Raw genomic sequence first — 72,089 nt, forward strand, 5'->3', positions numbered from 1 at the left:
CTATTTTAAAATAAATGATGCTGATTAATTGGGATAGCCATATAAAAATAAGTATCTTGGTCACTAACTCATACCATATAAAAAATAATCAATTACAGATTGATTTCAATTCCAAATTTAAATGCAAAACAATAAAACTTTAAAAATAACACAAAAGAGAACATCATCATGACCTAACAATAAGTAAAGATTTCTTAAACAAGACATAAATATTTTAAGTAAAAAAGTTTTTAATAAATTGGACTATATTAAAATGAAGAACCCCTTTCATCAAAAGACACCATTAAGAGAGTAAAAAGGCATACTAAGCACAGAGTGGGACATATCTACAAAAGTGCCCCTTCATCTGTGGGGGATACATTCCAAGACCCCCAATGGATGCCTGAAACCATAGATACTACCAAACCCTGTTTATATCATTTTTTTCCCTATACATACATACCTGTGGTAAAGTTTAATTTATAAATTAGGCATAGTAAGAGATTAATAAGATTTATTACTAATAAAATAGAACTATTATAACAATATACTGTAGTAAAGTTATATTAATGGCTTTAGGGGCATTATTATGTAAAATAAGAATTACCTGAACACTAGCACTGTAGCAATACCACAACAGTCCATCCGATAACTGAGATGGCTACTAAGTGACTAATAGTTGAGTAGTGTATGCATCATGGATACACTGAACAAAGGGATGATTCATATTCCAGGTGGGATGGAGCAGGACAGCATGAAATTTCATCAGGCTACTCAGAATGGGGTGAACTTAAAACTTATGGATTGTTTACTTCTGGAATTTTCCACTTAATATTTTTGGACCGTGGTTTGTTGCATGTAACTGAAACCATGGAAAATGAAACTGCAGGTAAGGGGGTGGGGGGTGGGGACTACTATATGTTACATCTAATCTGTTCATTGACTTAACAAAAAATGTGTTCTGGTGAAGGCATTCAAAAGACCTTTCTACTATGGTTAGATGATCTATATAGCAAAGGTTTGGAGACTGTTCAAATCTTGAATCCTGCCCTCTGTAGATTTGGGTAGAGAGTGCAAGCCACAGAGTCAAATAGCAGTAGAGAGAAGAATGACAAAAGAGAAAAAAAGGCTGCAGAGAGGGGACAAGAGAAATCAAAGTGTGAAAAACAGAATGGGCAAGTGGACTACTGTATTTTCCATATAAAGAGCTTGTATCCAGACTATATAAAGGACTCCTACAAATCACTAATAAAAAGATAGTATGATGTATACAGTTCAAAAACAGGCACAACTAAGCTATGGTGTAAAAACACAATAGCTATTTCCCTTGGTTGGGCTAGTGACTGGAAAGGCATGAGAGGAGCTCCTGGTGTCCTGGAGTTGTTCTATTTCTTCACCTGAGTATCAGAGACGTGGCCACGTTCATTTTGAGAAAAGTCATTGTGATTTATGCAATATTGTATGTTTGTTAAACTTCAATGAAAAGTTCAAAACAATCCAAAACCAAAAACAATACCCTCAAATAGAGATCAGCTACTGTGTACCAGAAAGCACTAGAAGAAAGGTGGCTACTTGTGAGAAAGTATTTCTCCTTTCCAAATGCTGTGGCCCATCAATGGCCAGCAAACATTTTTGATTACACAATACATCAGCAAACAAACAAACAAACACACAAACAAACAAAAAACGGTTTGAGCGAGAATTTACAATATGTGTATGTTTACACATAAACTCATTATCAACACTGTAAACGTGTTCATCATAGCAATCTATGTACATGTTTTGTAGGTGATGAACACATGACCACAATTAAATGTATAAAAGGTAAAATAAAGATAAAATAAGCACTATTTTAAGAATAAGCATTTTCTTTCTTTTTCCTTTTTTTTTTTTTTTTACTATCAATCATGTAAAATCCTGTGGGGTTGTTTTGCCCCTTTAAAAAGAAAAGAACATGAGAGGAATGTGATTCAATATGTCAGATATAATTAGGTCATCATTGCTTTTACCTCACATTGTGTCAAATGATGAGCTTATACTAGGAATAAAAGTATTCAGCTCAGCCATTTTCTTATTTACTTGTGCTTGTATTATTTATGTTATCTTCAATCTGCAGTTTCTTTGAAAGAATCCTTTAAAGCCATCTGTCTATTTTGTGAGGGGTAGCTTAGTTCAAACTAGATGATATAAACCATAAATTCATTTAACCAGGCACATGATATAAACTGTAAGTCATGGCAACACTTCAAAACACCTCTCTGGGAAACGTCCATTCTTCCCTTGGTGCCACATGACACCTGACCAGTGTCAATCCATACATTTAGTGTATCTAAACTAATTTGTTTCTTACTTTAGAATGCAGAAGGTAATATAGAAATTCAAGTATTTTCTTCCCACTCCCAGTAAATTGTCTTAAAGTCACCTAGAAACCATACACTTCTTGAGAGGTAAGTGAAGTCACATGGTGTTGCTCATAAATCAAGACCAGAAGTCAATGCAATTACATCTGGGACTAAGAGAAAGTGTATGGCTCCCATGCGAACTTCATTGTGCCCTCTCCATAGATCAGCAATAATCTAGGACTACTGGAATGCTTTTTACAGTACAACTCCACAGGATATAAAGCAAGGTTTTCATGGAACAATCTTTTCTCTCTAACATTTCAGAGGAAGAGCAATGGACTAGAAGTCTGAGAGATTGCTGTGGTCCTAGTTCTGTCTATATTTCATTCTGTCCCTATGGCAAATCTCTTCTTGGGTATGTCACTTCTCTCTCTAGATCCAATTTGCTCAACTATAAAATAAAGGATTTATAATAAGTGAACAGGACGTCTCCTTCTAGCGGTAAGTGTTATGGCCCAAATTGTGTCCCTCTCAAATTTATTTGATGAAGTTCGAACCCCTAATACCTCAGAATGTGACTACATTTGGAGATAGGGCCTTTAAAGAGATAATAAAGTTAAAATGAGGTCATATGGACTGGCCCTAATCCAACATGACTGGTTTTCTTTTAAGAAGACAGATTAGGACACAGATACATGCAGAGGGAAGACCATGTGAAGCTACAGGAAGAAGATGGCAATCTACAAGCTAAAGGGACTGGCCTCAGAAGAAACCAACTCTGCTGACATCTCAATTCAGACATCTGGCCTCCAGAATTATGAGAAAATATATTTCTGTTATTTAAGCAACCCAGTCTGTGGTACTTTGTTACGGCAGCCCTGGCAAACAATGTGATTACTCCCCACCAGCTTATTGTGGTAAAATTGACATGTAACAGTGCAAGTTTAAGGTATACAACATAACGATTTGATATATGTATATATTGCAAAATGGTTACCACAATAATGTTGGTTAACACATCCATCACCTCATATAGTTACAATATTTTTGTGTATAGTGGTAACTTTTAATATTTACTCTCTTAACAACTTCCAAATATACAATACAATGTTATTAACTATAGTCACCATACTGTATGTTATTAGGTTTGTGCAAAAGTAATTGCGGTTTTTGCAATTAATTTTAACCTTTTAAACCACAATTACTTTTGCACCAACCTAATACATCCCCAGAGTTTATTCATCTTATAACTGGAAGTTTGTACACTTTGATCACCTTCATAGATTTTCCTATACTATAAGTAAACGTGAAGAATGCACAGCATCTGTGCTTAGAATTGAACTTTTCTTTAAAACCAACTTCCTGAGCCTAACTTATCCCTCCTAAATAACTGAGCACAGGTGAAGTGACTACAGTTATATTGGTATCTAGAAATAAATACTTGAACTTTTAAACTTGCTTGACAAGAACTACATTTCCCTCTTTTTCTAAATGTAGACTTAGACTATTAGTTTACAGATTTTTCTTTACAAACATTATACCATTAGACAGGTTAGACAGTTGGTGTTCATGAGAAGCCAAGAGAATCCAGGGGTGTTGCAGGTCATGGCCATGGTGGTTTTATTGTTACCATTTAATGTTTATGGAGTGCCCAAAGCTATGTGGGAAGACTACACAGTGCTTACTCTTGTTATGCCCAAGTTTCATCTGATGAAATCCTTCTTTACTTGCTCAGTCACCAAAGGTTTTCTCAAAGAAACAGCCACCTTATTTGAATTTATAAAAACCTGATTAGTTTTCATTCCATTTATATCCTAGTAACTATTGTCAAATAAAACATCTGGTGTCCAGATAGGATGGCACTAAATCACATTTATACCTGAGAAACTGAAAGAATGTTAAACACCAAATAGGTTGTTTGATCAAGGAGAATGGACTAACATAGATAATTGGACTCTTTCCTTGTCTTTCCGATAGCCAAAGGCTGTTTTGGGAAGTTAACAAAAAGTATATGTGAGGAAAGATATTAGTCAGTAATGTTAAAACTTTGCATAATCCATTTAACAAATCACTTCTTTTCAACTAAGGTACACTGTCAAATGAAGGGAATATAGTAAACCAAATGTTAAAAGAATAATTTAATCTCTTGCTTCATTTTGAGGAACAGCAGGCTGGTAAAATATATGGCGGAGAAAGGAGAGACATTTTGGACTCTAGGTCTGGTTGAAGATTGATTCTTCTCGTTTGGCGCTATTCTGCTATTCTGCTGTGGGAAAACAAGAGAAGAAATGAATATTTCCATAGCCAATGGGTTTATGTATAGGCAGAGCAAGGAGATAGCCCCGAGTTGGAGGAATGGGGAATCCTTGTGTCTCTCACCCACCTCTTCAACCAGGGAAGTCCCTCTTGTGTTGTTTTCCATATTGGACTTTATTTAAAGATTTTCTTTGATTAAGGTTTTCAAAGCCAAAACAACTTTAGGGTCTGGGTATAGAATTACTCTTGCTAATCTGAGCAGAATTTTGTGCTTGGACATAGGCGTAGCATGTAGTAGTAAAGAATCCCCAGGTGCTCCCTCTATGCTTTTCATGCCACCATGTTTTCCTTCTGATGGAAATGCTTTCCTCCCCTTTGTGACTTCCTACTCACCCTGAAAGTCTTTTCTACAAAATTTATGTTATTTTCCTATGGATCTAGATGTGGGTTGTTTTCCTACACCAAAAAAAGGAGACAAAGATTCCTGTCATCATAATGTTGAAGATTAACCATTGGTACAATTAGTATTATCTTTTCCACATAGATGTCTCTTCCCTGAATAGGGAAGGAATAAAACTACTCTCCCTTCTTATCCCTAGTCTACACCTCCACTTTTCTTTTCAGCAGAAGGAAAAATGAACTGGCTCTTTTTGGCTTCTGAACATGGTTGATGCCTGCTGAAAATCTCACTCCCACAAGTCCACACATGAGAGTTGAGGCACATAAGTATCTGTCCCTGAGAACTTCAGACTCTAGGAATTCATTCATTCAATTATTCATTCACTTAACATCCTCCTATGAGGTGCCTATTACTTCAGGACACAATGAGTAATATAGCTGTCTCAAACCCACAGTCTACAGGAAGAAACAGACCTATGAACACACACTTGTAGTGATAAAAACAATGGCAACAATACCCATAGTGGCCAATCTCATCTCCCTCATTAGGGCCACATATACTTGGAATCACAGGTGCTTAGAGCTAAACGGAATCTCTGTTTTGTTGCTTGGTAGAGAGCTGTTTGGATTGAATGACTATTACAAAGCAGGTGTAGAAAATTTCTTTGGGCCCATGACACCATGCAGAGTTTCTGGTCATTCAAGGACAGCTAGTCATTTCTCAGTATGAGATTTTAATATATAACTTGGGCAGTGAAGGCAGTAAAACATCTTACAATGTGTTTCTTGTCCCCCAAAACTTTTAAAGTAATGTGAATCTGGGATTTTCTTTCTCTTAAGGCAGGATATGTTGTAGTGCTTGGAAATTGCATTTGACAGCTAGCATCAGCAATCTGATCATAATGGCTTAAAGAGGTGAAGGGTGTATTTTCTCCCACAGAAAGGAAGTTTTGAGGTAGTTGGTCTTGAAGAGAGCCCAGGGAATGATATGATGCGTTCCATGAAGTTGCCTGGGACCCAGTCTCCTTCTAATTTATAGCTCTGCCATGCTTAGTTCTCGCTTCCATCCTCAAAGACACAAAATGATTGCTGAAGATTCAGTCATCATGTCCACCTTCCAGATCAAGAGAAAGGGGGAAAGGAAAGGGCACCGGGGATATTATAACTGTCTGCCATCCATTTAAAGATTCTCCTTGGAAAGTGCATCCAATGACTTTTGCTGTCATCTTATTGGCCAGAACTCAATCCAAGGCCACATCTAGCTGCAAGGGAGGGTGGGAAGTGTTTTTTGTTTTGTTTTGTTTTTTTAAATCCAAGAATCTTGCTGCTCAGAATAAAATTGAGGTTTTGTATTTAGGAAAAGGGAAGAACGGATATTGGGTTAGTAACTGGCAGTTTTGGTTACAGATGTCTTGGCTATTTTAGTAATGTTTCTTTCCCTTCATCTTCCTTGTTTCTCAGCAAAAACTATATAAATAGCCATGTATGTGCCAGTGGGAAATTTTCCAATTACTGAAAATGAAGAAGTTGTGTAATTTTATTCTGATACTGAATTAGACTTTGCTTCTTAATAAAGTAACAATTTAATAGATAAGTTATATTTTAATATGAGTATTACTGCCTCAAGTATGACCCAATTTAATAATATCCAAATATTGCCTTTATTCCTTAATTTAGTCAAAGTATGTAAAGGATTATTTCTCCATTGAACAGGAGTAATTATATATACCAGGGGTGCCAAAAAAATGTATACACGTTTTAAGAAATGGAAAACATTGCTCGAGCAGTAATTCGCCGTAATCAAAAGTATCTGGATGCTGATGGTAACCACTTTGAGCACCTCTTGTAATTGCAGAAGTCAAATGTGACTTGCATTTATCTTTTGTTATCAGTATATATTGAGTATTAAATTTTTAATAGTTTTTTCCTTTCTTAAAATGTGTATACATATTTTGGCACCCTCTGCATACACACACACACACACACACACACACACACACACACAGACACACACAATGGTTTTTCAATAATTTCCAAGGCTCATCTGTGATCTTAAATTATAATTAAAACTGAAATGCAAGTTTTATATGAAAGTGTTAGTTCATAAGGGATATCAAAAAACATTAACAAGAATATTATTGCCTTTCTTTTATAGGCATTGAATTGAGACATCAATTGGTTAGGTGATTTCTTCATGTGCCAGTGATAGAGGTCAAATTAAACTCAGGATTCCTGACCTCCTGGTTCCATAGTGTAATAACTGAAGGTCTCAGTAAATTAATACATTGACTTTACAACCTATAGATTATAAATTAAGCCAATGTAAATTAAAATTCAATTGAGATACATGATTGTTGTCTCATGCATTAGAGTTCTTATATTCTATCAGCAAATGTGACCAAGGTCTTAAAAACTAACCACTTTCAGAATTAACAACTGCTCATTGAACAGACTAAGTCCTTCCTTCATTCATCCAGTCATTCTATTATAGAACATTTTATGATAAAAACACCTAACTGAGGACCAGGCTTTATGCCAGTGTTCACACAGGTGAATAAAACATTCTCTGCTCTAGAGGCACCATCTAGTTGGCAACACTGATGTGCAAACAGATAATGACAACATAATTAACCTGAATTAATGATAAGTCTTAGGTATGCAGCAACGATAGATGTTCTAACACTTCACCACAGAACTAGAACTTACCCTCTTGGCAACAGGTACCACTACACCAGCCTCGTCTTATGGGACCTGTCCCTATACAACTTACAGTATGAAGGATTGACCAGGTTTGTGCTTTTCTCAAAAAGGGCGAGGGAAAGGGAATGAGCTGTATGTATCCATTTTCCTATCCCAAACTCACCTATCAGATAACTCCCTCCACTTCACCTGGGGGAATTTGGTGGCAAGGGTCATAGAGGCAAGGAGTTTTCTACTAGTGAAGCTCCCATACATGAAAAGGTACAGTCAAAGAAGGGATAAAGCTTTATGTTACATGCCGTTGAATCGGTTCTGACTCCTGGTGACTATGAATGAATGATGTCCACACTGTCCTGTCCTCAATAGCCCTGCTCAGCTCCTGTAGACTTATTCCAATGGCTTCTTTTATGGAGTCAATCCATTTCATGTTTGGTCTTCCTTTTTTTCCTATTGCCTTTTATTTTTCCCAGCATTATTGTCTTTTCCAAAGAACCCTGCCTTCTCATGATGTGCCCGAAGTAGGACAGTTTCAGTCCTAAAGTGTTATTCCTGAATATTTCTGAAGATAATTGTCAGACACCTGATAGACAAAAAATAAGAACTTTCCGTTATGCAAAATGTCAAAATACATAAAAGTAGAGACAAAGATGTAATTAATCCCAATGTACCTATTATTCAGTTTCAACAATTTTCTGCATTTGCCACAGATAGACTTTTTTATATATTTTAGTTATTGGAAAAGTCAAGAAGTGGTATTGGAATGAACATATTGTCTATTAATGGAAAACACTGTGTGGTTTATAAGGTGTAGACCTAAACCAGTCCATGGAAAGGGCTAGGGCTTCTTTTTCTGTGTCTTCCATGTCTCTCTACACAGAACACATGTGCTTCTTTTTCTTTCCTCTTATCTCTTCTTCCCCATTCATCTCTACCTCAAGAGGTTCTCTATGGTGACAATGTTTGAGCTTGATTATATTCTGGTAGCAAAAACACTAGTCTGTGGCAGAAGACATAACAGTAGAATGATGCTGGCTCAGGATTTTTTTGTCATGACCCAGAAGAAGGTAAAAACATTTGTTCTTTCACTGATACTGAGGAGTCATGGATTTATAGAGATAGAAAAGAACAAGAATTCCTAAGCAGTTTTAAAACACCTCTTCAAAAGAATTTAAATGCTGGATGTGCTAAATAAGTCGTGTTGGAACTTCATTCTTGTAGAAAGATGCTATTCCATTGTTAGACCCAAACCTATCTTGTAACTTGCCCCGATTTCTTGTAGTGTTCTATTCTGGAGAGATACAGAGCAATTTGACAATCCTATCAAATATTTGCTAGCTCTTCAACTATTTGAAAATAGTCTGCATTTCTCTCCTTAACCTTAACTTCTTTGGTTTGAAGACAAAACGTTTTCGAATATTTCTATATTGGGATACTCACCAGAATGATCTGAAAGCTGGGTTCCCTATACTGGATGCACTCTAGATTTTCAGTGTACCATTTAAAACGTGATGCCTGGAACTGAACACAATTGCATATTGAGATTTTTAAAGCACTATGAGGAGGATACATTAACAAGTAAACCTGTCCTTAGGGGTCTAAAAGGTGGGATTATTGATTTTGGCCTAGTTTTCTTTTTCTTTCCACATCTTTCCTTCCTTCCTTTTTTTCTTATATTAAAAAAAAAATCAGTGACGTACAGCACATATTAAGCTTGTGGCCAAATAAAATGGTAGATATTTCTTATGTAAACTATGTGACATAGCAGATCTTTTTATCTTATGCTTATGTCCATGGTCTTTTGAACTTAAACAAAAAAAATTACATTTATTTTAATTAAATTTCAGCCTGTCCCAGTGATTGAAATCTTTCTGAATCCACTCAAAATAGTAGCTAATCTTTTTAGCTTTATATTTTTGACAAATTTGATAGACTTGTTTAATCTAAAAATGTTGAATAGGACAGGGTCCTGCAATTTTATTTAAAAATGTTCCTTGAAATGGACACAGTAAAGTTAGCTAATGACTTTTGGCAATCATTTGTTAAAATATTCAAGCCCTGAAATACTCAAGCCCTATATGTAGAATCAAGGCTGTGATTCTGCATCACCACTGTTTCTTGTCCTTTTGTTTGGCAATTATTCACTATAGAGGAGTCTGAATTTATTTTTTTCAGCATCTCCAATCTTGGATTTGTGCTTCTGGTCATGAGGGAGTAACAAGGGCTAAACTAATATAGCAAATTAGAAAATTATTTAAAAATAATAAAACAGCTGTTTACAGACATCAGACAGAATGCATGCACCATAGAACTGTGATCTCTGGGAAAATGACATAAGTTTTACAATCTCCCTATTTTTGGATTGGAAACAATTTCTAGTCAATAGGCACAGGGAACAGAAATCCACACTGAGGCTCACAGTCTTACTGAGTTGAGGAGATAGTGACAGAGTTGGAGAGACTGAGATGGCTGGACTTTGAATGGTAGATTTTGAAAGGAAAGAACCTTGCAGAACAGGGGCTCCAGAAATCGGTAAGGGAGATCCCTTGGGTCTTTGCTGAATACCAAACTGTGTGGGCATTGAGTATATCATTATAGACTGAACAAAGAGCAACCAAGGGCTTGTAAGCTCAATAATTTCCAGAGAACACATAGTAGAAGGACAGTTGAGTCCTTGGAGTAAAGGCTACATGAGACCCACCCAAGGAAAGCTTAAAAACAGAACTTGAAGGGACCCAGTTGATCTTCAAGTAACATAACTACCAAAACAAAGCCATATAATTTTTAAAGGGACACAATATCCTGCACTCAGCAATATGGAAATTAACAACGACCAGTCTCCAATAGAGAGTTAATAGATATGCCCAGAAGCAAAAAAAAAAAAAAAAAAAAAAAAAAAAAAAAAATGTGACCCCAAATGATAAGAAAATACAGTGGAAATGATAGAGATGATGGAATGAGCAGACAAGGCTAAAACAGTTATTATAATATCTTAAATTGTTTATAAGAAAACATGAACATGATGAGGAAAGAAGTGGAAGATACATTATAAGAAAGATCCAAATGGAACTTCTAGAGACCAAAATTGTAACATTAGAAATGAAAGTTTCACCAAATGAGATTACCAGCATAACGAATACTGTAGAAGAAAGTCAGTGAACTTGATAATATAGCAAAAGAATCTATTGAGAATAAAGCAAAGAGAGAAAACAACTTAAAAAATGAATAGAGCCTCAGCAACTGGTGGGATAATATAAAGTGGTTTAATATTTGTGTGATTGGAGCACCCAGAGAAACGGAGGGGGCTATTTGAAGACATAATGGCTGATTCTTCTCACTGAATTGATAAAAACTATAAATTCACAGATTAAGATCTTCAATAAATACAAACAAGATAAGCACATGCACTCACATTTAAAATATAGCAAGGCACATCTTAATCAAATTGCTAAAAATCAATGAAAAAGAGAAATCTTAAAGGAAGCCAGAGGGGGAAAAACACACATTACAAAAAAAGGAACAACAATTAAAAATTATTATAGACTTCTCAGCAGAAATATGCAAATCCAAAACAATATAATAATATCTTTAAAGTGCTGAAGTAAAAGGCAAAGCCAGAAACCTGTCAGCCTAGATTCTGTATCTAGAGAAAAATCCTTAAAAATGAAAGTATAATTAAACCCTTTTCAGAGAAATAAACATTGAAATTTCATTACTAGCCAATGTGCACTTTCAAAAATGTTCAAGAAGATTCTTTAGGCAGAAAGAAAATGATACCAGATTGGGGGGAGTGTGCGGGAAGAAGAATGAAGAGCTCAGAAATAGTAAATATGTTGGTAAATATAAAAATGTTTCCCCCCTCATATTTATATCCTTTTAAAAGATAATTGTTTAAAGCAGGAGTGTCCAAACTGCGGCCCGTGGGCCAACTGCGGCCCGCAATCCATTTTTATTGGCCTGCAGCAAATTCCAAAAATATATTTAGTTACTTAAATAAACCAGGTGAGGCAATATGTACTTCAACTCGAGTGAGTGGCCTGGCTGTTTATGTATTTTACCGCATATGGCCGTTGGTGAAAAACATTGAAAAAAGTTTGGACACCCCTGGTTTAAAGCAAGGGTAATAATAATAGTAATGTATTGTGGGGTTAATAAAATACGTGTAAGTAAAATGAATGACAATAACACGAAGGACAGGAGGAGAGAAATGGAAGTAAACTGTTCTAAGTTTCTCAAACTAGATGTGAATGCATATAATAATTATTTGAAGGTAGACTGGAGTACATTAAAGATGCATATTGTTAATGCCTAGAGCAATCACTGAAAAAATTTTAAAAAGAGGTATAGATAATAAGCCAGTACTGGAGATAAAATGAAATGCTGAAACTCTTCTCAATGCAAAATCTCCTATCCCTTGTTTTCCTATCTACAGACCTTAGCCACAATGTCCATGGATGCATTTCATTCTTAGTCCAAGGGAATTATTCTCCCTAAATAACCTATTTGGGAACTAGGGAAGTTTTCTACTTGCCTTCTGCTCTGTATCCCTTTGTCCCATGAGTCCTTTCAGCATGCTTTATCTTAGCATTGGTGTCCAATGCTCACAGTTATCCCCTTTCATCAGCACCCCTTCTAGATCCATTCTTCCTGGAAGAACAAAAAAAACCCCAGATATCATTCATATTAATCAAAACATACCCATTCTCTTCAAGTAGTGATTTTAAACTAAAAGAATGCTTATTATGAATGAACGTGTTAAATACTGATCAGGTATTTAGGTACTTGCTATTTTGCTCAGACCTCAAGACCCAGCTGAAACGTGATGACTTCCTTACTCAAATTTTCCCTGGCCCCTACTTCTGGAGGACATCTTTTCTTACTCTGAACTACTCTTTATACTTTGTCTCACAGTCATACATACACATACCTCATCTCAGTATTTCAATTTACATTTCTTGAGGGTAGTTGTCTATGGCCAATAATAACAGCAACAGCAATAATTATTCAACATTTAGTATGGACAAGGCACTCTCCTGAGTCCCTTCCATATATTTAGTTACTTAGTCATGACGAAACCCTGAGATATGGGTACTTTCATTTACAGATCAGGAAACTGACGCTTAGTTATGTATCCATGATCTTATAGCCAATAAGGAGTGGTGACAAGGTTTGTACCCAGATCTTTCTGTCCCTCATTTTTTCTACTTCCTAGTATTTTTGCAGCCCTACAGACCATACATTTCTGTATTCATCATAGTACTTAGAACACGGTAGGCACTTAGTAAATATTTGTTGAACAAATGCATTCAGTCATGTGTGGGATGAATTTTAACAGGGGACTCTGGCAGATGCAGTGCTGAGCCACAGGGAAGTATCCTTAAAACAAAAAAAGTATTTTCAGGATAACAAAGGCAATTCAAGGCAGGGGTGGAGCAGAAGACATTTTCCAATCCTCTCCAATCACATACCTGGGGTCACAGGGTCCTTTACCTAGACCTAATTCTGAACCTGCTGATGAGATGGCTACAGACCACCTGCCTTGTAAGGTTAGATCTCTTCAGGAATCCTGGAAGTTCTTGCTTTCTAAAGCTTATAAACCTCAGGCAGCATGTTAATTATAGTGCACAGATTTATGCTTTTGAATTTAAATGTTTTTTTTTTTTTAAAGTGTAAGTTTGGAAGAGTTAAAAAACCCTGAACATCAGGTCATAAAGATTGTTCCTAATGTAATATAAATGTGATGTGATATAAATGCAATGTAATGTATCATCATTAGCTGAATGCCAGGGTTGAAAGTAATGAGTCATCCTAAAAAGTCTTTGATTCCTCTGAGTATATTTATTTATTCTGCTTAAGAACTCAACTTTGGTATTTAAATGGACACAGTTTATGGATCTATTATTAATGATACTATTAAACTCTTCAAGCTGACCAGATTCCACTTTCTGTTTTGATTTGGTTTCTCTTACTTACACTTTATAGTTATTATGGTCATGTACTTTTTTTTTTTTATCAGCATGGATAAGCATTTAGCCAATTGTACTGAAAGAATCTCAGGGCTTTCATTTGTTATGAAAAATAAAATTTCAGCTCTTTGCTTCTAAACAGATAATATTATTTAGGAATATATTCAGTTTCTCACCATTTTCAACATTCATCCCTTAAATTCAAAAACTGATAATTATATCACTGCTAGAATCAAAATTTCTTGTTCCAAAGGGTCTTTCAGAGTTCTATAACCTGCACTGAAGTCTTCTATGAATATGAATTATGCGTGATCTTAACAAGACATCTTTCTCTAATTGGGAAATTTAATTTGATTAAAATGACAATTCTACACATATAATTATATTTATTTCCATTTGAACCTATAAATGGTCCAAAAATGTTTTCAGAATGTTAAATGAGGCCATAATGAGTTTCCTATGGTTGAGTAAGGATGCACAAATTAGTATTATAACATTGCAATTAACATTCTTCTTGACCGGGTTAAACTTTGCCAAAATTTTCCTTTTTTGCTTTTGAAAAATGCAAAAATAATTCTGAGGTAAAATAGTGCTAGATAAAAAAAGCACTACTGGCAACTATAGAGATTGCATTGCTCAAGGACTTTTTCTTTAATTAAGTCACATGTTTTCCCGAGGGAAATAAAATATACAAAAAGAATCTCTTTGCAAATTTTTGACCCCAAGTGGAAACAAGGTCAATACTTTCCACTTATCATCTATTTCTTACAAGTCTTTCATATTTTCCAAAGCTATACATGCATGGACACATTTCTTTGCAGACTGCACACATACAGTAGAGTAGTTCTGGTTCCTTGCATATTTGTGGATCTAGCTGTGTTTGGTACCATTTTTATCTCTCCTTGATTGTAATCTTGCCTGTTACTGGAAAAAAATCATAGCCCTTCAAGTATAACATCAAGCTTATATCAGGCCTCCTTTTATATATTTAATAACATATATTGGTGAGGATGATGACTATAGAAGAAAGGACTATAAACAAATTTGGTGGTTTTATTAACTATGTGGTCAGGTTTTACTGTAATAATCAGTAAAATTTTTCTGAGAAGAACAAAAGATTCCAGTCTCTTGTCTAAATCCAGTCTCTCTGGCTAACTTACCTTGGATAAGGGACTTATTGGCTCCAAGTATCTGTTTTCTCATTTGTAAAACAAGGAGATTCAGCTTTAGTATGTCTTAGTTACCCCCAGCCCAGATTTTGAGATTCATCTTCTTAAAAAGCCACTAACATAAATCTATAGAATATTTAGGCTTTATAAATTCTACCTATTGGCCATTTGAAATTATGGTAGTGGACTATCAAAATGGTTTCAATGATTCCTTTTAAGGAAGTAGTCTTAATATAGGTCTCCAACATACTTTTATTATTGATCTAGTGCTTTTACCATGCAATTTTGCTAACATAAGGAATATTATAAGAGTGATTAGTGATGTACAGAGTGGCCACAAAGTCCCTCTGTCTAAGATTGTGTCCTCTGCGAATAATTAATAATTAAAGCTATCAGAGACTGATTTAATGTATTCCAACCTCTAAGACATAAGGAAATTGTTACCTGAGTTTGCCCACTCTGGGTACCAGAATTCTGATATTAATTATCAGTATCAGGTAGAGTTAGCCTTGTCTGCTTATCTCTTTCTGCAGCCAATTCATTGTCGTCGGATAATGAAAAAAATGCTAATAATGAGGACAGAATAATAATATTTTGATTTTGGAATTGCAGAATACTTTTCACAGATAAAATTTCATTTAATCCTTACAAATATTTGGTGATGTTTATCCATCACCATTGATGTAGCATCTCCTTAGGCTAGAACTACTTTTCATTTCAGAGCAATATGATACTCTTTACCTGCTTATTTTGTATCTTCCAAGGATTTAGTGAATCCTGATAATTTTACAAAGAAAATGTTAATGTAGCCAACTCTAAGCTATCTTGGCTATGGTGAAACAAATAATAATTACAATAACTCCTTTTCTGCATATACTGTTTGACAATTTAGAAAACCCTTTCAGATGCCTAACTACATTTTTGCACACTTGCTACCTTATTACATTTTTATAATATCTGTGTTGAAAAATAACATTGGTAAAGAAATCCATGGATGGTCAAAATTATTTTAATAGAAATATGAACTATTTCTATGAAGAAGTAGATACAAGAATAATTATCAGATAGTAATTTTTTCTTATTAGTTTCAGGTGTACAAAATGATGTACTAGTTAGACATTTATACCCCTCACAAAGTGATAACCCTCTCCCAGTATATATGATCCCTCTGACATAATATATAGGTGTTACAATTCCATTAACTACATTCCCTATGCTGTACTCCACATCCCCTGTTGTACTCCACATCCCGTGATTATATATATTTAATTATAGTTGACATTCAATGTTATTCAGCTTCGGGTGTACAGTGTAGTGGTCAGGTGTCTACACAGTCCATGAAGTGGTCTCCCTGATAAGACAAGTGCCCATCTGGCATCCTACAAAATTTTTACTACATTATTGATTATATTCCCCAAACTGTCTTTCATATTCCCATGATAGTATTGTGACTACTAATTTATACTATTTATTCTTTTACCTTCTCCCCCATCCCCATCCCCTCCCATCTAGCAAGCATTAGTTTTTTTCTTATATCTCTGAGTCTATTTCCATTTTGTTTGTTCATTTATATAGTAATGTTTTAGTATATGTGCTGCCAAAGCAAGCACTATATAGTAATGTTTTAATTAATTAAAAATACATATTGAGCTGTGACTGATGCATGAAGGTGCTAAGATGAGTGAGAGATTTTCCCCAAACCTCAGTTTCATTGGTGACCTGTATTCCAAGATTCTTCCACATGGAGTTTACTTCCACGAAGTGCTGAACTTCCAATCAGTCAGACTGGTGAATTCCTAGTCATAGTCATATAACAGAACCAGAAGGCCTGGGTTTTTCTCTCACTCCCGAAAATATAGAAAAAATGTGCATTTCCTGTTAACTTTCCCATAATGGAGAAGTTAACAAATATTCATGAAATCACTGGATCATAGCTTCAAGCGCTGGGAGAGAGACCTTAGGAGTTGACTAGTTCCGAACACAGCTCTACAACACTCCTGATAATTAAATTTGAGAGAAGTTTACTTCATCTTAAGGGAGCCAATTATTTTGCTGGACAATATTACTTGTTAAACAAACTAAAATCTATTTCTCTTTAATTTCTTAGCAGGTATCAATTCTTCCTGTTGAAGTAGCACAGATGAAGTCAGTCTTATGTCCATGTGATTGCTTTTCAAATATTGAAACATTGCTATTCGGTGTTCCCTTTCCCAGAAAGGAAATAGCTAACTTCTTCAGGTCTTCCTCTAAGTTAATTTTTGTTCTTTATCCTAGTCAGCTTCCTCTGGACGAACTGTACCTTGGGAATGTCCTTGTAGAATGTAGCATTGAGCTGTGGTATTACCAATGAAGAAAACAGTAAAATCATAACATCCCACAATGTGGTTATGATTTTTCTATTAAGGCAACCTAAAATTGAATTAGTTCTTCCAGTTTCTGTAACACATTGTTGGTTTATAATGAGCTTATTATCTAACACAACCTCTAAATCTTTTTCATATGAAATATTTGAAGACAAATGTGGTCTATCCCCATCTTTAATTTATGAAATTATTTTAAATCAAGGAGGGCTTTCATTTATTATTTAATCCAGCTTTATAAACCATTATTTTAGTCAATTAGTGTGTGTCCTTGTTTGCTATATTTTGCCTGCACAGAATCCCTTTGGAGAACAACTTTCTCCCTGCTCTCATTCTTGGGCTTTGAGTTGGATGTGTCCCCTAAGCTAGGACATTCAGTGATGGGCACATGTTTCAAATCAGGGCAATTGACTCAAACCTAGGACTTTGACTAGAACTCTTGGGTGGGAGAGAGATTCTTTCCATTATGGTTGCTGAGGTGGTAGAACATAAACCTGGAGGAGAAACAATAGACCAGGTGTAGAGTCTGAAGCTTGATTGCATTATTTGAGCAACTGCATTCAACTATGCTTGAAATAATATACCCACTGGACAATTGAATTTCTGAGGTTAATTTAACTGGGCTTCTGTTCGTAGCAATCAAGAGTCCTGACAGATATATGGGCTTTAGTCAACTCTCCCAACATTGTGTCTTCCTTATTGAATAAGTATACTTTCTGTGTCTTAACCTTGGTTGCTGATAAAAAAATGTTGAGCAGGATGGGATTCTTTCTCACATGCCACTAATTAATAGTTTTTGATGTTGATTGTTGAAACAACTATGAACTCACCTACCTTCTATTTTTTCCATCCACATTTTATCTTTTTGTCTACAAGGAAAGATTAGGGCTTTTTAAAGCACTTTGCTAACATCCAGAGACTTTATTTCTTTGACATACTCGTAATCTATTTTGTGAGCAACTCTATTAATAAAGGTTAAAGTCAGATTGCTTCAATCTGTTCTTGGTGATTCCCTCTTGGTTCCAAACAGCCATATTCTTTCCTCAAAGTTTACAAACCATAAATTTATTAATTCAGACAAGATTTTCCCAGGATTCATTTACCATTCAGTGAATCCACTTAGTTTGGAAAATTAGCACAATATTTTCCCATCCTCAACCTGTAGCTTTTTCCCTATTTTCATAATAAATAATTCCTCAAAGATGGCTGAGTGGTAATGACTGAGCATTCTTTGAGCACACTGAATGGATTCTTAGGACCTGGAAACTTGAACTTTTATCATTTTTAACTGTCTGAACTTTTATATATCTTTTAGTATGATTATTCTATATCACGTCTTTTATGGAGAAGAAAAGCAACCTGGAATTTCATATCTCTGTCCTTCTGTCAAAGTGTTCACCTTATGCTGTCTTCCCTGAGCTGTCACCTTTTCTTTACTCCTTCTTGCTTCAAACCAAGCTAAGAAAATCCCTTTTGCTTAACCTCAGATTTTTTTGCAACCTTGCGCCACCCTAAGCTGTGGCCTCTCTTATTGCAATGGACCACTTTAATATTTTGCCTTGATCAAGGGCCTTGCCAGTTATTTCTTTTGATAATCATCTTTTTAAAACAACAATTTCATTTGAGAGTTCTCTGTATGGGCATACTGACTTTTTTTATAAATCCACACACATTTTTTTATTTATCATTGGTATCATTTGTGATGGTATAATCAGATTTCATTTTAAAATAAAAATAAGCTTTCACTTCTGAGCACTGAAGTAGCCATAATGGATTTAATGAGACTACAAATAAAGAGTATGAAATAATTCAATTAGCAACTGAACTTGTCAGCATTTTTCAGTCATTCATTCGACTCACATTTATTAAGCACCTACTATGTGCTTCCTTACACCAACACAGATTTGAATTAATTTAAAATTAGGCACAACACCACTTCAGTTCTTAATGCTCTGATAAAGTTATATGAGCATGCCCTAACTTCCATTTATTCTTTAGTAGTTTTCATTTACTTTTATAAATCTTCACTGGATCTTAACCTTCTTCAAGTGTGCAGTTAAGATATATCTGCTACATATGTAGAGTCAGGTTATTGAGTGGCTTTCTAAACTTGAATGATGAAGCTATGTGGTGAGCATCTACTCACCAAATGCATTAGGTGGCTGATACTCAAATCATGATGTAATCAGGATTATATCTCTGGAAAAAACTTTAAACCATCTTGTTCAGTTCCCTCATTCTGAAGACAATCAAACTGAAAGTCTGAGCAGTTGAATAAATTGTCCGAGAATATACGGTGTGAGCAAATGACTAGAGAAGTTAGTATTTTCCCACTGTGTAGCCAGGATGTTCAAATCTCCCAGAGACTGTGATAGAAAATGTTGCTACATTTCTTTTCAATGTCTATGTTATGATAATCGAGCACACATCCTTTTGGAGTTTAGTTTTTTAACAGGCTAATCCCCTCTTATATTTTCAGGAATCCCCCAGGGGCCTAACATTCCCCCTCAGTCTGTCACTGGTAGTATGTGGCCCCCCAGTCAGTGCTCCCCCTGCAGCCAGCTGCTCCTGCTCCAGCCCAGTTCTTATGCCCAGTACAGGTCACCTCCTGCCATCTCAGGCTCTCCCTCCTTCCTGAGTCTACCCCTCTCTTCCTGGTACTGCTCTGTGTTAGGGAAGTGTCTAGTCCTTCCCTTTAAATTTGCCATTGTGACTATAATATTTAACAAGATTTTACTAAAGATTGGGGATGAGAAGAAAATTACAGCACCGAGAAATTGAAAACCAAATACTAGGTAAGATCCCTCCCAGAATGCACAGGTCTAAGTCCCTCCATATACAGTGATACCTCAGTTTTCAAATGTAATATGTTCCGGAAGACAGCTCGAGTTCTGAAACATTCAAAAATAGCCGACAGCTAGGCCTCAGGGTCTTGCACTCAGTGGAAGATGCATGACATATTCGACTTCCCAGGTGTGTTCCAAAACCAAAGCATTTATTTCCGGGTTTACGGTGTTCATAAGCTCAAATATTGATCAACAGAGACGTTCGAAAACTGAGGTACTACCGTACATCCCTTATTGGGTAATTCTCTGCCCCAGCCTTTTCTAATGTCCTCTTGGGAGTGATTTTGTCAGATATCTCTTCTCTGGAGTGTGAGTGCCTAACTCCCTCAAGTCCCTAATAGAGAAAGGGGTATTCCCCTGTCCTAAGGTGAACCCCCTGAGAGCCACCAACTAAGCTTTCATCTACTCTCCCACAACCTCCCTTTATGTAAAACCATACACTGTAATGTCTACTTTCTTTAGAGAAATCTACAGGCCAGGGTCTCTCCATAGATGGAACAGCAAGTTGCAATGTATAATGAACAGTACCAAGTCCAGATGCTTGCCATTTATAAATAGCAGCTTTTTATAGCCTCTATTCCTTAAGGGTTTAAAAACCATGGGATCTATCTTTGTCAATGTTACCTTATTAGATTAAATATTATTAACTTTAATAACAACAAACCAAAATGCACAGAGAAATGCTGATTTGACAAGAATATTCTTTAGATAAAATTAGAATAAAGGGATATTTTTTCCAGATTTAAAAAAGCTTAGATACACTTTATACCATTACTGTTATAGGTATAATCTATGCTTGATAACTTATGATACCGTTAAAAATGTTAAATGTGTATTACTGAATTCCTACTGTGTGCTAGCTATTGTACTAAGCACCTTACATATGTATATGTTTTATATAACACTATTTTTTATAATGCAGGAATTATATTCCTGCTTCAAAGATGAAGAGTTGAAAGTTCAGAGATAGTAAGTGATTTGTGCAAGGTCACATGTTAATAACTAGCATGGCCAGGATTTGAAAATAAGTCTGGAAGAACCAAAGCCTAGGCCATTTCTACTACATCATTATCATTACAACTGACAATCCACCTGTCATGACAATTGGGCAGCTGTGACCTGAGCTTTCTTCCACTGTCTACTGAGCACTTGAAATGTGGCTCATTCAAATTGAAATGTGCTGTAGGTGTAAATACACATCAGCTTTCTAAGACTTAGTTCAAGAATAAAGAATGTGAATAGGTTTTTATATTGATTTTTATATTGATTACATGTTAAAATGATAACATTTTGGACATATTAGATTAAAGAACATGTATTACCAAAATTAATTTTAGCTGTTTCTTTATATCTTTTTAAATATGCCTATTAGAAAGTTTAAAATTGCACATTTGGTTCACACTCTATTTCTATTGGACAGCACTGATCTAGAAGCTTTAGCTTGATGAAGCATGTGAAGAAAGACTACTCAAATAAATACAATACAAAGTTGTTTTTCTTCTTTTTAAATTAATAGCTTGTTAGGACAATTCTGGATGAAAATAATAATGTATCTAAAATTGCATGACCTCTTTTATAACATGATAAAGGTTTTATTTTTATTTTTCATTTAATTATAGTTGGTATACAATCTTATATTGGTTATATTAATTTCAAATGTATAATATAGTGATTCAATATTTTTATACCTTACAATGTGATCACCGTGTAAACTTACCACAATATTATTGACTATATTTCCCTTCCCTTTTTCATTGCATGACTTTGCTTTTAAAATAAGAACCATTTGTTTGGGGACTTGAATTTTTTTATTTATAGGCATGTGTTCACAGAGTCTATTGCAAATGGCTGTTTTAGTGAAATAAGCTTTCCAGTGACATGCATAGTTCTGGACAATGTCGCAGCCACTGTTTTAGAGTGCACACTGGGTTTTAGCAAATGCACGGCTGGAATGACCAGTTGCTAAAATCTAGAGGGTTGGAGAGTAGCTTTGCCCATCTAATTTGTTTTGCCAACTGTCTCTCCATAAACTTTGAGAAAGGAGATAGCCTTTCAGATATTAGCATATGTACTACACTAAGCACATTAATTTTTATTGTGGTGTAATCATTTCATTGCCAGGAATTTGAGAAACATTTGGGGCCTCCATGCAGGAGACCAGAAGCAGAAAAGTTTAAAGTTTTCTTTACATTTCAGAGCGTAGCAGCTGTCAGTCCTGGCTACACACGAGAATGAGCCTTTGAAATGCATGCTACCTCCACCACCTGCACCACCACTCCTCAGCTGCAGTGACCATGGCAATTGTTTCCATTGGCTTTCTAACTGGAGCCTGAGAGGAAACAAGTGTTTTTCATAGTCCAGGATAAATCAAAGAGACTTTGTTGGGCTGAGATGCCCTTGGCCCTGAAAAGAGAGGAAATAATTGGGATTCTGTGCAGATTTAGTTTAAATCAACCTCACTTAGAGTGATCAAAGCCATCCAAGAAATAGGGTTAGAATATCAGTTGAGGATTGTGGTTATGACAGATAACCATGTCCCAACATTTCCCTCTTTCCCAGGTCTATGGGAGGCATGTAGGGGTCTGAATCTTTGGAGTATTTTTTTGACTTCAAATTAAGTTGCTATTTAATTGACCAAGAGATACAAAGACCTGCACAGCAGCCTAACAACTAGTCCATACTGGCTTTGTCAGCATCGACTTCCCAAGGAGGATGCTAGTCCCCACAGCTTGTCAGACTCCATTGAGTAAAGGTTCAAAGAATACCTGCTTTTTTGTTGTTGTTCTCAACCCCTAGCATGCAGAATCTTGCACAGCTTTTTCTTGTTCCAGTAGCTGCTCAAGCGTATAATAAGTTGAGTTCCAACGAATTGGAACCTCCTGTTTTAGGTGATGTTTCAGCAAGTTGTTTTTCAGCTAAAGCTGGTTCAGGAATATTTTTTTCTTCAAACCTTGACAGAATGGCTGAAATGTTCAGAAATTTCTTTGTCATCACCAAGATGTTTGTAAATGTTCCTGTTATGATGTAGAAAATCATTTTTGAGGATGTTTAAAGAGTAAGTTCAGTACAGCACAAAATGGTAATTTTCCACAGTGCAAACTGCTTTCTATGAACATACCAAGGGTGGAAGAAGAAGAGATGTAAGAACATGAGGGAGCCCATACAACATAGTTTCCTCTTCCTCCATGTGATAACGGTTGCATGTGCTGTTCTAATGAAGTTCTCATGCAGATTAAAATGCCAACAGTAATTATTGGTTATTGAGGAGAAATGGATTTGGTCCCATTTGCAAGAGGTTTCATTTTCCTCACAGATGTTTCTGTACTGACTTTGTCCATTTGGGCTGCTGTAATAAAATACCGGAAACTGGGTGGCTTATAAACAACAGAAATTTATTTCTCACAGTTCTGGAGGCTTGGAAGTCCAAGATCAAGGTGTCAGCAGATTTGGCGTCTGGGGAGAGGCTGCTTCCTGGTCCATAGCTGGCCACCTTCTCACTGTATCTTCACATGGCAGAAGGGACAAGAGATCTCTCCAGGGCCTCTTTTATAAGGGCACTAGTCCCATCTGAGGTCTCTATCCTCATGACCTAATCCGTTCCCAAAGGCCTTACCTCCAAATATCATCACTTTGGGGACTGGAATTTCAACATATGAATTTAGGGGACACAAATATTCAGACCATAGCACTGATCATTGCATCATTTGGTTCTATATTAATCCAATTTATCTAATATCCTACTTATTCAATAAGAATTCACCAGACTCAAAGGTGTTATTTATCACTTTGACAAAGGTATTGTTACATCAAATCTGTTAATTGAGTTAGAAAAAATAATGTTTTGGTGAAGGCATTCGAAGGACCTTAAACTATGGTTAGATGATCTATATAGCAAAGGTTAGGAGACAGTTCAAGCCTCAAAGCCTGCCCTCTGCAGATTTGGGTAGAGAGCACAGGCCACACAGAGTCAAATAGCAGTGGAGAGAAAAAGGACAAAGGAAGAAAGAGGGCTGCAGAGAGGGGACAAGAGAAATCAGAGGATGAAAAACAAGAGTGGGCAGGTGGAATAGAGAAAGACAGTAGATTAATCAAAGAAAAATAATGAAAAAAAGAAGAGCAGGAGATATGAAAAGAAGAAATAAAGAAAACAGCAAAAAGAAAGTAATAAATGGACATAATAAAAGGAAAATGAAGAAAAAATGATCAGGCAATAGGATTGCCCACTGTCGATTTTGCCCCCTCTTGGCTGTAAGGGTCAGAATCTGGAGGGATGGTTCCCACACAGACTGGTCCTGGCTGGTTTGAGGCTGGGTGGTGTGCTCATGGAGACTCTGGTATGTGTCATGAATCTGAATGCTCCCTTTTAGACACAATTCTTACACACATCACCTTGGCCAGCAGGACAAAAGGGGCCTCAGCAAGCCCCTGACCCTGTGCAGGGGGTGAGTTGCTCACCATACTCCAGCTGGCTCCCTTGAATCCTGGGCATGGCTGCTGAGACAGCAGATTATAATTCACTCTGAAGGCTTCCTATCTGTGACCTATCTAGGTGATGATCAAATCTGCCTGGAGACAGATGTCACTTCTGGAGACAGTGTCCATTTGCTGTGGACACTCTTTTCTCAATGGTAGAGAAGAATTGTTTTTTTGCCCACACACGTGAAAACACACTGTAACTCACCACCAACCCCAATACTTACCGTGTTTCCCCCAAAATAAGACCTAGCCAGACAATCAGCTCTAATGCATCTTTTGGAGCAAAAATTAATATAAGACCTGGTCTTATTTTACTATAAGACTGGGTATAATATAATATAATACCAGGTCTTATATTAATTTTTTTCCAAAAGACTCATTAGAGCTGATTGTCCAGCTAGGTCTTATTTTCAGGGAAACATGGTAGAAAGCTGGTTCTGATATCCTTGAGTGTCAGTAGGAAACTGGCCTTGATATCCTTGAGTTTTAGTAGAACACATCTGGCTGTTTAGTTCTCTCTCTCTCTCTCTCTCTCTCTCTCTCTCTCTCTCTGTGTGTGTGTGTGTGTATGCATGCAGGAATGCACTCATTTCTTCAACAACAAATTCTTCCCACATGGGTCTGCACTGAGTTATCTCCAAGAGGACAATGGCCATTAAGCAGTTCGTTTTGGTTAATCTATAGCAGGCAGCAGCCATTGCCATACTGCCTGCTATTCTTCTCTCCTGAGTAAGGGAAGAAAAGGCTGAATTCCAAACTCACCTGTGATAAGTTTGGATTTCCTCCTGTTGCCCTTTTGCTGACCAGATGCCATAGCCATGCCCCTTGTGTCAGGTCTGCTTAGGCTCTCAGCAGGGTGACAATTATGCTGGCAGTAGTGTTCACTGACTTCACTCCATTGCCACTCAGGTCAACCAGTGTTGGTCAGATTCCAAGGGAATTATAAAAGATGTCTATGGTAGGCAGAATTCTAAGAGGACTCTCAATGGCTCATGTCCTCAAGTATGCATGGGACCTGTCACTTGCTTCTAATAGAATATGACAAGAGTGATGAAACAGTACTTTCATGGTGAGGTTACCGTTTATGGCAAAGATAAAGGGATTCTGCAGATGTAATTAAGCTTCCTATTCAGTTGACTTTTATGGTAAAGGGGAGATTATCCTGGATGGGCCTGATCTAATCAGGTGAGCTCTTGAAAGGAGAATCTAGAGGTCAGGGATGGGAGAAATCAGAGTCTTTCTCCTGGCCTTGAAGAAGTAAGCCACCATGAGTTCTACAGCTTCAATGAAATGAATTGTTAACAACCACATGAGCTTGGAAGGGGCCCCTGACCCTCTGATGAGACTCCAGCCCTGGTTGCAGCATTAAACACAGAACCCACAACTTTGGAATCATGACCAGATTCTGGCCCATGGAAACTGTTAGGTAATAAATGTGTGTTGTTTTAAGCCAGTAAATTTGTGGTCATTTGTTACACAGCAATAGAATGAACATAGCAACTCCTCAGGAAGGTAGTGAAGCTCTCCTTAGACTAACCTGTAGAATCAATAACTACCACTTGAGACTAGTAATATCTAATATATGGAGCACTTACTCTGTCAGACACTGGTGCTCTGTGCTTTGTGTACATTATCTCTAATTCTCACAATCATTCAGCAAGGCAGATCTTCTCAGGTCAAGAAACTGAGCCTTAGGAATGTTCACTGATTTTTTTTCCAAAATGGTGGAGCCCTGATTCAAATTCAGCTTTTTCTGACTAACAAGCCTGGGCTTCCCTTGCTCACCACACTAGACCCTGCAGGCCTATATTTGGCAGCTGATGAATGTTTCTTTATTTGTGCAGCCCGCCTACTATTATTTACCACTGGACTATACAGATGCTTCCAAAATCAATGCTTTCTTCAGAACCCTTCATGGGGAGAGCCATTTCAAGTGGGACTGAGTCTTGGTTGTGCTTGTGCAAGGTAGCTAATAATTGTCTAAACCTCAAAACACACCGGAGCACTCCTGGAAGGTCATTCATTTATTCACTCACTCATTCATTCATTTACTAGCATTTATTTACTTGCTAGGCAGAGAAATATATCCATGAAGAAATTCAGTGAAGAGTTTGTTGAGGGGAGAAAGTCAAGGTTTCTAAAAGTATTCCAAAGAGAGTTTCTTCGTGGTTCTACTCATTAAAGAAAACTATTCTGTTCTGGATAGAATGGCATGAGTCTGTAAGACTGTATAGAATGGCTTAAAGTGAGATCTCCTGTTTACTGGGGATAAAAGAAAGTCTTCAGTTAGGTCTAATAAGGATCTGAGGTAACCAGTCCCTCGAAGTGCAACTTCTTGATAGTGGCTATGCAACACAGTATCCAGTGTTTATGCCAAATATGCACGCGCATGTAGACAGTTCCCTTGAGCGCCAGAAGCACTTACTGAATACTTGTCTATAATAATGGGCTAACATTGCCTAACGTTGTTCCAAGTGCCGGCGATACCATGAACAACAGATACAAAGACCCTGGCTTGTGGAGTTTTCACTCGAGTTGGGGCTTCAGGTAATAAACGGAAATAGGAGCTACAATGTCAGGATCAGCCACCGGCTTTGTGGAGCCCCCACTGCGCAGGGTGGGCATGGGCAGGGGCAGGCTGGGAGTTTTTGTAGTGATCCTGTCCAGGGGAGAGAAGGTGGTGGCTTGGATGAGCGCACACAGTGAGTGCAGAAAGAAAGATTTGGGAATGAGTGGTGTGGAGTCATGGAGGCTGTAGCTCAGGAAAGATGTCACAAGCAGTTTCAAGAAGCCTGCCAGAGTAATGGCAACTTGTGGATGAGAGGGCAATGGTCACAGGGAAGTCACACCAGATGCAGCCCCCGCCCCCTGAGTCACACACCCACAGGGTCCTGTCCTCCTGCAGACTGAACCTACTGACAGGGCTCTGCAGCTGCTGGCCTCCAAGTGTTTGCTTGGTGGAAACTGTTTACAGACTTAAAATTCAGTTTGAATTGAGGTAATTTCCCCAGTAGCAGAAATCCTGCTGCAGGTTTCTTTTCTGACAACTGAACAACAGTGTTATACCCTGGTACCTTCAGTAGTGGAAAATTTCATAATGAATGTTTAATAAAAACATGAAATCACAATGATCCCCTACATGATGGTGTAAACAGGCTTTGAATTTCAGGTAGAATTTCATCTTTTTGGCGGGAATACAACAGAAGGGAACAGTGACCCAAGATGAAGTTTTGACATATGGAATGCTGTCCTTTGGTCTTTTTAGCATGACCTGGCAGTTCTTCACCACATCTTTGTACCCCAGATATTTTTTTGTTACTGAAACGCCACCTTATTGTAATAAAAAAGCAGAATCCTTCCCTAATTTTGGAATCCTATGAAGGATGATGATGGGTCTCAGAAGTTATGCAATCCTGCCCTCACACGGCCTATGGTCCTACCCAAGTCCCTCTTGAACCCCTCCTATGTCAGGAAGGTTTCTCTCTTCTGCGTTATCCCTCCTGTTTGTGACAGCTTTAATACTTAGAGAGTACTTCCTTATACTGAGTCCTAACCTGGCTTTCTGTAATTTCCATTTGGTTCTTTCTTTGGAAGACAACTTTTACTTACAAACTAAAAAATAGAAAAACAAAATACTATATTACTGCCACATCTGATTCTACTTTTTGTTTATAAACCAGGAAACTTTTGGAAATGCATGGAAGAGGAATGATTATGGCTGGTATTCAATGCTTAAGTTTCTAAATTGTCTTAGAAGTCTCATCAAATTAAATCAAATCTGCAGTGTTAAATGACAGCAAAAGCAGCTTAGATCAATCAAAGGGAGCTGAAATGGGATTTTGCTTTTTACTCCCAAGGTGGTTGTCAGCTAATACTATTCCTAAGGTGAGCTTAGGTCATGTGGTAAGTTTACATCCAGGATTCCCAAACCAAAAATTTTGGTTGAAAGAAACTCCTTTCCTTTTGTTAAATACAAAATAAACAGATGTCCCACTGAGATGGCCTTATTCTTTCCCCCAGCCTCCCTATAATGTATGAGCTGCTGGGACAAAATTTACTCCAATAGTTTATATAGATATTGCTGAGAAAAGTACAGATTTCTTTGAATGGCAATTGAGGGAAGCAAAGGTTTTCTGGGGAGGGGTTCAAAAAAATAGCTTATCCCAAAAGGAAGAGAACGGAAGAAAAGAGAGGAGGAGAGGAGAATGGAACTGAGGTGAGGGATCATATTTATAGAGATTTTTCTGTTCTTAATTTATGGAACTTTCTAGTAAATTCAATTTATTTTAATAGACTATGGGACAGATACCATTACATTTGCTTACATATGTGTAAGAATATATACCTATGTGTGTGTTTGTTTGTGTGTGCTTATGTATCTATAATCGTGGAGGTGATGGGGTGGCAGTGCTGTATTTAGGATTAGGTTTTTTTAGTTATTCGTGTGATGATGTTTTTATAAAACAGATGCAATGATTTTTGTTTGTATATTTAATCTCTTGTTCTTTTAGGGAAACTCTGGATATTAGGTCACCATATCTGGTCACACATTTTAAACCTCATGTTTTATATGTTAAGATGACCAGTGGAATTGTACCAGAGAGATATCCATTCTCCTAAACCGTGCTAGATGCAAAGCAGAGGCTTTCTCCCTTCATGGGGAATTGGTGTGTATGTCAATTGTCCTACTTACCTTGACCTTCATGTTAGGTGAGGCTTTTATTGCCATTTAAACAAAGATGCTGAAGATAAACCATTTTATCTTCAAGGTGCTTAGGAGGAACCATAAGGCAAAGTATTTTGCTCTCAATATGAATGCATCTCTCTGATGATTTATTGGCAGATGTATCTAGGTGACAATAGATTTCTAAATTGAATATTCTGCCTGAGGAATGGCCTCTGATGTGCATTAAGACCTGTATTGTGAAAACCACACTTCTCAATTTGTGTGGATGTATTCTCCTGATTATATTATGTATCAATCTTTTGGACTGTAGATTGTCAGACTGTAGCTTGCTAGCGAGCAGTCAGAATAAATGGATGTTTCTTGGCACAAACCTGACTAGTTAGTCAAGGAAAATCTCTTAGGACATATGAATGGGTGCATCTGGCACTTTTTAAGATTAGTCTTAAGAAAACTCTGGTCTTTTTCTCTAAGGGCCACATTCACTTAAGACATTTATTCTTCCCTTAGTTTTAGTTTCTGGGGTTTGTTGTTGTTATGTAAGAAATGTTGTGTGTAAGAAATGACAGCAATGCATAGATTTCTGATAGGTGTGGAAACATTGTCCTGGGGACTCCTTGCCTCCTTTCTCACTACTAGGCTCCTCTCTCTCCTACATTCTTTCCTCCTGCCTTCTAACCACAATATGTATGAGTGCCTAATACATACCAGTTGCTGTGCTAGGTGATGGTATCCAGTGGCAAACAGCGCTAATACAGCTCTGCCCTCTTTGAGCTTACAGAAAAGAACGACATCACCTTGTCTTGCTGAACTTTCTCTCTCTGTATCAGAAGTCTAAACTTAACTTCAAGCTTTGGACTTCGGCCATAAAAAACTAACTTGTACTGGACTCTGCTGGATTACCTCATATGTTTGTATGCTAGAGTAGTCATGGGTTGATGTGTTTCTCTTTCAGGAATCACATTTGTGTTTTTATCATGACGAGTCCTGCTTTAAAAGTGTGGTTAGACTGACTATAGGACACCTGAACTTTAGTACTTCAATGGAGTCCACAATGCTTGGTTAAAGGCAACAAAATTACTTTTAAATCTCAAGAAAACACTTCTTTACCCTTGAAATATGTTTCATTTTTTGAATAATTGGTTTTGTATTATTCCATTTTATCTCCATAGTTGTTTTATTGGCCATACCTCTTTGTTTCATTTTTAAGTGGTTGCCATAAAATGTACCATGTACCTCTTTAATTTACCACAGCCTACCTACATATAATCCTATAGCGCTTCATGTAGAGTGTGAGAAACTTACAACAGTATACTTTGATTTTCCCCTCACATCCTTTGTGCTGTTGTCATACATTTTATTTCTGTTACAAACCCCATAACATATAGAGATTGAAAAATGAGAAAACTGTTTTTTATAAGATGTCTTTTATGTTTTTCACAAATTTATCATTTTAGATGTTCTTCATTACATTATATATGCCCAAATTTTAATCCAATTTAGTACACTTTTGCCTGAAAAACTTCCTTGAACCGTTTTTGTGTAGCAGTTTCACTTATGATGAGTTTTCTTTGCTTTTATTTGATAAATTCTTTATTTCACCTTTATTTTCAAAAGATATTCTCACTGGGTATAGACTTTTCTCTACAAGTCTAGACTGACAGTGTTTCAGCACTTAAAGATGTCTTTCCATTGTCTTCTGGGCTACATGGGTTCTGACAAGAAGTCTACGTTAATTCTTATCTTTGTTCTTCTGTATATAATGTGTCTTTTTTTCTTTGCTTGATTTTTAAGATTTTCCTTTTTTTTTCTGGTTTTCAGTTATTTGATTATGATGTGCCTTGGTGTAATATTCTGCTTGGGGCTCATCATGCTTACTCTATTTGTGTTTTCATAGTTGTTCATCATATCAGAAAAGTTTGGCCATTATTTCTCCTTTTCTTCTCAAATATTTTTATTATTTTGCCTTTTCATCCCCTTTCCTTATGATATTCCAATTACATGTAGTTTAGACCATTTGATATTATCCCTCATGCCACTGAGATCAATGTTTTTCAGTATGTTTTCTTCTGTGTACTTCATTTTGAATAACTTCCATTGTTGTATTCAAGTTTACTAATCATTCTTCTGCAATATCTAATCTGCTGTCAATGACTTCCTGTGTATTTGTTTCATTTCATATATTTTCCATTTTGGGAAGTTCCAATGGGTCTTCTTATAGCTTTCATTTCTTTTCTTTTTATGTTTTTTTTTTAATCTCCTTGAGTATATGGAGCATTTTTAGAATAACTGTTTTATTTCCATTTAATTAGTTGTACTAATGATAGCTGTCATTTCTGGATCTGTTTCTGTTGAATGATTTTTCTGTAATTATGGGTCCCTTTTCTTTGCTTTTCTATATCTAGTTATTTTTATTCAGTGCTGGACATTGTAAATTTTATGTTGCTATGCATCATATCTTGTTATATTTCTTTAAAGAATGATAAACTTTGTTCTGACACACATTTAAGTTATTTGGGATAAGTTGACATTTTCAAGACTTATTTTTATGCTTGATTAGGGCAGGTCAGAGTAACCATTATTACAGAGTTGATTTAGCTCCACTTCTAAGGTGTTGTCTTTCTGAGGGGAAATCAATGTATTCTCATCCCTCTGTGAATTCTGGGATTTGTTCATCTTATAGCTACCCAGTAATCATTCTTTTCTTAGACGTTGTTCTTTGCTGGTCTCAAGGGGTATTGACCTATGTATGCATGAGCAGATTAATCAAAGCATTAGGGGAATTCCTATGTAGATTTCTGGAACTCTTTTTTTTGCATATCATCCTTTACCCTGAAAATTCTATCTGCTTTGGCTTTCCTGAACTCTAGTCAATGTTTTCTCAACCCATTAAGAACTTCTGACTTTTTTTGAGTTTTTATTTCCAGGCCTGGAAACTGCCTCAAGGTTCTAAGTTGGGGCAATCATAGTCTCATCTTTTTTTCCTCAGGGATCACAGTTTTCCATTGTCTCTGTTCAATGTTTGAAAACAGGTATTCATATATTTTGTTTTAAGTTTTGTTGTTTATGGCAAGAGGACAATTCCTGTAGCAATTACTACTTCATGGGGTGGGGAGTGAACTGGAATCACACGTTACATTTTAAAACCTGTGGCAGATGAAGTTAGTTGTGGAAAAAGAGAACCATTTTAATTTCTTCCTCATGTAACAGGACGTTATAACATAAGTTTAAGTAGAAATCCTAAAACAATAGATGTCAGTTGTCAATATGAGTCAGAAGACAGATTTCTCTGTAGAATATGATAAAAATGAGGCAATCAAAAATGAGTTATATGACTCTTAAGATCCTCATCTATGTGGTGGACATATAGGAATATATAGTAGAGGTTGAGAGAGGTTCTTTGAAGGATCTTTCTAAGGGGAGCTAATACTATACTGTGATCCTAGCTTCACCAGGGACAAAGACATTCCTCCCTCATTCAGCCTTGTGAGAGGTTTTAATGTGACTTATTTTAGAACTTGATATGTGTTTCCTGAACTTGGGGAACATGTGCACCATCTGAGAATCTAAAGCATGAGGGAAGAGTATACTAGCTGCTGATGTATGAGCCAAAGGAGAGGTTGTATTTCAAGGCTTGTTTTTTCAGAATTTGCCAGGGAAAAGAATGCATGAGTGCTTCCTATGGACCAGATGGTGGGATACTCATGATAGAAATGAGGGAGAATTTAACCCAAGACTTGACTATATCATGGGATTGAGCATTCTAATTACAAATTGAGAAAGTGTCACAAAAGTGATGAAAAAATCTGCCTACATGAGTTTTTATCATGTTTCAAAGAAGAACTATCACCAGTGAACAATCAAGTTTAAGAAATCAGTGGTAGGTAAAATATAGTCCCTTTAACCAATGGGCCATGCTTATTCTACATGCTTGACAAGAGAACCCCAAGTCTGTAAAGACTGTCAATGTGCCTGGCCCTAAGGGATGACTCAATCCCATCTCACAGACATCCTTTTTTCCAGACTACCTTGCAGACAGAGAGAGGTTAGGAAACACCACTCAGTTCTGAATAATGAGAATTAAAAGAAAGTTTACTTGGAAGTTACTGGAAAAGTTTGCTTCCTGATAAAAGGGGAAGATGAGAGGAAATATCACTGGCAGCACTTCTTGCCTTTTCTGCCCGATTTCAATGTGATTGTGTTTAGAGCATTGGCAGCCATCTTGTGACCATGGAGCAACAAGCCTAAGGACAAAAATTTGAATGCTGAGATTAGCAGGAAGGGTGACTGCAAAGTTGAGTTCTTAGTACAAGAGTGGTATCAGTGCTGGTAAACTCAACCTCCTCATTCAGAAGAGAGCTCAGTGCAGATCTAAGGTCTCATGCTCAGTGATACCCTGTTTCCTTGAAAATAAGACCTAGCTGGACAATCAGCTCTAATGTGTCTTTTGGAGCAAAAATCAATATAAGACCCAGTCTTGTTTTACTATAAGACCCGGTAAAATATATAATATAATATAATATAATATAATATAATATAATATAATATAATATAATATAATATAATTAAATTAATATAATTAATATAATTAATATAATATAATATAATATAATATAATATAATATAATATAATATAATAGTATTGGGTCTTATATTAATTTTTGCTCCAAGAGATGCACTAAAGCTGATTGTCCAACTAGGTCTTACTTTCAGGGAAACACGGTAGTAGCAGAGGAGCTTATTTTTCTATTAGACCAATTCACGGCTTTGTTTAGGGTATGTTTCCTGAAAACTAGCCTCAAGCCTTGTTTACCATTACTCTACCATTCTGTAAGTTACCTAATATCCTCACAGTAATATTATCTTCTCATTAATCAGTAAGAGTCACCCTCTTTCACCTACAAGTAAGAACCTTGACTGATACAAAGCATATAGAATTTCTCATGTTTTGGCCATTTGATTCAGGAGCCAGGAATTTTCTACTTGTGTTAAAAAGAGCTATGACTCGGGACCAGAAACCTGGCTAACCTTCCTGGTGTGTAGGAGGCTTAGGTGGAATTCTAAATCGGCAGCAGCAGTCACATCAGGGGAACCATCTCTTTGAGATATCTCAAGAGACAAGAAGTGATAAATGGCTCTTTTGTTTACTGTTTGACTAATTTTGAATTTGCACCACCATAAACAGCTGTTACAGTGGCCTCAGGTTCTAAAAGTGTCCAGTGTGGCTGAGACTATTCCCTCTCTCTCAGCGTAGTATGCTGCATCATGGAAACTAATCTTTTAAGTTTGTAGGGTAATATGATTAACATGGCCCTTGTGATATTTGCCCATGCAGCAAATGTGACTTTGTGAATTTATTTGTAAATCTTCCTTCTTGCAAGGTGGTAGAAATAGCTGAACTGTCCTGATATTTGTGAATGTGGACCCCGAGATTCTGTCTTGGCAGTTGGCCAGCAGTCAGAGCATCACTGTCTTGGGTGGTTGATAAGTGGCAGGGATCAGATGGCCATGTGATGGATGATGGGACAGATAGGCCAGCACCAATGGAGGCAATGGGGAGACTTAGCAGACACCCCAAGCCCCCTGATCAGAGATGCTCTTCTGGGCAGGGCCCTTAGGGGCCACGTGAGACGGGTACGTTCCAGGACTCTGGGCCTGTTGGAGCTGGCATTTGGCTGTGAGGAGGTAGGTTTGAAAATAGAGTGTGATATTATGGAAAGAAGTCCTCGATGCCATGGGTCTCACAAAGCCACCTGACTGAGATGATATCAGTGCCACGTCCTCAGCTTCAACAGTGATTGCCCATTCATTTTACTGTTTATTGTTTTTGCTGAAGTGGTGTGCTTTCTTTTCTTTCACATGTTTCTGAATTGTCTGAGCATGGCATTTGGAATAAAGCCCTGAATATACATCCTGTTAGTGAAGGAGCTTTGTTATATATTTTTTTTCTAATGCCATTGAAATTATAGCCTTGAACAATAGGGTAACATTCATACATGGAGGCCCCATTAAATTATTATTTTTTAATAGTGGAAATGTTTCTGAAATTGATTGATACAATATATACATGCTGAGTATTCACTGTATTATTACTTTTTGGCAGCAGGAGGGGCTGAGAAAATGGAATAAAATGGTCCCAAATCTCAGCAGTACATGATGAGGGCACTAAACACATACTTACACTTTTTTTAAAAAGATCTAGAAAATATAGTGGTGAGGTAGGTTTATCTGAGAAAGTTCACTTTGGAAGTAACATGGTGACTAAATTATTATTATTGACACACAAGTGATTTAAGAGAAAAACTCACATCCTAGTGCTTATAATATGTTGGTTGATTTTTATCCAGAGTTTGGCCTCTTTTCTTTGCCCACATTTCAGAATTTGCTTGTTCTAGTTAATAACTTTAAAACAGTTAACTATTCCTGAATAGGCACCTTAGAGTCAGTAGCACCTGGTTAAGGTGGAAGAAATTGACAAAGATTGAAACTCTGACCCAAACTTGTAAGATCATGGGCTGTATATCTTGGCATCCCTTATTGTCGCCATTTGGGATGGTCTCCCATTTCTCCTAAGTTGGAGTACCCCGCCTGGTAAATCATAAACTGCCCCTCCAGGCACCAGAGTGGGGTGTAGAGGCCAGATGGAAGCAAGTGTGGACGGCCCTCTGTTACCACTGGCAGGCTGCCATCACCCAGACACTGTACTCCTTGCCGAGGGAATGTCACTGTCCTGCCTGCTTGATGTGCTGGCCATCCACAGAGCCCTCCCAAGCAAGATGCAACACTGTGCCATGTTGTCATGGTTACTTTGCCATTTCCCCAGAGTGGTGACATCAGTGTCTCCGAGGGGCAAGAGCTCTACCTCGTGCATATGCATGAGCTCGGCATGGGTCTTGCCACATCTGGGCATCTTACAATATTTTAGTAGAAAATGGATAGAGAAGGAGGGAAAGGTGACGTAGAGAATGAAAGTGAAAATGACAGGAGGGCACATTATTAAATAAATGAACGAAGGCACCGCTGGCCTGATTGGGAGAAGACATGAAGGGTTAATGCTGCACTGGGATTCCTGGCTTTAAATTAACCATCTGCTTGTTCATATCAGGCTCTAACCCACATTTTCAGAGCTTTATACTTTTTAGATGACTTCCACAGACAATATTTTATTTCATTCTCACAACAACCTCTGATAAAAAATATGGCCGGGGTGACCATTAATGTGCACCGGACTAGGAAACAGGCCAGAGACGCTAGGCACCTTGGAAAATTTAGTTAGCAACAGGGCTTGTGCTAGAGGCCCAGTCTCTAACCTCCCAACTTAAGTTCTGTTTTTGTTTCTACCTCTAAGGACCTGATAGGTTTCAGAAGGCAGAGACTTTTTAGGGGACAACAGTATTAAATGACCATCTTCTCCACTAGGCTGGGAGTTTTTCATGAGTGAACGTATTGTTTGAATCGTTTTTGTACCTACAGCACCTCCCACATAGTAGGTACTTAATGAGTATTGAACTGAATAACTGTTCACATCTGAGGGACCCTAGAGTTTCATAAAAAGCCAGACAATCTACTTCTCTGCCTTACAAGTGTACTAATGCCAAATTAGAAGTTAACATTCTCCAAAATAGAAGTGATGTTTCAAGAGTAGGCCATCAGGGAGGACCCTCCAGTTAAAGCATTGCATCTTGAAGTGGGTTCCTTCCTCCTGGACTGATAACCTGTTTCACAAAGTCTGACTGTGACCGTGTCTGTTACCCAAACCCCACACACTCCATGGAACAGTGCAGGAGCCATGTGCTCAGGTGCAGGCGGTGACACAGGGAACAGAAAACCCAGTAGACACAAGATTACTTAGTGCCGTGTAATTGTCACATCAAGGAAATCCTGAAGTTTGTCACAAGTTATTTAACAGTTGAAGTGACTAAGCCAGAACCATGAAAGGTAGACAAAATCAGGGATATCACCTAAGTTAGTGGCACACAGGGTATTGTTCACTGGAGAATGCAGCCTATGTATGTTAAGGGAGCTGTGGATTCGGGCCACAAACAAGCTCTGGGCTGTGGCTGGGGACTCTGAATCTGGGTAATTCCCTGCTCAGGGGATGGATTTGTAACAGACAGGTGGCGTTTGTTGCCATCAGGCCTGGAAGTTACCATGGACACCAGCAGGTGTCTGGGGCAGAGATTCCAGAGTTTGAGAGGTGTGTCTCTTCACCTACTACCTTCCCATCGGGAGGGCCCATACTAGAGGAAAAGTAGTTCGGATTTTCTGTGTCTTTACTAGAAAAGGTAGCAGCTGAGTTGGCTCCTTGTTGCCTTTATCTTTAAACCCCGAATGAAGCTGGAACAACACCAGGCCCATCCTATTATTCTGAAGATAACTGCTGTCTCACAAAATACCCCAACATTGAATAACTTAAAACAACAATCAGTTTATTATATCTTGTGATTTTGTGATAAAAAATTTCGGCAAAGTTTGGCTATATGAGTATTCTCTTGTGGCACATGGTGATATTCAGCTAGTAGAGATGTCCGTTCTGTGCCTGGGGCCTTGGTGCAGATGGATGGAAGGCTGGGCTCAACTGGGAATGTCAACCAGAGTCCCGACATATCAGTTTGGCCATGTGAGGGTAGCTGGATATTTCTCATGGTGGCTCAGGGCTCCAGGAATGAGTGTTTCAAAAGCATATAAATATACATGCTTTTTATAAATATACAAGGAGGACACTGCAAATTTTCTTATAATCTGATCTCAGAAATCCAAGAACATCCCTTTTGTCACATTCTACTGGTCAAAAAAGTCACTAAGGCCAGTCCAGTTCAAGGGGAGGAGACTACACTGCACTCTGAATGGGAGGAGTAACAAAAATGTTCAGTCATCTTTAATCTGGCACCCTTGTCCCTTGCTTGATACTTGAGAAAAATCAATATTTACAGGTGGCATCAAGAGAATGTATGAAACAGGCAGCATTTTGTTGTTGTTGCTGTTCTTGTTCTGCTAGTTCTGTGTCTCTCTTGCTTCCTTCACTTTGTCCTGCTCCCCATGCCACATCCTGAATCCTATTGCCCAAACCCATTGCCCACTTCTCCAGTTGCCAAACTGGAAAGCCATCCTGTTAAGTAGTTAGCAGCTGCCACAATAGGTCTGACACCCCCCAGAAGTGCTCTTCAGAACCGAAAGGAATGAATCTCTAATGGTTGAATTTTATGTACTGTTTGATAAAACTTTGTAACTTCAGAAGCCCGTCAGGCCAGCCTGGGAACACTCTTAAGAGAGATGTGGACTGAAGCATCTTAACGCACTGTCCTGGGTAGAAGGGCAGCTGCCATACAGTTCCACTGATTGTGGTTCTGTGGGAGTTTTGTGGTTCTGTGGGAGTTTTGTGGTTCTGTGTGGTTCTGTGGTTCTGTGGTAGCTCAGTGGGGCTAGACATGCAGATTTTTCAAAAGATGCTGGAAATCTAGATCGTTGTGGGCAAATATCCTGATTTTTAGAACATGGGTTCATTTTGTTAAGAACACAATGCCCCTTGAGCTGCTACCTTGTGACAGAATGGGTAGGACTGGGAGGCACTTGAGGTTCTGGAGAAGCTTTGACTCAGGAGAAACAATATCCAGCCATGTCACACAGCTGGATGGAGGACGAGGCTGCACCCTGGTCTGTTGAGCATTTCACCCCTAAACTTTGAAAGGTAGACACATTCTGATTGGAACAAGATAGCATAAGTAACCATGGGAAAACTTACAATAACTACCTTTCTTAACAAACAATTCAAATCTGCTAAGGAAAAAACAAGCCCTGTTCCTTTCCTGGTCTTCTGTTCTGGTATTTGTAACTAGAACTGAAGACAAGTGGTGTTTTCCTCTGTGACCGGGAGTTTTGTTCTTTTCCGGCTCCTACACAACTTCCCAAAGCATTGTTGTTTGTCTTTTTTTCCACAAATATTGACTACCTCTGGCAATTTATGAAAATGTTACTGAGAGTTTCTGACCAACCATATACCACATTACTGGTCTGGCCAAGAAATGACCATGTCATTAGAAGGTCTGCAGTTTAAATGTCTAGCTATTTCGTTTGAAAAGTGATTAAGTTCCTTCTAGCATGTTGTTTGGCACAATTCAAATGAAATTCATTGCCTACTGCAACTATGTTGGAGATCAGAGTGCTAATTACTCATTTCCAGAATCTGCCTTTCTGAGGATGCTCTCTTAAAACCTGTAATCACATAGATACAATTGCAGAATGATGAAACTTTTTCAAGGGGAGGAGACTTCGTCTGAAGTCTCTTTTTCATCTGAAGCTGACTTAAATTTCATCTAACACGACCTGATCCATCACACTTGTAAGTGCATTCCAATATGGTTCCAGATTACAAATGAAACAACAGCAACCCCCAGCCCCTCCAAAACACACACAGTAAACACTACCACCACCAAGAGCCATCTGTCCACCCCACCAAGACCCAACACACTTTTAAAATGTAAGTGCTCTCAGGCACGGCAACATAACTAATTTATGGTCCCTTCCTTTGATTACCTCTGGTCATTACCTCTGATCGGAATGGAGCTCTCCATTAGAAGCTTAGTTTTCACTTGTCTGGTCCAATCCACCTCCCTCCCCACCTCTTCCTTAATGGCCGCATGACTTGGTTGCCTCACCTCTCTGCCTAACACATGTGGTCATACCCACCCACGAGCACATCATTCCCCTCGACTACGGCTGTCCAGTTTCTACTGACACCCATCTAAGGTGGCCCACTCATTTCCTCACCTGAGAAATGCCAGAACTGTGGGATAGATCGTCAGGGAATAGCTCTTGATAACAGGAGCGCTCGAAGGCTCAGAAAGTAAAATATGTGAATTCATATTCAGTTTTAATAAACTGAGGTAATTAGTCAGTTAAAATGCGATAGAAAGTGACAGCCTATGACATATAAAAGACGGCCAGCTGACAAAGACAGAGCTGTTCTTCATTGCACTAATATCCGTTGCATCATCAACATTGAATTCGTCAGTCTTTTGGCATTTCAATTACATTGTAAAATGAATTTATAAAATTTGCACATCTATGCTTCTCTTTTCTTGTTCTCCTGAAAACTTGAAAAGAGACTTTTCATGCATGTCTCTTGTCTCTCTCACCTGCACACATGCTATGATTTAACCAGATTTCCAAGAGATGTGTGTGTTTTGAATATCAATTGCTCATCACAGATCCTAAGGAAATGTGTGTATATGAAATGGATGGACAAAACACATGGGAGGGGAAGGATTATGACATATAAGCTTCCTGAGGGCAGAGATCTTATCTGTCTAGCTCATGGATTCACCCTTGCCTGAAATAGGGCCTGAAATATTATAAGGCTCAATACAATTTGTTGGATAAATGAATTAATAGGTGAGAGACCATTTAAAGGACAATAATGTGTTTAATGGTGTCACCCCAATAGAAATGTCTACAATCCAAATGTTCGGAACCAGTGAATATGACTTTCTTTGGGAAAAGTGACTTTGCAAATGTAGCTAACTTTAAAATCTTGAAATGAGGTCATCCTGGATTGTCTGAGTGGACCATAAATCTAACGACAAATGTCCTTATAAGAGAAGCACAGGGGTAATTCAAAAGACAGAAGACGAAGAGATAATGTGACCATGGAGGTAGAGATTGGAGTGATGCAGTCCTAAGGAATGCCCGGAGCCACCCGAAGTTGGGAGAGACAAGGAACAAATTCTCAGGAGCCTCTGCAAGGAATGAGGCCTTGCTATTTGCCAGCACCTCCATTTCACACTTCTGGTCTCCAGAACTGTGAGAGAATAAATTCCTAGTGCTTTAAGGCACCAGACTTGTGGGGATTCATTACAATAGCTCTAGGAAACTAATAGAGGAACTAAAGTGAGAGTCATGGGCTGCTTTAGAAAGTGCCCTGGGCAGAGCTGCCTGCCTTACAGTAGATCCAAGGTGGGGCTGGGCTAACAGACACCACCTTTTGGTTTCTGCATCTCTTCTCAGGATGCAATAAAGGGTGATGTGTGCATGACTAAGGTGTCTTGAAGAAGTTGAGAGCTTTCGTGAGACACACATTGACCCTGTCCTTGGCTGAGGGAAACAGCATTCTCCAGGTGGGGACATTTTTCATGTGGAACAATTCTGGGTCTTTAGTGAATGTCACACAGCTCGAGTACTGAAACTTTGAGAAATGGAGGATCAGAGAATCCCACACTTTGTAAGTTGGAAGTGATCCTAAAGGTCATTTTCATGTGATAAGGAGAACAGAAAGCAGTGAAATAAACACAGGCTCGTTGCAAATTCCAGGAAAGGAAATGTGGGGAGGTGACTAGATGATGCTCCAGGCCCATCACATGCAGCGGGCCGCTTCAGCCGGTGGAAGTGAGACAGATGTATTTCTGATGAAGATGTCATCATTGTTTGAATTTAACCCCACACCTCTCAATGTTGTCATTCAAGCCAGTCCTTCTCACTCGTTGATAATGGTTGCATGTGGTCAAAAAGAGAAAGGCAAACTGACAAACACAAATTTACTTTTTTGCCTTATGCATCTAAGTGGCGAGTGAGTTGGCTGTAACCAGTTTTGGCGAAACTATGGCCTGCTTGGAGGTCCAGTGGGATTCAGCTTTGATCTTGAGAGAGGCTGTGAGAGGTTTGTTTTTCACAGGGGCTTTAGCCTACAGTTAAGTGCACACACCTGCTGAAGTACTGGTAATTAGTAGGTAATTAGTAGTTAATGTTCTTAGAATTTAAAAAGAAAGCTTACATAAGTAATTACTTACTATTTCTTATAATGTGCTGCTTTTCTTGAGATTTCATATCCCCAGAACATTTGCCAAGTTCCTAGGTTTCTCAACATACTAAATTGTTTATTAATTACACACGTATATTGCTTTCAGAAAAAAAAAAAAAGAAAATACATTAAATGTTGGAAATAGGAATGAGTTATCTTTTAAATTACAGCAGAGAAGTCATTTAAAATTACAGAATGTGGGACTGGTACATCTCTGGAAGGTGGCCCTGATTTAAAAAAAAAAAAATACGGATGTGGCTGGGAAGGAAGAGATGGATAGAGAAAGAATGTTCAAGACCATTTAATAAAACACTAAGTGTTAAATACATTTCGCAGAAGGGTTCTTTTCATGTCAGCAGACACACATCTATGCCTTGGCTTGTCAGAAAGACCGCCAGGACTCCCATTCGTAGGGGTGAGCACTGCCAACAAAGCTAAGTGGTTCTAACAGTCTCAGACTCTCGAGGTGACTGAAACAGAGGGACACTGGAACACATTAATTAGTGTGCTGTAACTATATTTTCAAAGGATTTTCGCTTTAGAATTTTTAAACCAGATTTCCAACCCTAAACCCTGGAGACTCTCCATGCCAACTGGAAATGGGCATTCATTCATTTACTTTATTTAGAGGCTAGAGCTTTGAAATTACATCCGAAATCTGTTCTTTGCTTTAAATCACCACAGAACCCTCAGCACAGCAATCTTATAACTTCAGTTTTCTCGTCTTTAAAATGGGACTAACATCTCCTCCCGTGCTCTGCCACTACACACAAATGTACCTCGTAGGAATGTTAATATGTGTCACCTTTTAATACCATGGTGGGACAAAAAGTCTCAAAGTCATATATCAATTCACCACAGCCATATATAATGATATTCACGTATAAGAATAATAACTAGGTGATACATGTATATGCTTCAGTTACTGTTTATTCCACAGTGTGGCTTTATTACTTTTCGGCTATTCACTGGTTGTCTCTATAGAATTCTTAAGTTAAAGAATCTTTGGAGAAATTATTAAAGCAAGATATCTGAATAGAATAGAAGCAACTGAATATTGAAATCAAGATTCTGAAACCCAGAGAGGTCAGAATTGAAGCCCCTCACCCCACGGTGCTCAATCAGGCTTGGTTCTGTTCAGGGACGGCTTGTGATAACTGTGCAGGGGAGTAGAGGGAAAGAAAGAAAAACTAGGGGCAACTTAGGGAAAAATAGACTTCGAGCTGGCAGACATTTTAAAACTGTTCTCTGAACATTTGGGAAGCTAATTCTAGATAAAATAGAATCTTCTGTTTAAAATACTAACAGAGGAGAAACATTTTTACCTTGGTCTTTTTTGATAATATTATTCTTAAAAAACATAATTGATAAATTTAATATACTGTTAATTGTATCCGTTTTACCTTGGGCATCTTCAATGGACAAAGATAACCCTCTGAAGTTTTCAGGAGCATTTTTGTTGTTGATCTTCTCTCACTTACTTCTCTTCCAGGTAAAAGAATATTCCTTCCTTAGCCTTTTTTCACACATCTATTTTCCATTTTCTTTTGTCATTATATATGTGTTGATGTATGTGGCTATGTTATTGTTTATCACTGTATTCTATTTCCTATCACTTATTATTATTTGTATTATTTATTTATTGTTTATTGTCCACCTCACTCCCACCAGGTAATAAGCTCCATCAAGATATAGACATTGATTATCTTATGGAGCAATATATACCCAGCACCTAGCCCAGAGTCTGGCATGTAGTAGGAATACAATAAATGCTGTTTAAATAAAGAACAGAATGAATGAATTTGAGGATTTAAGAATGTGACTCTATACTGACTTATAACAAAGATATTTCAGGGATCCAGTATTCAATGCTTGCTTTTAAACTGACAATAAAAAATCAGGATAAGGCTGTCAGTTACTGTGGCCACCTCTGAACATTGTGAATCACTCACAGGTCCACCAAGTTGCCAGTGGCTTTTACCAATACTGCATTTGCCCTAACCTACTCCATTATGTTGTGTCCCACTGTTTTTCAGCATACCAAGGACACTAACTAATATCCCAGATGCTGACTGCTACCCCAACTTGCTGCCACATTTACTATTTACTACAACCTTACACAGTTGACTTATCTAGAATCTTAGTTTCCAAAATATCTGTCTCTATTTATTGATGAGTTTGAAAAATAACTCAGAATCAAAAGTGATTATATATACATTTGTAAATAAATAAATCTATATTTGTATCTATGGCTTATAACTGTGTCATTAAGTGGAGATCTCCCAGGCATAATAAATGTAACAATCTTTAATATACTCGTATACAGAAGTCAGACAAATTGATAATAAAAGCAATAGAGAAGTGAGCATTGGTCATTAATGAGCAATTTCCATAAGAGGAAAGAGATTGGTTAGAAAATACATAGGAAAACATTTGATTTAATTGGTGATCAAGTAAATGCAAATTAAAATGATCGGAGATATTTTTGCTTATCAAATTAGCAAAGATGTAAAGATTTTCTGATGCTTTACCATTAGGAGATATCTTGGTTTATTGGTGCTCTTCCTTCATTTTCATTTTGTTTTTCTTTTTTTGTTGTGGTTGCTCCTTTTTTGATTAATAAATTTCCCCCTTTCCCTTATTTCCTTTGGAATTCATTTTTGGGAGGCATAAATCTTGTTTTTGCAATTTCCCGTTCCTAAATGTTTCTGTTATAATTTCTGTCGCCTTTAATTTTTTTCTGATTCTTTTAACCTATTTATATTTGATTTTTAAATGATTATTTTTTGAGTTTTCTTAAACTTCATAGTGATACACCTCATCCAGGATATTTTTAGGAGAAGGAGGGTACATGACTCGACCACAGGTTTAGCTTGAAGCTCTTTGTAACCTGTGACTCATTCTGCTTTTAAATAAGGTGTGCATCTTTACCTTGTCCTTAAGTCAGTTTTTGGAATGGACTGCTCTACAATTGCATATGAGACACATGTTTTAGAAAGAGAGACAGGCAGCTGAATTTCCATTTTTAAATATGTCATGTGACAAGAGATTTGGCACATTCAGTTGAGCCAGAAGACTCAGTGTAGCAGAAGTGGCAAACGCCTAATGCTCGCGCCCTCAGTAGTTGGAACATAGCTATAAACAAATGCACTGAGCAGCCATATTTCACTGGCAGGAGAGGGACAAATGTGCCCTCTCGGTCTCCAAGTTTGGCTAAACTGCACTGGCACAAATCCAAGTTTTAAAGAAGTATCCTAGGCCTCTGGTTCTTTTGGATTGTAGCTGTCTGTGGTTTTTACAGCGCCGAGATTGCCTGAGCTTATGACACTCGGGAGTGCAACAAGGACCTGAGGAGTTTTACACTGTGGCTAGCGTGGTGTACTCAAAGCTATCTTGGAAGTTCACTGAAGCAGGGACCGGATCTTTCCTCTCCTGGGTGCCTTGGGGGATGGTCACAAACACTGATTGGGATCAGAATGCCACTGATGTGGACAATATAGATACAATCATGTCCAGATTGAAAGCAAAATGCTGCATCATGTTCTGGATCAAATTAATACAATAGGTTTGGTTTGTGTCTTTTAACAGAGAACAATAGTCACTCTTTTTTGCTGCCTTGTTCCCAGTGAAATAGTCCATGTATAGAGTTTCCCTTTTCAGCAGCAGTTGTGTCTACAAACGCTATTCTCCAAACGACAGCTATTCTCAAAGCCACCAGGCGTGCGATTGCCCGAACAAAGAGGTGCATTAAAAGAGTCTTGACAATTTCAGCTCCTAGAAACACAGGGGTCACACAAATCTGCCAAGGAGAAAGAAAACAAATCACTAGGGCAAGACATTTTATTTAGTTCCAAACAGCATCAAGCACATGGATAGCATTCAAAAGCATTAATACAGCCATAATGCAAATCAACATGGGCCTGCAGACCAGGAGCTGAAAGAAATTAGACTAAACCCTAAAGAAATCAGACCATGAGTAAAACAGGAATTTCAATAAAATTATCAAACATTATTCTCTAATATGGCAGTCAGTCATCCATGTATATCTTGCACACTGGGGTGAGTTACAAAAGAAATCAACTCTTATAGGTAGAGACGTAAAGTATAATGAAGGAGACAGGACAAACACAAATATAAACAAAAGGGGCAGAAACCATTACACCACAGGCAAAAACAATGTCAGCTCTACAGAGCTTGAGAGGAGAATTCTGCCTATTTACTGAGATAGAAAGGTTGCTGAGGGCTGGAGGGAAGATTTCTGTATCGGAGGGAGCAAAGTATGCTCCTTTTAATAAAATACTGTTAAAAATATGCATGGAATGCCAGACAGAACTTAGGTTGAATTAAACTAAAAAGAACCTATAGTTTCTAAATTGATTCAGGGATTTAATAGGCTAGGCTAATAGGATCCTGGATCTACTTACATTCCTTCCTTCCTTCATTCATTCCTTTATTAATTCAACAAAAATATTGACAGCTACTGTCTGTCAGAAATGACACTAAATGTTGGGGATGTGCAGAAAAGTAAGTCATAATCCCTGTTTCTCAAGAAACTCATAGGCTAGTGGATAAGACAGACATGGAAAATAAATAATTATAATGCTTAACTACTAAAGGTGTTACAAAGTGAAAAGAAGGAGTGACAGCTTCCACCTGGAGTGTTAAGGAAGGCTGGGTCTTTAGGATGGATGGGGTTTGTTAGCCAGATAAAGGGGAGTGAGAGGTGAAGATGTAAAGACCATGCTGTTGTTGTTGTTTTCCAAAAATGGTAGACGTTCCCTGTGACTGCCCAGAGTCTAAGAGGTGAGAAAAATGTTAGATAGGTGAGACAGGTACAAACTATGAAGGACTTTGAAAGCTTTGTGGAAGATTTGGCCTTGGTAGTGTAAGCAGTGGGGAGCTCCAGGAAGTTTCAAAGGGGAGAGATATGAGCAGATCTGTGCATTCTAGAGATAACTCAAGCAACTGACAGCTCAGTGGACTATACATGCATAACTGACTGCCATGTTAGTGAAAAATCTTAGATAATTTTATTGAAATTCCCTTTTACCTATGGGCTGATTTCTTTAGAGTTCAGTCTAATTTCTTTCAGCTCCAGGGCCACAGACCCAATTGATTTGCATTATAGCTGTACTGATGCTTCTGAGTGCCATCCATGTACTTCCATAGGTGCAATTTATTTTAATATGATGTTTTCCTGTGTGCTTTGTTTTCTTCCTCTTTGGCTGATTTGTGACTGCTTCTTCCCTGAAATGTCACCTATGACTGGAAGCCATGAGAAGGAAGGGGCTGAGAACTTCCCCTTCTCTCTTTGCATGTTCTAGGAGCTGAGCCTGCTCTGGGAATCTCCTGTTTTGGATCCCACAATCTCCCTTTTTCATGTCCTCGGTGAGGAGAAGGAGGTGCTGCATTTGTGAAAAGCTAATTGCCTGTGGTTGCTGTTCTCTGTTCTGTAGAAGAAAGTAGGAACTTTGATGATACATATAAGGGATGCACAATGGTTGTTCCTACAGTCACTGAATATTAAAAAATATGAAATACTAAAAACAAACACTAATGTAATGCTTGCTACATGTCAGCTTCTTTTCTAAGTTCTTTATATATATTCATTCATTTAATCCCTTAGTATAGCACTATGAGATTGGTAGTATTATCATGAAGAAACTAAGGCCTAGAGAGGTTTAAGTTATGCCATGTATTAAGACAGGAGTAGGATTCAAGCCTACACAGTTTGTATCAAAAGGCTGTACTCTTAAGCACTTAGCTCTACGCCAAAAGTCACCTCATTCCACTCTATGTTAGAAATATGCATCACCACTACAACGTCACAACCAGATCACATACTTCCCTAAGCAGTATATTCTAGTGTTGGACAGCCCAATCTATTGTGAAAATTTCTCCCTGAATGAAGCAGTCATTTGCTTTCCTGGAACATCAGGAAATCCATTGTGTTGATTTCTGATCTCTGAACCATTCAGTGTTAGTCTAACCCTTTCTCAATATGACAGTCCTTCAAGTATCTGAAAGATGCTATCCTGTTGCAGGCTCTCGGAACTATTTATCCCTTTACCAAAATGGAGCTTCTCTCTGTATAGCCACCTGTTTTTCTAAACCCCTCTTGAGAACATCATTTCCAGAATGGAACATAATTTCCCCAGTGTGTCTGACCAGAAGAGAGTGTAGTAAAGACCATCATTCCTCTTCTTCAGAGCATTTTTCTTCTTTTGATGGAATCTAAGATCCAGCAGGAATGCCTGAGATTTTTGCACCTGAGCCATGGCAGATTTCCTTGGCTGGAGTGAATAACCCAAGGTGAGATGTAAATGAATGGAATGAGGGATGAGGGCAGTTAGATATAGGAAAGAGGTGAAATTTAAAGCTCATGTTGAGAAATTTAAATCTCATTGAGACTCAACTGGGGCCCTCTGAAGTGTTCCGAGAAAGGGAGTGACATAATCAAAGTAACTCTCGGGCTCTTCAGGTAAGTTCACTTCCCTCACCTCATCAACATTCCAACACTGGTAAATGTGGAGGCATGTGAGCATTTTGTGGGCCTGTAAAAGGTTTTTTGATGATAGATTTGTTGTATCCTATCTTCAAGAGGGTAATAAATAAATGATAATGAGACCGATCTGGAAAGGTGTGTTGGCATTTGAGTTCAGGTATTGGGCTGGGAGTTAGGCATTGAATATTCTGTTCCTGAATTTACTGTGTGGTTTGGGGTAGGTCAATTTACCTTCTCCATCTCCCCCATCACACTCACTTGTTTGTAAAGTACTTTGTACTCCTTAAATAAAAGATGTTAGAAATCACTTAAAGGTCTATTTGCTGAATATTTTTACACTTAAAAAGGAGAAGGTAGAACTCAGAATTCATGAACTTCTGAAGGTAAAAGAATCCACCATTGGCAAGGAGAATTGCACCCAAAACTTTTAAGCAGATAGATCATGTGGATGGTGATAGTAAATGAGAACGAGGAGGAGGAGGAGGAAATAATGATGTTGGTGATGATGATGTTCATGATGATAAAATGCTTATTAAACGTAATACCATGTGGCATACATTTTGATAAAACATTTTCTCATTTATCCTCCCAACATGTTTCTCTACTTCATACTGAGAAAACAGGGGTTCAGAGAGGTGAGTACCTTGCCCAAGGTACTAGAATTAGAAGTGGTAGAGCTGAGATATAAACCCAAAGCTCTAAGATTCTAATGATTAAGCTTTGAAAAACAAAACTCTGCCAGAGTTTTCCAAGCTTGCCTGATTTCAAGGATCACCAGCAGATCATATAAAACATTCTGAGTCCCAGGTCCCTCTCCTAGAAATTCTAATTCTTAGGTTTTGGTGGGGCCTAAAAATATATCCTTTTAAGAAATACCCCAGGTTACATTTATAATAAGGCCAGTTGGGGTCATCATACTGTACAGCAGGCGTTGGCAACGATTTTCTTTGAGTCAGATAGTAAATATTTTAGAGTTTGTGAGCCATGTGGTTTCTGTGCAACAATTTTACTGTTGTAGTACAAGAACAGTATAGAAATATGTAAATGAATATGTGTGGCTGTGTTCCTTTAGGGCTTTATTTACGAAAACAGTCAGCAAGTTGGATTTAGCCTGTGGGCTATAGTTTGCCACCCCCTGCTGCATATCTTAATTTTCTCTATAGGAATCATTTGTAAATTCCTTAAGACCATCTGAATACATTCCAGGGTTGGACTCTTGTATAAGATTCTATTCAGGCCTAATTTGAATTTTGAGGTATAATTTTAGTCTATTTTCCCTTATTTGTCCCTGGAAACTTAAGCTTTTAGGGACTCTATGGATAAATTCTGGTTCATAGGACTTCATTCTCTGGTTATCCAGCATCTCACACAATCATTCCTTCTGTAATTCACCAAGATGAGTTATTTCATCATTCTGGATGGTGCCTAGTACATAATTAGTGCTTAATAAATATTTACTAAATTGAATATAGTATATATACTAAACTGAACATAGTAGATACTTATTAAGTAGTAATTATCTGCTAGACACTGGGTGGATTAGATTTTCAGGTAGAAAGTTGGAAATGCATGTGTGGCACTGAGAAAGAAGATGAGAGATGCACATTTGAGATCACTGTAGCATAGCACAGCAAGTTAGAAGAGAACAGTGCAGAGAACTTTGGGGAGTGGCAGGTCAAGACCAATCAGTGCAAAAGTATGAGATGGAAAAGCCAGAAAGAAAGAATGAATAACAGAAACTAAGTGAGGAGAGAGTTTCAAAAAACAAGATTTTCGGCAGTGTCAACTCTAAGGAAGTCTAGTAAGATGAGCACTAACCATTAGGAAGGAGGACATTCATTCATCTTTGAGAAGTTTCCTAGGAAAATATAAGCACAAGACTCGTTGCTGGGAATAGAGACAGTTATGGGAGGAACAATGTGAAAGAAAAGAAAGGAGGTCAGTTTCAGGTCCTGACAGTGGTAGAATTCTTGGTGATGATGACGTTCAGGGTGTGGAAAGGAGATCAACTTAGTTGGAATTGAGGAGGGATGGACAAAGGAAGGGGTAAGGAGAACAACTCTGACCAAATTGCCATGGTTCTTTCAGAAGGAAGAAAAGTATACTGGACGACAGAAGGAGAGCAGGGGGAAAATATAACATCAGAAGGCATGCTGGATTTCAAAAGAGAAACTCTGTTAAATACTAAGTCAGAACAAGAACTAGAAATAATGGCCTTATGTAAAATGTTATTGCTTGGATCTGGGTTCCCACTAAAAGTTTCTGGTCCTGGAAATCTCGTGGTGGGTTTCTTTTATTTGCTTCTTTTGCTATCCCCTGAATATCTAACTAGATAACCTGTCCCCTTCCAATGCTTTTGAAAAATTAAAAACTAAAAGAAAAGAAAAAATAGCAAAAACAACAGGAGCAAAATAACTTCCATCTCAGGAAGTTATATGTAACAAATAGAATATATATATATATATATATATATATATATATATATATATATATATATGTAACAAATAGAATCTCCCTAGAAAATAGATTCATATATATATATATGAATTTTACTGCTTGTATAGTTAAGCATCACATCAAGTGTCTTGCTCAGTAAAGTCAAGCATGGGAATCATTCGCAGAAGGGCTAAACAAATCTATCATCATCATCTTCTTCATCTAACTAACACATCTACCCAGCTATCATCTTTCTTTCTATCTATTAATCATATATCAATCTACCCAGTACTTATGTACCAGGGGCCTGCAGCCAGCAATCAGCACCCAATGTAGTAGGTGAGGCTGGATGGACCAATCACGATTAAAGGATCAGGTGGAGAGAATGGGATTCCAAAAGGAGGATCTGAAGAGAGATGATGGCTCCCACACTGGCTTACAGGTACATGCATAGATTTCTGGATAGAGCTCTAGACGTGCTGCTGTAGTTTTAAGCAGTCGTCATGCCGGGCACCGAAATGGTCTGGCAGGTGTTAACATCTTGCCAGATGTTATCAAGGCTGTGTAGGTACTAAATACCAGCAACCATAGCCTAGCAAAGCATACCTTCACGGTTCTAACACTTAGCTTTTTGGGATCTCTAATGAAAGTTTTAGGTGTCCCAGCAATAAAGATGGAATTCTACAAATTTTGCTAAAATCGTGTAGTAGCTTAATTCTAAGGTTGTTTTCGCTTTGCTTGGTTTTTGGCCTGGGAGCTTTATTTCCTTTCCTTCACTCCTTGAACAACCTAATGAAAAATACATTGTCACCATTTTGCACACAATCAGTTTCATGTGCCAAAGTACAGTTGCTAAATCACCAATCTTGCCCACCTCTGTAATTAATTCTCTTACTAGGCTTATTTTTCAACTTTAAATTAATCTCTCCTTTAGACAACTGACAACATTTGTTGTGGGAGAGATGGGATAGAAGCAGAATTCATTGTTTCTACTCTTGAAAATCTAACAATCCAATGCTGGATGTATGAATACTTGATGCACATTAAAAAGACATAAGCATACAAGAAGACAATTAAACAGTAAAAAAAATCAATGTAGCTGCATGAAAGTAACTAATTCAATCAATATGTATTTGTTTGCTTGTATTCAGAGAGAATGAAGAAATGTAAGACATTGGACCTACATAGGCTTCCAGGTCGGCGCCTCTGTAAAACAGGAATCTTGAACAGGATTCTGGGCAAGGCAGGGACATGAGCCCTGAGGCCCCGTGACTAGGCTGGCTGTGTCGAAGGTGCCTGGCCAGGGTGGATTTAGAGATGTGCAATCAAGATTTCAGATCTAGTAGCTACTAGAATTTTTCAAACAGGGGATTGTGATTTATTTAAGCTAATTTATTTGTATAGACAATTAAGTAAATAAGTATACAAGTCTTGAGGCCGCATAACTAAGGCACTCTCATGATCTTTAAAACTTATCATTTCATTCCTTAAAAATTGCAGTTGTTTTTTCCATCCTCTATGTGTCCTTGCTTTATGCTTTCAGGTGAGCCTTCCATGCTTCCTGTCTTTACCAAATGGTTGGGAAGATTTTTGTGGAGTTTTGTAGTGTCCATGTTGCAGCTATGGATTTTCTACTCTTGTGACCTATGTTCATTAGTTTTTCTCCTGAGATTTCACAGGGTGAATGACGTGGGTACCTCTTCCATAGAGGGTGCTTTGAGGGTAAGAGTTTTGCCTCATTAGCTCCATGTCCCTCACTGGCCAGCACAACACCTTGTGCGTAGCCGCTACTCCTGGTGCACAGATCGCCGATTCTACTTGCCTTTCTTGATGTTATAGAGCAGCAAAGAAGTGAGGGCTTTATGCTCTTATCTTGAGCAGATCATAGGTTCATCATGTTTATGGAAACAGAGGGGGATGAGTCTCCTTTAAGGATTTGAAGATGAATATGTACATCGTACATTGAAATGTAAAGTTTGACCGACTCTATCGGAATGCTCACTGTCTCATAAATTGTTATTATTGGTCCTGCAATTTTTAAAACATTATGTAGAGCTTTAGCTGTTTGACTCCCACTGACTTCCAGCTATTGTACATTCACATAATGGAAGCAGTTTGTGCACATAAATAAAACATCAATAAGGTGTATGTATAAGTACCATTGAAGAAAAAAACTAGAGAAGGTAAAGCATGCTAAAAAAACAAACAGATAAACAAACAAAAAACAGAGACAAAGGGACTGATTTTCTGATTAACAAAAGGTTGTCACCTATGTGAGTGTCTCAAATCATTCCCCTAGATCGTGTTCAAGTGGAGACATTGTCCTCCGCATGTCTAGGGAAAAGAAAACCACCCATGCAAAAAGTGCGATCGCCTAGATGGTATTTTTTCCTACAATGGGTTTTTCACTCTTTGCTCTTTGTAATTGATTTTAAAGAAGGACGTGACTGCAGGAACCTCGGGACTACCTCTTTAAGCCCCCTGAGCAGGAGTTAAAAGCTGGCAGCCCCAGCTGGCTTTCCTCTGTCCCTGACAACTTTCAACTCTCGCTGAAATTAACGTGGCTCAAGCAGGGGCTGGGGCTGCCAGTTGTCCAAAGACAAATCATTGGTTTTAAGAAAAATCCCTCTTTTAATGATTCACAGTTGAATTTGGATTTAAACTCAGCTCCACATGCAAACAAAACAATGAGTTGTTGGAGAGGTTGGGCTTGAAGCTGCCAATATGCAAGTCATGGGAAACTCCGATGTCCACAGGGTTTGAAGGTTTTCGGCACGATGGCACTAGAGCCTGTGCAACCAGTTAGGAAACAATGACAACAGGTGACATTGTGGGTAACATATGGGTGTGGTAATGCTTAAGTTCTGCTGCTTTTGCCTTGGAAGAGCCAGGTTTTGTTTCTACCTCAATGTACTTTTACAGAGTCTGTACTAGACACGGTACATGTCGCTAGGTGCTGAGCAGGTGACACACACGTAAAACTCAGCTTGTGCCCCTGGGAGCTTAATATTTACCTAGGAAAATAAGGCATATGCCCATAAGAAGAAACACAAAATTGAAATTCAAGATTCTCAGACCTGGCTGTGTCAGAATCACTTGTTAAGCTTAATAAACAGACATATACACATACATGTACACATACGAGTATACGCACACACTCACAAGCACCAGCAGCAGCATAAATAACAATAAAAAAAAATTCCCTGGTCCCATCCCAGACCGCCTACTGAATCAGAATCTCTGGAGATAGGGTAGGAAAATTTGTAGATTGAAAAGAGTCTGGTTGACTCCTACTTAGGGCCAGGGATGAGAACTACTAACCCAGGGGGCAAATGTTTTTGAGTAAGAGTTATGGGTAATTCATGCCTTGGGAGAAGACACCGGCCTCCCTGCCACTGGTGAGGGGATGCTTCCCAGGGGAGACTGGAGAAGACTCACTCATGTACCCGCTCAGCCCTGTATCCCTGAGAGGGCACTAATGTGCCATGGAACTGGACCAAAATGGAGCCCCGAAACCAAGAAGAATTTGTACTCTCACATCCTCTCATCTTATGGTATGTCTAAATCCACCTGGCTTAATTAGACTTAAGTGAGAGCTGGAGTAGAGCTCTTACCCTTGGACAGAATTGTATGTTAAGAGTGCCTGAGTTTTCACATGGGAGAAAGTAGAGTGGATGCTAGCTGCCATCTCCTCATGACTTCCTTATCAAACTATTCAGTGATAACCCATGTCCTGGGTAGAGGGCTTCTCTCTTCACAAGGGAGAGCATAGCACATTTTCCCAAAGACAGGTTTGCCGCTAACATTTGTGGAGACCGGGGAAGAGAAGAAATGGAGGCCCACAAGCCATAAATGTAAATATTGAACACACTGTCAGATAAAATATGCTCTATCCACTTGCTTTGACAAGGATGCCTTCCAAATGACTTGGTATACTGGGTTCCAATTTAGGAATCTTGGCCTTCATGAAGTTCTATGCTGGAATACGAGGGAGCAGGGGGAGACCACCCCAAGTCTGCTGCACTTTCCTTTCTTTCCCAGCTCCCAGCTCTGTCCTGCACCACCAGGGGCTATATGCACACTCCTCTGAGCACACATCCATGTTCCCTTCACAAAACCTGCAAACAATGGCTTCATGAAGTTCTGTGCTGGAATATGATTGGCTATCCCAGGGCCAAGGAGAAACTATCCTGGCAACATAGGGCTATCACTCAGAACTTTGAAAAGTATAAAGCTTCATATGAATTAACTGCGTAATTATTTTTGGAGTGTGCTTTTTTAAAGCCTCTAGATTCTCATCTGCCAAATAAAAGATAAGAATACATGCCTCTGTGTTTTGTAACTCATTATCATTTGTACCATCAGAGTTATCAATTTTTTTGTGTTTTCCTCTTATAAGGGAGAAGGCCAGGAAGTACAGTATTATTAAATCATAGATCATAAAACTTAGGAGCCTGAAAACACCTTATGGGTCTTCAAATTCTGTGGTTGTAAGCTAAATGCCTGCAGATTTCAGGATTGAGTGTGTTTTGTTTACCTAGAGCTTACATTTTTATTTTCAATTCAGGCAACATTTAAAATCCAGAGATTTAACATATAAATCCAGGTTTGAAAAATCCTAAGGCCTGATGGTCTTGGCCCAGCCTCTCTTGGTGCCTGAAGCCTAATGGGCAGCCAGGCCCTCTGCCTTGCCACACCCCTTCAATTCTTAGGCATCGTACAAATATGCTTACCCACAGCCCTCCTTCTCCAGGTTGTGTGTGGCTCTGGCCTCCATAGCCCACGACAGAATTTTTGGCTCCTGCCCACATCCAGCATTTTGTCTCCTCTCCCTCCAACCCACTGACCTTCTCTCCTTCCTGAAACACAGCATTCATGTTCCTTCCTGCCTCCAGGCCTTTGCTTAACAGTTTCCCCTGTCTGCACCCTACTCCCACCCCAGTTAGTTAATTCCCATTCATCTTTTGAATTCAGCTCACTGAAGGAGTCTTTCCTCAGCCATAGAACGGGGTCCAGTTACCCAGTTACTCTCCTAGCATTCTGTCTCCTCATTTTGTTTTAACGCAAAATAGATGTTCAAATAAGTGGCTAATATCTATCTTTAATATCTTCTGCTAGAATGGAAACTCTAAGAAGGTAGGGGTCAGATCTAGTGATTCTGCACAGTAAGCAATCAATAGGTGTTTACTGAATGAATGCATTTTTGTATTGATTTGATGAGGAAAAGATACCCAGAGACTTTAGGAACTTAGGGTGCACAGGGAGCCTGGGACAGCTCACAGACAGCTCAGGGAAGGAGGGGTGGGGGAGCCGTTTGAGTGGCAGGTCCAGCTCCCAGGACCCTTCAAAATCATGGGCTGTTTCTCAAATTCCCCTCTCTCAGAATTTGATATTTCTTCTCATAATCCAACTCCAGCTGCTTTGGTATCTCTCAGACATCCAGCCCTCTTTGGGTCCCATTTTTGCTTTTCCCTTGAGCTGTAACAGGTGGGACCACAGTCTCACTGTGTAGCCAATGCAGGACCAGAGTCCAGAATCCCAGACTCTCAGTTCCTTCTCCTGACCCTCCTCGCCACCTTTGGTAACCTTAAGATGGATCAACTAGCCCAGCAAAGAATTATTTGCTGAACAAAACCATCACCAAATTCTAAACAATGACTTTCTCATTTCAAATATTATTTTATTTGGGGAAACTAAAAACATTGGAAATGCCTTGGAGAGGATAGCAATGATTTGCATCCATTTCTATACTAAATATTAATCCTCTTCATTGCACTGTTTATACAAAAGTACTGGTGACTCCATGAGTATCCTTTATGAAATATCCATTTTAACATTGTCTTCATAATGATGAGCGGATATGGTGAGTGTCCTTGTTTAAGAAGAGATAGCGACTTTTTTTTAAACACCTAGGATGCAGTTATGAAAAAAATAAGAAAAAGCTGGATTCTTGAGTCATATCATAGCTCAAAACTAATTCAAGGTGAAATAAAAATTTAAATAAAATATGGAAAAGAACTCTATAAACCCAAAGGCCACAAAGGAAAAACAAATTTAAGTATAAAAAACATTTAATTTCTATATAGATACAAAATATCATAAGCAAGATTTAAAGATAACAAACTGGGAAGTTTTTTGTAACACATATGACAAAAAGTGAATTTTCTTAGTTCAGAAAGCACTTTTAAAAAATCAACCAGAAGAGTCATTGGATTCACTTTACCTGTTGAATTAAAAGATCCTGCTCAGCAGGAAGAAGTTCAGCAGGAGGAAGAGGCATCAAATAAGTAAATGAAGCTGCATTTTCTTTACCACCCACCAGAAAACCCCCCAAACAAAATAAAACAAAACAAAACAAAAACAACCAGAGTATCCTAGAAAGGAAAGAAACAGGTAATTCACAGAAAATACAAATAGCAATACATATACAAAATACACCCAAATAAATAGAAATTAGAGATTGAGATATACTTTAGAAAAATACAAAAACTTTAACAATGCCTGGTATTCAAGAGGGAGGTGGAAACACAAGCACACTTACACTTTTTGGTGGGAGTAGAAATTGGTACATACTTTGGGAGAACAATTTGGCAATTGATGGGTATATATAAAAACTTTAAATTCATATAGCAATTCATACACCTTTACTAAACAATTCTACCTCAGGAATTTCCTTGCCAGGCATACTCATAACCAGGCACAGATATGTATATAAAAATGTTCATTACAGAATTATGTGTAATAGCAAAAAAACTAGAAAAAAACCAAATGTTCATCTTTAGAGAATTCGTTAAATAGATTATGCAGCCTATAACCTTAATCTAGTAAACAAATACCATGCAGGTATGTATTTTCTTGAAAAGATATCCATAACATGTTAAGTGGAAAAAATAGATCAGTATATTTATGGTATGATTTAACTCATGTAAAGAAAAAAATAGACATAAATGTTTGAATATGCATAGAAAATATGTGGAAGACCATATACCAAACCAGCAGCTACCTACTAATGACAGGTACAAGGACTTTTACTTTTATAATACTGCCAAATATATATATATGTGTGTATATATATATATATATATATATTTTTTTTTTTTTTTTGTCATGATTTTTATTCCTCCCCTCCCCCCAAAACACCCTGTAAAAACAACCCAAAAGTTAACCACAAAAAAATAAAAAATAAAATTAGGGTATAAGCTACTGAAGAGCAGGGATACTGTACTCTTCATTCAACAATTTAATTTAACATTTTTTGAATGAACACTAATTCTCAGAAGCCATGCTGAGAATTTTGCATAACGAAAAAAAGAAAAAGAAAAAAAGAAACTACATCTCCTACTGTCATGGAACTTACTGCTCATTAGCTGCCTATTTCTCTAATCAGCATTAATATTATTAAGTACAATAATAAGTGAGTCCACCAAGCACTGTGGTGGTACAAAGATGAAGTGATGAACTCCACTTAAGAAAATCAGTTTCACATAGAAAATGCTTGCTCTGATTCTTAAAAGAAGAGTATTCATTCTAAGACCTGATTTTATCCTACTTACACTCTAATATGTTGGCCTAATACTATTTCACGGATTCTGGGAGAAGACATGAGACTCCTGGGTGAGAGACAAAGAAAGGACTTTATTATTCACTGCAGAATATGCAGCGTGAGTATCAACATGTGCATCCGTTTTCCTTGTCTCCCAAGTCCACTGGGGCAATGCCATGGGCCAAGTTCGATTTTTGTTGCAGGTGAGGAACACCAAGTTTGGAGAACCTGCTGTTTTAAAACAAGCAATAAGCAAGCCTGCTTGCTGTACCAGAGAGAGACACAACCTTATCCCTGAAGGTTGCTCACTGCAAACACAAACCTGAGAAATAGCCTAGGTAAAGAATGGTGAGGGCCTTGTATTCTTGGCATACCCAGCAAGATGTGTAGGAGCTCAAGAACCCACGGAGGAATATCTCCCAACAAAGAGTAGGCAGGAAGAAGCCCTCTCAAAGGCATAGACTGTGTGAGACAAGCCCTGTAGGAGGAAGACAGAAGTGGGCAAGTGAGCAGGATAGGAAGAGATGAACTTGAGCAGGTAAGCAAGGACCAATTCTGACACTCTCAAAAAACTCAACTTTGCTCTATATAGATTGGGAGGGTTTTGTTTTTATTAGGTTGAACTATGCAACATTGCTGCTTTTGTAGGTCAGAAACAGTTGAATGATGGCAATTTCATGTCACTCAACCTAATATAATAGACTTCTCTAAGGCAGTGTGGAAGATGGATGGGGAAGGGGGAGAGGAAAAGATTATTCATCTCTTTATATCTATGTTTAACATAGTGATGCCTGGTGAATATTTTAGTGACTCAATAAAGTTTATTGAATGAGTGAATGAATAGTGAATGAATTAAAATAGAGGATTTTTTTAAAATGGTGGACCATTTTCTAAAAAAACCTGGGATATTGTGGTAGGTTTTCAATTCTCTTGAGGATTTGTGAACTAATAGAAAAGATATATATTGGTCTCTGCCCCTGGGTAGTGGCACAGCTCTGAAAGCCCTTGTAATATCTTAAGTAATAAGATCATTAGGAGCATCTTTTGTTCTACTATTTGGTGTTTGACCCTGGTTCCTGATGCAGACCTCCTAAATCCTTTGGAATATCCTGGGAGGTAGGAGTGTCTTTTATTCTAGTGAGATGACTCTTTCTCTTGATCACTCCCTGAATAGCTTCAAGATGGGAGCTGGTCATCAGAAAGACCAAGCCATGATTAGAAGCTGGAAACTTTTAGCCCCAACCCCATTCTCTGGGAAGGGGGCAGGGCTGGAGATGGAGTGGATGATTGATCATGCCTATGTAATGAGACCTCCATAAAAATCCCAGAATTATGTGGTTTGGAGAGATTTTGTGTTGGTGAATACACACCCATTCCATGGGGACAGAAGCTTCTGTGCTTTGGACTTTTCCAGATCTCACCATACGTATCTCTTCATCTGGCTGTTCATCTGTATTCTTTATCATATTCTTTATTATATGATAAACTAGTAAACATAACTAAAACTTCCCTTAGTCCTGTGAGCTGGTCTAGCAAATGATCAAATCCAAGGAAGGGGTCCATGAGAACCTCTGATTTTTAGCTAAATTGGACAGAAGTTGTGGGTAACCTGGGGATCTACTACTTGTGATTCGATCAAAGTTGGGGGGGCAGTCTCCTGGGACTGAGCCCCTAGTCTGTGGGGTCTGTGCTAACTCTGGTTACTGTCAGAATTGAATTAAATTGTAGGACACCCAGCGGCTATTGAGAAAATCAGTGGATATGTGGAAAACCACCCATTTGGTGTCAGAAGTGTGAGTGTGGTAGTAGTGTGAGAGTAAAGGAGGAACACAAGAGAGTTTTCCAGCTCAGGGTCCCTAAAGCCATGAAGATGAAACCTGCAAGTTCACAGTTTATATTATTTCAAATTCACTGAACCACTCCATGAAATAATATGCCACACTTTTGAAAACAGATTCTAGAGAGATTGTCTAGTACAGTAGGTAAGCTTGAGAACTCTGGCACAAAACTGTCTTAAGTTTAAATCTCCGCTACTTATAGCGATATAATCTTTCAGTGCTACAATATCTTCATCTGTAAAATGAGGATGACAATTTACTCTCCCCTTGGAGGGTAACATAAAACAAACTATGAAATGCAGTTAGAACAATGCTGGGATTATTATAGCTCTGTTATTATCAATGAAATTGATTGAGACTAGTTCTTTTTGTTTGAGGAAAAAAGGTTACCCAAAAGACCTAGTAGAAAACTATGGAAAGGAGGTGACAATATTGAATCAGTCAGAGGGTGATTGTAGGACAGAGAATCAAGGGTTAGCTTTTGTGTACCTTGTGAATGGGTATTGAAGTAGCTCAGTTCTCTGAGAAGAGCAAGATGTGTCTCAGTCAGATGAGACCAGCAAGTACGACTGAATATGGAAGAAAGGAGAAGTCAGAATTTAGGCATAGATTTGCCAAGATCTACATGTGCACAGATTTTATCTGTTCCTGAGGTTTCTATTGGGTCTGTCTGGGTGGTCAGTAAATATGGCCTGGCAGGGCTTCTTCTGGGCTCTCGGGGTAAGAACTCCAAATTCAAGAGCACATATTTTTCAGATCCTAGAACCATGATATAATTATGTTATTTCTCATGTTCAAAACAAAATGACGTTGATCTTTTAAGGTCACACTTGCTCAATCAAAGTGAAATAGAAGTTTAGACATGTGCCGGGCTACCCATTCACACAATTCAGGCTGTATCAGTTTTTACTGCCTGAATTATGTAGTGGGGCTGCTCAGATGGACCTAAATTCATCAGATGTCACCTACCCTTTCATTTGGCTTTGTCTGTGGGGTATTTGCTCCTTGCTGATTGATTATATGCTCTAATTTTATGGTTCACTTTATAAGAGTATTAATATTTGCATTTCCTAGTCAACTTCAGCACTTCAGACCATCCCCTGTCAACCCAACATATTACTCAATTTGTGCATTTAGAGGGTGAATGTTTGGTTATGCTTTGCTGGCTACACACCTGACTCTTTAGTTATTCCTCCATCCTCCCTGCTGATGGTTATGGTTACTTTCCAATTCACTTCACACACTTCCCAGCATTTGTCTGAAGGTTCAGTACAAAATATTTCTATCTACATAACAGTTTGTAATACATGCGTTCTTAACTCATGTTTTGGGGTCGGAGGCTGAGGGGTAAAACCCAGCCCCGCCAAAGTTAATGCACCAAGAAATTTGATGACCATAATGTTGCTGTTCCTGCAGTTGGTGCCTCACTAGGAAGGGCAGCAAATTGTTACTCCTTCACTGTGGATTCCTTTACAAGGAGATGAAAATGGAGGGCTTAGGGTTGAGTAAAAACAAGGAACATAACCTAAGGCAAGTCACGAAGAGGCAATTTCAGAGCCATAGAAATTCTAGCTGAGGCCAAAAGAGATGATTTCTACAGCTTAGCACTATTATTGGCCTCTTGCGATGTTAATAGCATGCTTAAAAGCCAGTACCAAGAAAGGGAGTAATGTCACTTTAACCAAAGGAGTAAGGCTCCCAGCCTTAGTGCTGGCCAAGAGTAAAGTAGAAAGCCTAGCAAAAAATAATTGAAGCCCCTGCGAAATATTTCAATTTTTTTATTGATTGAAGGCAATTATCCCTTAATTGCATATTTAAATGAGGTATTAGGAGGTTTAACTAAGCAATGCCTCTTAATTGCTGCTGCACACTAGGTGTCACAGATTGTGTTTATTTCATATGTTAATTAAAGAGAAAGGGGTATTTTATTTTATTGACTACAAGGTTCTCTAAGGCTGTGTTGTTTAGGACAAAGTACGTCTCAGGTGTTTATCGCATGCTGGGTATTAATATCATCATTAGTGAGAGGTTAAAGTTTTTTAATGAAGAGGTACATCTCCATTTTATGTGTTTCCAGCCACATTGGCATCTCTTCAATGGGGAGGGAGAAAAGCCCCAAATCCCATGGAAACCATTATCTTTATGAAAGAAATATTGAGCCCCTTCCTCAACATTAATAAAGCAAAGGGCAAGTTCTGGTACAAACAGGAAAAACAACACCAAAATTATTAAAGAATTAGGATTGTTATAGGACATTCTAATGGCCTGTGGGCGCTCTGTTTGTATTATGAGCAGCAGTGGTCCATGTATTAATTTGCATGATTCTTGATAGTGAAATGTATTATTGCATGTTGACAACAGAACAGATGGAGATATTTTTAAAAAATCCACATTTCTCCTTGAAACAATATTTGTAAGTGAGGATTCGAGAAAGGTGTTTGTAAACCTGAGCACTTGGATGAGGTCTAATATCCTATGATACTGAGTGAGGCTGTAAGAAAGGGTTAAGCATCACTTTCCAGCTTGCTTTCCTTCTTCACAGTGTAATGCAATGATCATAATTAAAAAAAAATTAAGTTGTTATTTACAACTCTCTTAGACTGACCCATCTGCCTCCTCAGAAGGCAAAGAAAATTCAGAGTGTGTCAAATAAAAGGGTGTGGGTGGGAAGGTTCTACTTTCAGAAACCTTTGGAACATCAAATATCTATTAAGATAAAAATAAACATTCATAGCAAATAACAGCCAAAATATCATTCAATTGATTCTTTCCATCTTGGAACAATGAATTCAGAAAGAATATGTAATATTTTTATTGCCTAATCATTTATTTATTCATTTTTATTCATTCACTTGACAAATATTTATTGACTCTAGGATGTGGTCTGAAGTGGGAGTATAATGATGGGCAAGAAACACAGAGGACAGGAACATTAAACAAATAGCCACTATTTGTTTTAAACAGTGAAGGATCATTGTAGGGTACTATAAAGCATCTAACGGGAAGGCCTCCTCTGGAGGGGTGAATGGGTAAGAAGTGATATTCCTATTTAGGTTGAGGCTTAAAGAATTTAGGGGTTGCAGGTGGCTTATTAGGACATTCTGACACCATGCAAACATTTCTGAATGAAGTTATTCCCTACAAAATACCTCAATGGCAATTATATTATTCATTGTTTTATATAGATTTTAATGATTTTCTTTAATCTATAAAAATAATATTGTATACTTTATTTAAATGCTTTGATATGTATCTGAATCTAGAACTTATAAAATTTTAGCCAGAAGTTATTTTCTGCATTTTCTATAGCCAATAGGCTGTAGATGAGGTTTGTATCTTTCTCTCATAAATAGTCTGTGAACAAATAAGATTCAAGCAGTTGAAATGGTTCAAACAGTTGAAGAGGGGAAAATTCTGCAGGAGAAAACTTGTCTTGCCTTTAAGAAACATTTTTGGACTGGTAAAATGCTTTGTGTTGTAAAGGATAGTTCCAATTTACGGGCTTATGAGCTTATGAGTGGAATTTGCTTCAGTCCTTATCTTTATGTTACAGCAATGGCACCCATATATGATAAGTCTTCACTGGCAGAATTTTGAAAAAGTAATTCCAATGCAGTGAATATAAAAAGGTGCTATCAAGGAAAATATTTTTTCTTCCCTGGAATAGAAACCATTATTTAAACTGTTAGATGCCTCAGGATTCTATTCATACAAAATCCATCCCTGCAGTCAAAATATATTCTTTTCCAAAGATTGTGTGTGTGTGTGTGTGTGTGTGTGTGTGTATTTCTGTGACTGAGATCATTGCTTCTCCAAATATTCATTAAAAAAATACCAAATAATCATTTTACTTCAGTGCAGGTCTTGCTAGAGCCATAGATTCTGAAATAAAAATAACTATAATAATTTTGGTAATTTTGAAATGGACCATTTTGCACTCAAAGACTAATTTTGGGTTGAGCAGCTGAAAGTGAGCAACAGATTTTTACCCCCACAAATGCTACGTATCCACAAAGAATAAACTGAAGCTGGGACGAGAACCACAGAGCATACATAATCTGTTAACCTCTTTGCTTTGTAAAAAAATATGGGCATGAGTGGGTTGGTTAAAAAAAGAAAAAGAAGAAAGGGCCAAAGTGACAGGGAAAAAAATTCCTGTAGTTCTTCCCAACTGAAAGGAATTAATTATCTGCTAGGTGGTAAGAAACAGATCAATATCAAAGTTTTCTAAACTTGAGCTTTGGTCGTGGATATAGGTTTTAGGCTTATATGGTTAAACCTATATAACCCATTATAAGCTTATATAATTTGAGGGGGCTTTTATATAAACACAATGCATACATGGCTTACTTTTGCAATTTACAAACACATGCGATTCTGTTAGTGTATTGCTGGGGAGCCTTTTGGGGTCGTGAAAAAAAGCTGCAATGAGGGGTCCTGAAGCTCAGCGTCCTTGCTTTCATGGTAAATCCACCTCTGTTCTGCTTGTCTCTCTGTACATATTCCTCTTGCTGCAAAAAGGTCTCTTAACATGTTTGGTGTAGAGTGGCTTAAATTTTCAGCATCTGAATGTTAGGAAAAGTGTCCTAGGGAAATAAAATGGAAGTGCTAAAGTGTGTGCCATGGGAAATTACAGTGATATAATGTAGAACTGGACCTTTTTAGTGTTTACTAAAGAATTTACATTTTAATTCGGAATGACAATAACATTAATGATGGAGTGGTTACAGATTCAAATCCAAATGATGAACAAATCCTGCATTTCAAGATCGTCTTTGATAATCAGTAGAGAAAAAAAAGTTCTGTATATATTATACTTTGTACACTCTATTTTAAAAGCATCTTGAATATTGCCAATCAGCACTGTCTTTTTTTTTTTTTGTCAGTTTTGGAAACTGAGTAACTGCAAACTAACTATAGGTACAGTTGGCTGCATAACATATGATATCAAAGATTTTCTTAGTAGAGAGGGCTGGAAACTGATCCTTTGCTTGGCAGGGCCACGGGGAAAAGGTGGTATATTCATGGGACAGAGCCAAACATTAAGCCAAACCTGGGCAGTTTGGAAAGAGATTCTAGTGTGTGTGGCCTCTGATGTTGGTAAGTCTATAGGGATCCCCAGTTGTCACATCCTAGGGCCATGGAGACAATGTACAGGTAACCGATTTTCTTTATAATCTTAGAACCTCTATTCTCAAGGGAAGGGCGTGCTCTAAACTAAGGGGTCAGTTTTCCATCTAAATCTTACATGGTCCAGTGAATGAATGAAAACATGCATTCGTTCATCCACTGAGCATGCAGAGGTGAGCAAAACTGATACGATTCCAATCTTTATAGATCAAATATAAACACTAAAAGGTACTGAATAATAAGCTGTGATAAATGGCATGAAGGAAAAATGCTGAGTTTGACAGAAGAGTATTTAACAGGGAAACCTAATTGAATCCGAGGTTTTAAAATATTTTTTGAGTTTGTAGTGGGGCCCTTTCAGTTCCATTTTTTAGTGTCTTTCTTCATAAGCCATCAAAAAGGTAGCAGATGAGAGATCCCTAGGCTCCTGCTCACCCAATGCCCTGAGATGACAGTTATACTTAGAGACTTGAGCTGGAAATGTCCTGGGAATTGAGGCTTTTATAGAGATTTTAGGTTAGGATTTTATAGAGATTTAGATACATCAGAACTACCCAAGCTTAGCTAACTGGGAGCTTTGCAAGGTTAAGGAGATCGGTAGTTAGAGGAACTGAGTCTAAGGGACCTGACATTGTTCTGGAAGTTGGGTATTTCTAATCTGAAAGCAGGTAGGTGGAAAACACCAGTTAGAGAAATGCATCTTCTCTTTGCTTTTGCTCCCTAGATGAGTGTCACCTAACAAAGGGACCATGATCTGGACAGTCTGAATGAGTTTTATTTTTACTTTTTAATTTTTGTGGGTCCCCCCGCCCCCCTCTGTGGACATTAGCTCTCTGAAAGCAAGTTCTGAGAATTACAAGTAGAAAAACCTGGGCTGCTGAAAATGAATTGCTTTGGAGTCTTGAGCTGTTCACACTCAGTTAAACAGGTTTCTTTCCTTTTGAAGCCCTGTCATCCTCAGCATGTTGGCTTTTGTCCCCAGAGGAGCAAGATGGCTGCTGCAGAGCCAGACGTCTCATTAGAATGTGCTCCTTGAGGGCAGCACTTTGAAGTCTGGTTCATTGCTGTTTCCCTGTGCCTCAAACAGTGCTTGGCACATGGTTGGCACCTATTATTTATTTGTAGAATGAATAACCGAATGAATAGGTTACTCTTTGGTGTGGTTCATTTTGGGACAAAACTGAAACTCAAACGTCTGTAGCCCTTCCTAGCCAGGAACAGCATAGTGACTAATGATGGAGTCAACGTCCAGCTCTGGGACAGATGCTTCCCTCAACCACAGAGTAAGACCTGTATTGCCCACCACATACACCGCTTCCTAAGGCTTTGAAGAATGGTCGCTTGTTTATGAAAGTATTATATAAGCAAAGGAAAGATTGGTATTTATCAATGACTAACAAGAATGACATGCTGAATTTTTTTTAATTAAAAGTTATTTGGGTGACAATGGTTAGTAAAATTACTAATCATTTCAAGTGTACAATACTATAATACATCATCTATGTATCACATTGTGTGTTCACCACTCAGAGTCAGTTCTCCTTCCGTCACCATATATTTGCATCCCTTTATCCTCTTCTACCACCCCCCTCTCCTCTTACCCTCTGGTAACCACTAAAGTATTGTCTGTGTCTATGAGTTTTTGTTTCTTTATTTGTTTGTCTTATTCCTTTTTTGCTTGATATGTGGGATATAAAACTGAATTTCATTTAAAAATGAGTAAGTGACGGAAAAAAGGAAGCTTTAGGAATGTGTGGAAATGTTAATCAGATGTCTGGCTTAATTAATCAAATTAGCATTGGTGGTTGAGCATATAGACCTTGTTTTAAGAGACAAAATGATGCATAGATTTTTTTTTTTTTTTAATGTTGCAGAAGCTAGAGTCCAGAGGTGGGAGTGGGTCAGTTTTATTGCAGTTTCCAAGTTTATAGTTACATTTCTTCTTTCTTTCTCTCTCTTTTCCTTCCTTCCTTCCTTCCTTCCTTCCTTCCTTCCTTCCTTCCTTCCTTCCTTCCTTCCCTCCCTTCTGATTTAAAAACATCTCCACTTTTCCTCCACCCACCCCCCCCCAGTACCTGGTGACCACCATTGCATTTTCTGTTTTTACAAGTTCAACTCTTTAAAATTCCACATAGAAGTGATATCATCCATTCTTTGTCTTCTCTGAATAACTTGTTCAGTTGGCATAATGTCCTCAAGGCCCATCCATGTTGTTGCAAATGGCAGCATGTCCTTCTTTCTCAAGGCTGAAGAATATCCAATTGTATATGTCACATTTTCTTTACCCATTCTTCTGTTGACAGATACTTAGGTTGTTTCCATATCTTGGCTACTGTGAATAATGCTGCAATAAACATGGTAGTGCAGATCTCTTCAATATCCTGTTTTTATTTCCTTTGGATTTATTTGACGGCCCTCCATACTATTTTCCTTAGTGACCATACCGATGGACATTTCCTCCAACAGTGCACAAGGGTTCCTTTTTCCTTCACATCCTCACCAACATTTGTTTTTGCTTGTCTTTTTAATGATGGCCATTCTAACAGGTATGAGACGGTATCTTGTGGTTTTGATTTGCATTTCCCTGATTATTAGTTACAGCAAGCGTTTTTTCATGTACCTGTTAGCCATTTGTATGTCTTCTTTGGAAGAAATGGATGGATAGAAAACCAAGACCCAACTATATGCAGCTTGCAAGAGACTCACTTAAAGGATACACATAAGCTCAAAATGAGGGGATAGAAAAAGATAATCCATGCAAGTGGGTACCAAAAGAGAGCAGAGGTAGCTATGTGTATATTCAGACAAAATAGATTTTAAGCCAAAAAAAATGGTCACAAGACACAAAGAAGGTTATTATACAATAATAAAAGGTCAACTCATGGAAGACGACACAACACTCATAAGTGTACATCCTCAATATCAGAGCACCTAAATATATTGAGCAAATGCAAGTATATCTGAAGAAAGAAATAGACAACACTACAATAATAATAGGAAATTTCAATACCCCACTTTCAGCAATGAATATCTCACCTGGACATAAAATCAACAAGAAAACATTGAACTCGACTTATACTTTAGACGAACTGGACCAGACAGACATACATAGGACATTTCATCCAAGGACAGAAGACTACATATCCTTCTCAAACACTTATGGAACATTCTCCAGGCTAGATCATACAATGGGCCACAAAATAAGTCTTAGCAAATTTAAGAAGATTGAAATCAAAGCATGTATTCTTTCTAACCATAATGGTATAAAACTAGAAATCAACAACAAGAAAAAAATGGAAAATCTACAATATGTGGAATTAAACAAGATAGTCCTGAACAATCAATGGGCCAAAGAAGAAATCAAAATGGAAATAAAAAGATATCTTGATACAGTTACAATTCTACATGGAATGGTTACTTAGCTCTTTTTATGCAGTTTTTTCAGAGCCCTGGAAAATGCTCTTCTCTGTGCAAATGAAGTTGGTCGTCTTTTGTGTTTCATTCACTAAAAGTAAATATTAATATTTAATTTATATTAATAAATGATTATATTAATGTTAATCAAATAACTATTTAGCTTTTTTAAAATGTTGAATAATTATGAAAATGCAAATCAAAACCACAATGAGCTAGCTCTTCACATCCACCAGGATGGGTAAAATAAAAAAAGATAATAAAAAGTGTTAGAGAGGATGTGAAAATATTGGATCCATCACATAGTCCTGCTAGTGAGAATACAAAAAGGTGCAGCCACTTTGGAAAATTGTTTGGAACTTTTAAAAAATGTTAAACATACAGTTACCATATGACCCAAAAATTCTACTCCTAGGTTCCAGGGAATTGCAAACATATATCCACAGGAAAACTCGTGTATGAATATTCCTAGCAGCACTATTCACAATAGCTAAAAAGTGGAAACAATGCACATGTCCATCAATTGATGAATGGCTAAACCAAAATCGGTATATCTATACAATGGAATATTATTTGGCTATAAAAAGGAGTGAAGTATTGAGGCATAATATGACGTGAATGAACCTTGAAAACATGCTGAGTAAAAGAAGAAATCATCAAAAGCCACATATTATATGATTTCGTTTATATGAAATATTCAAAATAGTCAAATCCATAGAGACAAAAAGTAGATTAGTCTTTACCACATTCTCGGAACAAGGGAGAATGGGGACTGACTGCTAATGTGAATGAGTTTCTTTATTGGGTGTTGAAAATGTTCTAAAATTACTAGTGGAAATGATTGCATACACTAAATGATTGACTATACTAAAAAGCATTAAATTATACACTTTCAAAGAGTGACTTTTATGGTATGTGAATTATATCTCCATAAACGTTTGAAAAAGATGCTGAAAATTCTTATTGTCTAGAGTGCAAACTGGTCTTAAGTTGTGAATAAAGAAAATTTGGGAGACTTTTATCTCCATTTTTCTCTTCACTTCCTTCTCAACACCTCATTCTTTAGCTCTACTATTTACATCCTACAGTTCACAGGGAGAGAGAGAGAATAAGAAATCTAAGGAAGAAAGAGAAAATATGAAGCATTTCTGGGGAATTCCTCCCTGTTTCAGGAAAAAGTGGCTGAAATTATTTAAAAAAGCAATAAAGAATTGAAAGCATATTTCCACTATATTCAAAACCTAAGTATCATGGCTTCCTTTGACAGAGAAAAATGTCAGCATTAAAATAAAATAAAAATCAGTTAAGCTTTACTAGTATTTAACATATCATAGTAGTAATCAGTACTACTTACATATAATTTTTAAATAAGTATACTGTGCCAGAGGTCCATGCTTTCAAACATTTTCTTCATAAACGTGCGCAGTTAAAAAAGTTGATATAAAGCTTGGAGACCACTTGCTTAGTTCATGGCACTGTAGGAAACAATAGCATTTCAAGGTTAAAGGCATCGACTTGGTCAGAAAGCCTGAGTTCAAACCCAGCCGTGCTCTTTAAGTCACTTGTTTATTTAAGTGTATCGATCAGTGTCCAAGAAGAACAGCTCAGGTAATTAAATAAAGGGAATTTAATATGGGGGAACTAAACGCAAAGATGTTGGAAGGGCCAAAAAGTTTAAGAAATAGTGAGGCAACCCCAAGATTTGCAACACCAAGAAGCTACTACTTCTGTTAGGGCTAGAAGGACAAAGGAAGAGGGGGTGCTAACAAAGATCAGGATCCAGTGGGAGCAATGACAAAAAGGGAAGGGGCTGTCCAACAAGAGGGGAACCATTGAGAAGCAGCCCTTGTGGGGGAGAATGTAGATGCAATGGGAGGGAGGTGATGTCTCCCTCGGTGCTGCCCTCTAGTGTTCTGCCAGTGCCTACCATTAGCTGAACCCACCCAGAAACCCCTAGTGAAGGAGCCTGGGAAGCCTAGTTTACAGGGATTATTAGACTTCCTACAAAAGGAAGCCTAACTAGGGAAAGGCAAGGAATGAGCAAAAATAGTGTGAACCTAATAGGATTATTGTGGAGATTAAATGAGATAATGGGAAACGCTTAGGAGTCTGGAACACTCTAAGTGCTAAATAAGTATTAGCTAATATTTCGCAGGTTGAACTTAAATAAGTACACTCTGCATAATGGAAATCAACATTTTTGGGATTCTAAAATAGCATCTGTTCATTATGAGGAATATCAGTGACATAGTTAGACAAGTTTAGTTGGATTCTTTTATAATACTGATGTTGAAAGACAATTAAACACTGATATTACAGGGTAATTGTATTATAATGGCAAAAAGGGATAACCAAAATTTAGGCAAGTAAGTGGCATAGTGCAGAGTACAGACAAGGGAACCAGGATACCTGTATACTCATCCTAGCTCTTTATTGCCTGCTTGACCTTGAATTCAGGGCCTCAGAGGCTTTATTGGTGAAATAAGCAGCTTAGACTAGTTGACTTCTAATTCTTTCCCAACGTTGCTATCCTCTGACTAATTAAAATTCACCAGAAAGGCATCTTGTAGTGTTTCAACGCACGTTCTCCTTTATTACCTCATTTAATCTTTATAACACACCCTGAAGTGGGAAGGGTAAACACAGTTCTTCATATGTCACAGGTGGGGAACCCAAGAGTTGGAGGGAGAATGTGATTTGTTTAGAGAACAAGTCAACTCAGTGGCAGAAGTAGAACTAGGCTCTGAGCCTCTGACTGTATCTCTTCATGCACCAAGTGTTTAAATAGTTGTGGGGGCTGAAGAGTGAGCCATGCACTAATGGAGCTCTGCTATTTTTTGCCCATGTGACCATGTGGATAGTCCATCTACATATTGTGTAATGATTCAGAAAGTTGCACTCTGAGAATATGACACGGATGCAAATATTTAACGATAACACCATAGTTATTTAGCCCATATAGAGGCGGTATACTTTAGCGCGATTGTTGTTAAATGTACTTCCCAGAAAGCATAGTGCAGAGCACAGAAGGACATTATTAAGTTCATTGATGAGAATGACAACTACTTTTCTTTTTTTTGCTTTCTATTACTGTTATTCAATTAAAGGAAGATTTTAATGTGAAATTTTTCAAGATTGCTTTCTTTGCCATGAAAAAAAGATCAAGAAATAGATTTCTTTATACCTACATCCAAGTCTTTACACCTATATGCATGAAAGCAACCTAACATTAAAAGACTGTACAACAGTGTACCAA

Source organism: Rhinolophus sinicus, linkage group LG09 (genome assembly GCF_036562045.2).
Source record: "Rhinolophus sinicus isolate RSC01 linkage group LG09, ASM3656204v1, whole genome shotgun sequence".
NCBI lineage: Eukaryota > Metazoa > Chordata > Mammalia > Chiroptera > Rhinolophidae > Rhinolophus > Rhinolophus sinicus.